At 46.6% G+C, this 68820-nt stretch overlaps 9 protein-coding genes across 9 annotated transcripts; 4 read left to right on the top strand and 5 right to left on the bottom strand.

The window, feature by feature from the left end:
* Window positions 1-8378: 8378 nt before the first annotated feature.
* LOC111074501 (putative uncharacterized protein DDB_G0271606) lies at window positions 8379-9947 on the bottom strand. Its single transcript, XM_041592955.1, has 4 exons — window positions 9741-9947; window positions 8889-9667; window positions 8760-8815; window positions 8379-8685 (listed from the first exon to the last, which is right to left on the bottom strand). Exons 1-4 carry the CDS (start codon window positions 9798-9800, stop codon window positions 8657-8659), a joined length of 924 nt encoding a protein of 307 aa, XP_041448889.1. The 5' UTR covers window positions 9801-9947; the 3' UTR covers window positions 8379-8656.
* Window positions 9948-26823: 16876 nt separating this feature from the next.
* LOC111074518 lies at window positions 26824-27501 on the top strand. Its single transcript, XM_022367319.2, has 3 exons — window positions 26824-27001; window positions 27086-27193; window positions 27260-27501. Exons 1-3 carry the CDS (start codon window positions 26978-26980, stop codon window positions 27437-27439), a joined length of 312 nt encoding a protein of 103 aa, XP_022223011.2. The 5' UTR covers window positions 26824-26977; the 3' UTR covers window positions 27440-27501.
* A 4611-nt stretch (window positions 27502-32112) lies between these two features.
* On the top strand, window positions 32113-33887 carry LOC111074538 (putative odorant receptor 65c). Its single transcript, XM_022367340.2, has 5 exons — window positions 32113-32419; window positions 32477-32648; window positions 32707-33227; window positions 33307-33670; window positions 33737-33887. The coding sequence occupies exons 1-5, from the start codon at window positions 32268-32270 to the stop codon at window positions 33788-33790; spliced, it is 1263 nt and encodes a 420-aa protein (XP_022223032.2). The 5' UTR covers window positions 32113-32267; the 3' UTR covers window positions 33791-33887.
* A 362-nt stretch (window positions 33888-34249) lies between these two features.
* On the top strand, window positions 34250-35760 carry LOC111074537 (odorant receptor 65a-like). The gene is made up of 5 exons (XM_022367339.2): window positions 34250-34401; window positions 34462-34633; window positions 34701-35221; window positions 35279-35642; window positions 35707-35760. The coding sequence occupies exons 1-5, from the start codon at window positions 34250-34252 to the stop codon at window positions 35758-35760; spliced, it is 1263 nt and encodes a 420-aa protein (XP_022223031.2).
* A 3202-nt stretch (window positions 35761-38962) lies between these two features.
* On the bottom strand, window positions 38963-40136 carry LOC111074504 (proteasome subunit beta type-5). The gene is made up of 2 exons (XM_022367305.2): window positions 39888-40136; window positions 38963-39835 (listed from the first exon to the last, which is right to left on the bottom strand). Exons 1-2 carry the CDS (start codon window positions 40035-40037, stop codon window positions 39026-39028), a joined length of 960 nt encoding a protein of 319 aa, XP_022222997.2. The 5' UTR covers window positions 40038-40136; the 3' UTR covers window positions 38963-39025.
* An 8819-nt stretch (window positions 40137-48955) lies between these two features.
* LOC111074506 lies at window positions 48956-49966 on the bottom strand. The gene has a single exon (XM_022367307.2). It carries the CDS (start codon window positions 49876-49878, stop codon window positions 48976-48978), a length of 903 nt encoding a protein of 300 aa, XP_022222999.2. The 5' UTR covers window positions 49879-49966; the 3' UTR covers window positions 48956-48975.
* A 4500-nt stretch (window positions 49967-54466) lies between these two features.
* LOC111074533 lies at window positions 54467-57265 on the top strand. The gene is made up of 2 exons (XM_022367334.2): window positions 54467-56872; window positions 56943-57265. The coding sequence occupies exons 1-2, from the start codon at window positions 54575-54577 to the stop codon at window positions 57168-57170; spliced, it is 2526 nt and encodes an 841-aa protein (XP_022223026.2). The 5' UTR covers window positions 54467-54574; the 3' UTR covers window positions 57171-57265.
* On the bottom strand, window positions 57158-58129 carry LOC111074535 (bromodomain-containing protein 2). Its single transcript, XM_022367337.2, has one exon. It carries the CDS (start codon window positions 58043-58045, stop codon window positions 57197-57199), a length of 849 nt encoding a protein of 282 aa, XP_022223029.2. The 5' UTR covers window positions 58046-58129; the 3' UTR covers window positions 57158-57196.
* Window positions 58130-58247: 118 nt separating this feature from the next.
* On the bottom strand, window positions 58248-59012 carry LOC111074534. The gene has a single exon (XM_022367336.2). The coding sequence runs from the start codon at window positions 59010-59012 to the stop codon at window positions 58248-58250; it is 765 nt and encodes a 254-aa protein (XP_022223028.1).
* Window positions 59013-68820: the final 9808 nt, after the last annotated feature.

Here is a 68820-nt window from a genome sequence, read left to right as displayed (position 1 = left end):
GATCTCTGATTCGGGACCGGACCACACGTAACGTCACGTCACGTCACACATTTAATGGCGATTTAATAACCGAAATGATCGCCAAATATATTATGGATGATCAGTGCGTAAGAGCCAGTGTTTAAGCCTAATGTGGAATACATACATACATACATACATACATAGATGTGCAAAATGTCTGGCAGGCAGAGATTCTCTGGCAGCTCGTAAAGCTAACGAAATTATGGCAATTTAACGGACGATTGCGATCCATCCGGGAATCCATGGTCCATGGAAATGGCCAGCAATTAGATGGCAGCCACAGAACAGCCTTGGGGCCAGAGGCGGGCAGAGCTCTGGTGCAAGAGCTCTTCCCCGACCTGTGTCCTGTGTCCGATCCAGTAGTCGTTGAGACTTTTATCGCTTACATAAATTTCCACAGATAAAAGCGCGAAGAAATGCACTGAGCTCCCATGCTCCATGCTCGATGGCTGGTTGCATGTCCCCACAAACACACACAGATCGGCGAAGGAGCCTTGGGGGGAATGTCCAGAAATTATAGCAATTTGCTTGTCAAATTGTTGCCGACTTGCCCAATAAATCGTGGGCTTTATGGGCACCGCATTGGCGTCGCCCGGTGATCGCGATAGAGTTGTTTTAGAAATAAATTCCCCCAAAAGGTGTACTCCCTCCCTCCAGCCTGAAGAGGGGGGCTCCTCCTGGCTCTGGCTCTGGCTCTGACTCTCTTTAGTGGTTCGTAAACTTGTAAAATGTGCAATTTTGTCGGCCGGCTTTTACTTAAGTCGATCGCATTCGTTGTTCGCTTTATTTCTTTTGCTAATTTAATGGTCCTTTACCATCGAACGGGGACGACCAATTGAATAGTTGAAAGGAGGTTCGTGTCTGTGTGGTATCCACGGATCGCAGTTACGATACAAACTGATTGAAATATAGTTATTGTGATTTACGATGCGATGCAATGCCATGCGGTGGAAGGTAATTTGCAATGTTTATGGAATGTTGATGATGGTAGGTAGCCTTTGTGGAAAGCTTCCTAGCAAATGGAACAGTTTTCATGAAGAAATTTTCTCAATAATTCTAACCAGAAATATTGTAGTTTCTTGTTGTGTATTGATCCGATTTACCATTAATGGAATGCTTTCCAATTGCAGCAAAGGATTCCCCCTCGATGTAATACCACCAAAGTATGCAGCGTGCAGCCCCATTATGCCAGGGAACCATTAGCATGCAACCATCTAACCATACTCTACCGGCCCCGCTGCTGCTGCTGGCTGCCATTCCGAGCCGTGCATTCCATTCGGAATTCTGGTGAATATTGGCCATGCCTCGCATCTGCAATTACCAACATTTTTATTGTCTCGCTGTTGTGTGGCAAGGCCAGCACCTGCTGCTGTAGCTGCTGCTGCTGTTGCCTCTTCACGTGGCTCCTGCTTCCTGGTTGGCCATGCCAAAAGCTCTTCCTCCTCCCACTGTGGGGCATGCCAGAAGCTCCTCCAAGCTGCCGAATCTCTCTGGCTCGTAATTCGAAATGTTTACGGTACATTTAATTTCATTTGGATTATTACAATATGCTTTAGGAGGAGCCTCGGTTCGACTGTTTTGTTGGGACTTCATCCCATCCCATCTCCCTCAGCTCTCTCCCTCCCTGCCACTCTCTATGCTCCATTTGCCAAGCCAAACAATGAGACATGAAAGGGACGGGGGGTGGATGGAGCGGGGCGCACTCGTATGCCCGTGCTACCGCTCGGGGCAGGTGTACCGTACAGCATGCGGACATATTTCATTGTTGTTGCCCAAAGTGTAATTGCGAATTCCAGACAAATGTGAAATTTGAATTTACAAGTTTAACTTTTCTTGTGGAATCATTTGTTTGGATGGCAACTTTCTCTCCCTCTCTCTCTCTCTCTTTGGCTGTGCTGTGGCAGTGGCTGCTGCTCCTTTTGTGTGCTTCTACAACTCAAGTGTGTGCAGTTGGCAATTCTCGACTTAGTTCATTTGTTCCATTTCAACGCTTGCCTACCAGGGGATGTGGGTGGGCGGTTAGGAAAGGGGAGGGGAGAGGAGGAAGGATGCTTGCATCTTACATCTTGCCGGAGCGCATAAACAAATGTACTCGTGTCCTTGGGGGGGTGGCTGGCTCTCCTTCGATTGTGCCAGCAGCTCACACTGAAACTCTCAATATCAAAGTTATGTTCGTTTCGTCGTAGCAGCACACAATAGCAAACACTGCCATATTTCCGGCATTTGTATACCCTGGTATTTGCAGGGTGTAGAAAAGGGTATATGGTATCTGGGGAAATATGATAACTGACAGATGAAATTACTTGGAAAAGCAGAAAAGGCACTGCCAATGCCACCATGCCTCATCAGCTTGTTTCTCATGCTCTGTAGCACTCTTACATTTTGCTTACTATCCACAGCATGGATAGTGTACTGTAAGGATAGCAATCTCCTATGCCGTAGAGCCCTGGAGCCGTAGTGGATATCTTCAAGTCGGAATTCTCTCAATCCCTACAATCGTTTTTGGTCTGTGTATTCTGGCTGTGTGCCTTACATCTTCTTCTGCTTTGTTATTGCAACATCAGCGAGTCCTCATCTCCTTCTGCTTTTTGGATGCGCGTGGCATTTTCGAGTCGTTGTTGCAGGGATTTTGGCTCCTAAGATTCCACATACTGCCAGCGAGCACTGTACCACAAAATTTGGCTGAAGTTTGCCATCAAGTGAGTGGGCGGGCGTTCCCGTTGCTGTGGGGATTGCCTGCCTGCCTGCCTGCCTTGCTTGTGTATCCTTTTTGCACTCGTCGCATTCGCCGCATTCTTGTGTTTGGCTTTTGTACATTTGCTTGGCTTTTTGTGAGTAAGCTCCATGGGGAAGCTCCGCCACTGGGTGCTCCTTTTGTGCTCGAGCGTTGTGCCGAAAAAAAGTTGCATTTCACGTCTTGTTGGACATCGGACTAGCAATCGCAAATGCTCTCGGCTTGGGTGGAACGGGGTCCTCTGTTCTGTGGCTGGGTGGCTAAGGGGCTGGGTCGGATGGGTGGCTGGTGCTGTTCTCTTCTGGGTCTCAAGGAGTCTCTCAATTCTTCCGTTTTGCTTGGCTTCATCATATTTTCCACCTAGTGCTCTTCAGGCGGCAGAAGTGTAGCCAAAGTGGTGCGTTCCGGTTTGCCACATAAAACAGAGTGCCACGCCTGCAGCGCCTATACGCACACACGCGCACACACACATGCACACACAAATACAATTAGAGACTTGGTTTGTTGGTTCAACTTGTTTGCTTACATTCAACTTTATTTCACTTCTGCTGCGATAGTTCCTTTCTTCCAGCTTTACAGCTGCCCGCCTGCCACCCTGCTGCACCTCCCCCCTGCCCACTGCTGGTCCACATTCAGATGTGCACAGTTTTTGGCCAACTTCTGCTTCTGCTTCTGCTTCTCGTTGGAGTCGGAGTCGGAGTCGGAGTTGTAGTCATCGTCATTGTGTCTTTTGTGGATGCATGTGGCATGCCATAGTCCCGGCTGAGGGTGGGGAGACGCCTTAACTTAATTCAGCTCGGATTTCTATGCATCTCTCTTTGCGATGGTAAATTCTACAAGTGCTCGTATTCGTGCTCGTATGTTTGCTTAAATGTTGTATAATTCACTGATTTCTCTGTGGCTTTATGCCATTGTTGAATTTTTGTTGCTGCTGCTTCTGGTGCTGTTGCTGCTGCTTCTGGTTCTGTTGCTGCTGCTGCTGCGGCAAGACTTTTGTTATTAAGCATGTTGCATATAAGGCTTTGTTCATTTGGCAATCCTTTGCGGCAAACCCTTGAGTGAAAGTCTTAAATTGAATAATTAGTGAGATTGCAAATGAATAGAGATGGAGACTGCTACAGAATGGAGTGAGATTGTAAGCTGCTTTAAATAAATGGCAAACACAGGTAAAAGCTGTGTGTGATTTCTGGGAACTACTTCTTCTAACAGTGAAGGTACATGGAAGGATCTACAGTTTATTTGTATTTGATTTGTATACCATTTACACTATACTACGATGCAAAAACATCTTTAAGTAACTGCATATCTGTAAATCTGCCAATTATGTACAAATTATGTGCTTATGAAAGCATATAAACACTAACAGATGAGCATTTCTCGTTAATCTTCTTGCCCAAAAGTTGCCCAAAAGCCCAAAAGTAGTTTTATTGCTCTTTTCAAGAAATTTTCCATTCGTTTCAAAGCGAAAAAGAGTTCAGTTCAGTTGCCTTTTCGTGTTCCGCATGAACTAGCACTAGATCCCCAACGGATCCCAGATCTGCTCCAGTTCTTCAGTTAATGGCAATAAAATAACCCAAAACACATTGCCCCAAACCCTCAAGTGGCAGTACCAGTACCAAGTCCCATTTCCCACATTCCATGTCCAGTCAGTCGCCGAAAGAAACGTAAGGAGACCAGCACAGCTCCATAAGGCACATGGAACATGGGAACATGGAATGAACATTGTAAATTGTTGTCCGAAAATTTATTGGCAGCACTTATCAGATTCACTCATAAATCTGCTGAAAAAAGCCCCCGTCTCCCAAATCCCTCTCTCTCTCTCTCATCCGCTCTCGCTCGCTTGCCGGCTCTCTGGAAGGAAGGAGCGAAGGCCAATGGCCAAATGCGTGGGTGAACACTGCTGTCTCTTTTTTTGGATGGGTGGCATGTGCGAGACATTTATTTGCATGCTCTTTCTCTCTCACTCGCCATATCTCTCTCTCTCTCTCTCTCTCTCTCTCCCCTCTCTCTCGCTCTTTGTGGTGCTCCATTTCGGTCGCACAATCCACAAATGAACATGACATTTTTACAAGCCCAAACATGTGTACACATGGGCCCTGAATGTGTGCCCCCCAAACCACTCGAACCACTCGAAATTAATAGCCAGCAAAGCAGCAGGCAAATGTAAGCTCATTGGATGTCCATACCAACAGACTGACAGACCGACAGACAGACAGTGTGGGCAAACGGAAAGACAAAGAGGGGGGCAACACACGAACGTACAGTTATGGACGTGGCCAAAAAAGTCAAACATTTGAACAGTAAAGCAGGTCCACAGTCGCTCCCGCCCCCGAGAGAGAGCGAGAGAGAGAGAGAGAGAGAAAGCGAACAGGTTGGCATTTTATGCATCCATAAATTTAATTACTCAAAGGCTCCAAAATGTGCAAAACAAAAAGCCATTAGCCATGGCATCAGCCATAGCGAGGACACACCTAGCCTCATCCTACCATACCATACCAGTGCTCCATGTGGACATCAGGACATGGTTGGCTGGACGGGGGCGGGGGGCGGTGCCTGGTTCGATAATCTGGGCCAAGTGATGTGCATATGTCGAGTATGCACAATCAAGTTGCAGCAGGTTCTTTTCATTGACAGCAGACGAGTCTATAAAGGCCCAAGGAGGAGTGGAAAAATCATGACAAAACATTTGCCCAACGAGTTTTCCTTTTCTTTGTTTCCTTGTTGTCTCGTTTTTAGTTTCCTGGTTTTTTTTTTTTTTTGGTTTGGTTTGGTTCGGTTTTGGTTCCACTTGAATGAGAATGACGAGAGGACGTCATGACGATGATGAAGTTATCAGCAAAAACAAGCCAAAAGTTGGCACAGTTTCAAAAAGTTGGCCCACATTCAAAACAGAACAGAGCAGGACTCAGAGAGAGAGCGAGATGCAGGATCACAGGGGCCACAGGGAACTATTGGACGCCTAACAATCCGAAAAGCAGTCGGCAAATTCTTGCTCAGAGACACAGGGGAGGAGACATTCCCAAATATAGAAGGACAACAAGACTTCCCTGTCCTGGACCCTCTGTCAATATTGGGGAGAGTCACAGTGCAACAACATTTGACAAATGCAACAAACGACAAGTTAAAACTCGTCTTCATTGTGCTAACTCGAGGCAGGGAACGAGTGTGGTAGATGCCACATGAAGTATGTACGTGTATGCACATATTGTATGTATGTATATAAATGCCACAAGTTTGCCTTTTGTGAGGTTACAAAACACAACATTTTTCGTTGTCTAACACAGTCATCGAGGAAGGGGGGGACATTACCATGTGCTTACATCAATTTGAAATTAATATTCAAATACGTAAGCTGGTTCAAACACACAAGAATCCAAAAAGGACATGGAAATAATTGATAGTTACTTTTGAAAATGCTAAATGAATACTAAATACCTCCGAATAATCACTCAAAGGAGTCTAAGTATTTTAATTGGGATGAAACATACAAGCCAAATTGATTATCTTAGAAGCCTTACATATGTACGAGCATGTACATACTCCTTGACAGGTAAAGCCCGAACTTCAGCTAGTTTTGAGTACTTAATATAGGACTAAAGGGTGTCTAGGATTTTTAAATGCTTTTGGCACTCCTCACTCAGCAAAGACATAATATTTGGCAAAAGTAAGTGCTACCCTTACCTTCACCTGACTGATGGACAGATGGACAGACAGATGAACAGATGCAGAGACGGAGACTGCATGAGTGAAGGCTTTTTCATTCGCATTGCTCGTTTCCGCAATTGGACAATAATATGACGTATGTATGTACATTAGTTGAGGGCCAACACAAAAGTTTTCCCACAAAAGAGCAGAATAACTAAGAAATTGGTATGGTAGAAAATATTTTCAGAAATTGGTGGGTGTTATTGTATGGGAGGGAGGGATGGATCATCTGGGATGTGTGTGTGTGTGTGTGTGTGTGTGTGTGTGTGTTGGTGCAACCTTTCGAGCGTAAATTGCATATTTTGCAGAAAGTGTTCGCAAGGGAAGGGTAGGTCAGAGAGGAGGAAAAGAATGGGAAAGGATGGGACGTGGTATGGCATATAAAAGGAATTAGGAATGCAATTTGAGGTTATGTTGGCAATGTGCACCCCGGTTGGTGGGCTGTGACGAGCACCAAAACACTATCTCACCCAGTGACCACATCTGTTTGAGCATTTGTATGTGTTTGTGTGTGAGAGTGTGTGTCAGTTAGACCAACAGACAGACAGTTGCACTGACAGTTGGACAGTTGGACAGATGCTGGGGCTGGCGCTGGCGCTGGCTCCTCGACATGCATAGTCTCTGGAAGTTGGACCCGGCCAGGGACCCTGACAGTTAGATTTGGAGTTCTGGCCCAGGACTTCCTCGCACTCATCCCTTTGCCAAGATATTAATAGACGAAATTTGAGTATTGCTTCCGTCATGAATAAAATTTGTGCATTGGTATAAGCCCCCCTCGCCTGCGCCATAAAACTTTCCCGGAAAACTTCTCGGCATCTCCTGTGCACTTCAGTCTCCTTCTTCTAACTGAAAAACTTTTCAGAATGTCCGAATCGCCGAGCATTCAACGTCCACTCAACTGTCTGCCTGTTTTTGTGGCTTGGGTTTTTTTTTTGTCTATTTGTTCGTCCTTTAATTTTAATGATGCAAAATGTAAAATGCTTTCGCTTGCTGCAGATAATATTTGGGGCATGTGCAACTTATGGGTGCATCAGAAGGAGAGAAGACTGGCTTTGAATGGAAGAGAGGAATGCTCTGAAATGAGATTCATACAAAGGAAATAAAAGGCTAGCGCAATCCCAGAAAACCAATACCGAAAAATGTTGCTTTGTAGGCAGAAAATTCTAATCAAGGAAATCTGTATATTTATCGAAAACGAAATTATATTAAACCACAATCAAATCCATGGAAATCCGCCTTCAATAGAAGCACCTCAAAGAAGTACAGTTGCCACATCAAAGGGAACGGACTGCTCAACACTGGAATTGCAATTTGCACAAAATGAAACGAAACGAACCGAACCGAACTGACTGGGAAAGGGGGTTGGGGGAATAAAGTAAAATAAAACGAAACGAAACCACAAAACGAAATGCGGTAAAACGCAAAAAACTTTTCCAGAATCAACTACTAAAAGATTTATGGTATCAAAATAGTGCCACATAAAATATTCACACCTTCGCCTGGACTGCCAGAATCTAACGACTTCAGCTCTCTGGCACTGGCTTCATGGGTGTGGTGTTACAGGGGCAATGGGGAATGGGGCGGGGGCATGGGGAAAGGAAAGCCACACTGCGGACTGTGGGCCACAACCAACTGATGCCAGTGGCTCGATAAAGCCATTGTTTATACAGGCAGCATGAGGAGGAGGAACCAGAGCCAGGGCAGGGGATTGCATTTTGGGGCCCATAAGTTGGCAACATTTTTTATGCGTTCATCATGCGGTCAGCATAAATTTTTTATCGTCTTTGGCGCTGATTCGTTACTCTGGCGTTTTCTGTTGCCAATTTTGATGTCTGTATGCCATAAATCAATGCGTCTAAAGTCACAAAAATGAAAACCTTTTGGGCCAAAAAGAAAAACCGAATGAAAAAACGTTCGCTTTCGATGATGAATCTTGCTTTGATCAAGACATATAAACCATTTATTCTCATTGTACATGCGCGTGTGTGTGCGCTGGACCATTGTGTATGTTGTTATTTGTTGTTGTTCTTTTGTATCTGTGTGAGTGTTGGTTTAGTTGTTGTTGTTGTTGTTCATGCTTGCGGAGGGGACTGTACAAGACAGGATGCATCTATGATACAGACGATCCCAATCATTCGAAATGTAACAAAACGACTCAAGTGAATGATTGGTTATCAATTGGTTAACAATGTATCATCAACGCCAGACCTTGTTAAGTGATTTACCTAAAAAGAAACGTTAGAGTAAAGTAAGCTGGGATCTTTCCCCCATACAGGTTTGTTCTGTGACAGAAACTCACTTGAATTAAATGAATTGTTGCCCTTGGTGTCACGAAGTGCAAACATGGAAGGCGAGCTATGGAAAATATGTCAAGAAATGTCACGAAAATAAATATCCTTTAATTGTGTAAAATGTTCTCTCAACTCACTTTAGGCCATTGCGCACATCCCGGTAGTTGTTGCTCATCATTTCGTAGTGAGATTTCATGCGCTGCTGATTCTGTTGGGCCTGCTGCTGCTGCTGTTGCTGCTGCTGCGACTGCTGCTGGTGTTGTTGGGAGGGACTACCTCCGTACTGCCACATATTATTGCTCATCATTGGCTGGCTGTTGCCATGGCTGCAGCTCCAATTTCCAGGGCTGTGACTGCAATTGGAGGCGACGCCGCCGCCGGTAAGACGTCCCTGGTGTTGCATTTGCGGCATTTGGGTGAACTGCTGCATCGCCGGCAACTGCGACATTTGTGACATCTGAGGTATTTGCGACATCTGAGGCATGGCAGCCATCTGGGGCATGCCACCCATCTGGGGCATGGAGGACATCTGCTGCATGTTCGACATGGGCTGAAGATCCGATAGGACCGCGTTCACGCCCGGTGCATCGATACTGCCCATCGAGTTGCCCATCATCGGCACCATGGTCATGCTGTTCAGCGGCGTCACTGCCCCAATGGGCAGATGCGAGGACATGGTGCCCAGTGGCGTCATGGCATTGCCAGTCGGCATCATACCCAAGGGCAGGGGCTGCATGCCGCCACCCTGCATCGGATAGGACATCTGACCCGTGGACATCGGCGGCATCTGCATTGGGGGCAGGCTCATCTGGGGCTGGTTCAGTGGCGCCATGGACATGGGCATGCCACCAGCGCCTTGGCCTTGACCCTGGCCAACATTTTGTTGCATGCCCATTTGCGCGGACATGTTCATCATCTGCAACGGAGATGGGAGACGGTAAACACTTTGCAACACTTTTGACACTTGCAACACGCTGTGGCAACCGTACCTTATTGGCTTCTGCATTCATGCCAAAATCAGCTTCATAGGGAACCGAACAAAAATTCATTTCGAAAATTTAAAACGAATTTTTTTTTTGATATTTCAAAATTCAAATTATAAACCGAAAATATTTTTCACAGAAAAAATTTAGAAAACAAAATAAAAAAAATTACTTTATATAATTTTTGTAGTTTTCTGTAGAGATCTGAATCTAACGATGAACTGCCTACGACTGAGGAATTAGGAATTCCGGGGCTAGGCCCCAACGACAGGCCCATACGTACGGCCTCCCATGATCCGAAAAAACTGTTGAAATTTATGAAAATTTCACTTGCGAGTATTATTTTCCTATGTGAACAGCAGTAGGCGATGATTCCCTCTGAACAGTATGCTCCTCTATCCCACTGCCTCTCCCTCACGCCCTCCCTCTCCCATGGGTGAAGCGTGATCAGGCAATTGGCCACGCCCCACATGGTTGCTTCCATGCCATCCCGGGGCCGCCCCAGAACAATTAACTTTACCTTTGGCTTGTCATTTTATTGTTTTTGTATCTACATAAATACGGGGAGGGACATGGGACGAAGGTGGCGGCAACGATGAGGAGGCTAGTGCCCATGCCCGTGTCCGTGCTTGTGCCCTGAGCTGTCGTGTCATTTATTCTACAGCTCTGCCATCCTGGGAGCTGTCTTTGGCCATATCCTTTTGGCCATGGTGGTGTCGTGGCGTTGCTGGTGCTGTTGCTGTTGCTGGTGCAGTTGCCACACCATTTATGCCATTAAGTCATTAGCTTTGTTTAACAAATAACAAACTGTCAATGAGTTGATTAACGATGTTTTTCGCTTGAACTGCAATTAGCCGTCTCCAACGCTGTGGCAGCTCCAGGTCTCTCTCTTTCTCCCTCTCCCTCTCTCTCTCTCTACCGCCTGCTTGTTCCCCACTGATAAATGGGTGTGATTTGGGCTCCCAGCATGGCATAGAGCCAGGGTCTTGACTTGGCGGATTGTTAATGGGGGGGGGGGGGAGGAATGGAGTGAGTGTGGAGTACTCGTTATTGATGCGCCGCCAGCCCCTCCTAAACTGCCGTCACTTGCCAATTATTGTGTATTGTGCTTCAAGTCAATGGCATTTGCAAATGCCACAGCCATAGCCATAGCCACTGGCACTACCACTACCACGGAAAGGAACACTTCATCACACCCGTAGTCATAGTCGTAGTCATCATCATTGACACCACTAACAAGGAGCAGCATGAGACGGCGCTGGCGCGGGCAATGGAGAGTCATCGTCAACGCAATTACACCCGTTGACAAGCAAGTGTAATGTCAGCCAACTGTGCAGCCAACCCACATTCTCGCATTCTCCTGTTCCTATTGGCATCCCATCCGATACGACCGTACCATCATCATCCTATCCGACTGCCAGTTGCTAGTTGCCTGACGCTGACACTGTCGACGTGACGCGCTCCCATCACTCACACGCGTTTCGTTACCCCACTTGGCAACTCATTTAAGCCACTTGGTGACGCCTCGCCGTGGCTCATTTTGATCTCTGCATCAGGAGCGGAGCATTGCGATAAGATTGTCTTCCAGACCTATAACTATTACTCAAGTAACATTAGCTAGATCTTTCCTGGTGTTTTCTCTACTTTTGCTTAGCTTTCTTGCATTTTCTCGCATGATTAATAGAACCCAGCTGGCATTGAACACCTTATCGTTGAGTCCGCTCCTGTTTGTTAAATATTTACACAGTAATTATTATGCAAAATGCACTTTACTCCATTATTTACGATATGGTGGCGCTTCGTGAGCAGAGTTCGGAATGAGTTGTTAGAACAGGGGCAGGGGGACACCCACATTCTACAGATATAAATATATACAATATAATTAGTAAGCACTGTAAGCAGAGTGTGTCCACAAATTATACATCAGTTTGTTTGTGTGTGTGTGTGTGAGTGTGTGCGGTCGCTAATTGGCTTTCCCAGAAGTTAATTACGATGAAAATGTTGAAAATGTTCTAAATTGGACTTGTCAAAAACATTTTTGACATTTCCCGCCAGACCCACTCCTTCACTCCACCAGCCTTCCCCACTGCAATCATTCGCCGGAAATTAGTTTTACAAACTTTCACGTTTTTGCATTTCGCTTGACTCTTAATTCAAATTCAGAATTTAACTATGATTATTATTATTATTATTGTGAGTTTCGCTGGTATATTATTACTAATATTAGCCCTCAAATATCAAAAATAAATGAGGCAATGCCATTGTGCGACACAAACAAACCCGCGGCGCTTATTTTCCAAACCTAATTAAGTGCCCAGGGCGTTAATGAATGCGTTGCATTGTTAAAATAATTGTTAAAAAGTTTCAAATAAAATCAAAATCCTCATTTTCGTTGGTTTTGTTTGGTAAATTTTATTTGTGAAAATATTATATTTAATTATTTTTGATTGCAATTGATTTATATGGCATAGCGAGATTTATTAGGAAATGCATATTTGGTGATGAATTAAAGGAATTGAGTTTTATTGGATATTGAATTGGTATGTCTGGTATTTATGTGTATTTAAACCTCTCGCGAATTAAATACACCGCATTCATGTACTCTATGTATGGATGGTATGGTGTATTAAAAAGATGAGCAATAAAGCAATCTTTTTACTTATTCGCAGAGATAGAGAGAGAGAGGTGTGGGCGTGCCTGTACACCTTGCTGGTGGGAGGCGACGACTACTCCAGGCTTATTAGGAGGCATCCATGGAACAGGGAACCGGGGCAAAGTCTACGATTTAGCACCTAAAACAGTGCTGCAAAACAAAGGGCCCTCATTAATTAGGGATGCTAAGATGATGGAAACTAATCTGCTAAAAGCACGCTCGCTCCGTGCATCCCACCTCTCCATCTGAGTTTGGCTTCCTTCAGGCCAGTAATTTGTCTGTTAGGATCAACGGCAAAGGCTGTGCAGCGGAGGAGTCTGGGGGCGTGCCTTTGTTTGGCACTGTTTCACATGCGCTTAATGCACTTGGCTCCCACCTTCGACAATGTTGCACACACCGAAATGTAGGAGAAGTATAATCAGGGACGAGAGAAATGAGCGAGAGAGAGAGAGAGAGAACACACGCTTGCAACAAAATAGACCAGGATGCTGGTAGAATACCATCCGAGAAAAGACTAGCAGCTAGGTCCTGGCAAGGACGTCAAGCAGAAATCTGTGCAAATCACAAAATTGGAAAAAAAAAAAAAAGCTGAAGAGAAGGCAGGACGGCAGTAGGGCGAAGGTATTAGATGTTGCAAGTAGAAGCTGGAATCAGAATCGAGTCCTCCATTTGAGACGGCCATAAAATAAGCATCGGTTGTATCGGTAGATGCAGCAGCTCCCAAATGGCCTGTCTGCCTGCCGTCCTGCCTGACTGCTGCATGCTGCCTTAAGCCCATGCATGACGCTTGGCTGAGTGCAAATTCAATTAACTTGTTACAACACAATCTCAGGATCAGCTTTAGCATCGGCCTCAGTCTCATTCCCAGTCGGGGATTGGGATTTGTCAGTGCATGAAGGATAGAGTGTGTGTGTGTGTGTGTGTGTGTGTGTGTGTGCCTGGGTGTGCAGTGCACTGAAAACTAAAAACTACTCGGAATGTTTATACAACATTTCTTAGCTCTCCTCCGTTGGTCCTTGGCCAGCATTTTGTTTATTTTATTTCGAATTTTAATTCCCAATCAAATTGGTTTTTGCGGTGAGCGCGAGAACACATATATATATATATGTATATATATTCGATTTAAGCCCGGTTAGTAAATGCATTTTTTTTCCCTCATTCAATTAATAAAAGATACCAAATGACTTCAGGGCCTGCCTGCGATGGCAAACATCCATAACCAATTGACATTTACATTGCCCCAGATACACAGATACTCGTACTGAGATACGTGAACGAGTATCTACTCGTGGATGCATGGCAGAGCATTCGATGGATACACAGATGCACAGAAACGAATGAGAATGAGAATGTGAATGAGGATGGATGGGGGGCAAAAGTCATTCCATTGGACATGCATTTTCAAACAGATTCGAATTGAAATTAATAATCAAATGTCAATTAGCATATGCACTAGCCGTAGCGCAAATAGACGAAGGGAAAACATGATAGAAATAGAGAAGGATCTTGAAACAATTCTGACTAATAGAAATAGAAAATAGAAATGGCAGAAGGCTTAACATCAGATAAATAAAGCAGAAAAAAAAGATGGGAGCTGTTGCTGGCAGTCTCATATAATTTCTATATTTAATCCCAAACATCCACACACCCTTCACCATGCCCCTCGCTGCCATCATGAGACAATTGCCCCAAAGGAAATTATTCAGTGTGCTGCCGTTTCTCGTTTCTTTTCGGTTTTTCGCAACTGAATCTTAAAAATACATCTACATTGCCCTCTGGTCCATAATTTATGACCTGTTCCAGTGCCCGTTTCCATTATGAATTCATTAGCACCTGAGGGCTAACCCAAAAAAAAACAAAAAGAAAAAGTTAGAGAAATTCTCGACTTGACGATGCAAATAAAGGCATTTAAAAGACAGCAAAGAAACGAAAAAAGAAAAGCAAAGTGCCAAAAAGGCAAATTTCAACGGGGGCCAATGTCAAAAGGTTTAAAATTAAAGCCAAAACGCCGCAGAGACCCTCCGCCCACACAGCCGAAAAATCTGAAGCGGGAAAGGGTGGGGTGGGTTGGGTGGGTCAAGGGTCCTCAAATTAGTCTGACTTTTTGCGGGTTTCGCTGCCTCCTCCCTTGCGTGACTCTTTAATGGGCATGGCACGATTCGGGGGCTAATCCTGGGACCTGTTTCCCCCAGCAGTTCTTTGCATATCACGGATTGTTATACCAAAGCAAACGGCGAACGAAAAACGCTGATGGAGAAGCTGCACAAATGATGCGATCCGTGTGGGACGTGGACGTGCCAGCCAGCCAGCCAACCAAGCCACAAATCGATGGCGCAGACCCAGACCCAAGACCATCGGCCAATGCGCCTCACGTGCGCCGTCTGCTGCAGTCTCAGCTGGCTGCATTTGCAATTAGTTTGGGGACTGGAATGCAGGACGCAGGAGGCAGGACTCGGAGACTTGCTTTAGTCAAGGATTTGCAGTGATTTTGCGGCGCTAAGCAGCTAAATGGCCGTGACAGCTGCTCCCAAGTGGAGGGAAATCGAAGCCAGCCAAAAGCTGTGAGCAGTCCAGGCAAATCTTGCGACATTTTATGACATCCTTCTGGCTGCTGAAGCAGCAGCCGCAGCAGCCACAGCAGCAGCAGTCCTCGTCTACGTCTTGTTTGCTTTATCCTTGGGAAATGTCACCTTTAAGGCGTTGCCAGCAAATCAACGTCACGTCCGACAATTCGTGAGCAAACCAACAACAAAAACCATAAAAATGTCGGACGAACGAACTAAGCTTCGCCGCACGACTTGACGAATAGTTTTGCTGACTGTTGCAGAAGTATTCCAGGCAGCCCTCGTCCGCTCCTTCGATAGTTACCTTCCTTAAGCCATCGTCCTTCGTTTCGTCTACGTGCCCTGATCTCCTTACAAGTTCAATGTGTTTGGCCACAGGCAAGGTCAAGGGGGCTCAGAGAGGGCGAGAGAGAGAGAGAGAGCCGCATCATTGGCAGTTTATTTGTCCTTACTGATAAATTGATACGAATCGGATGAGAAATGTGTTGAATGTGTTGAATGGAGAACGGTAAAGGTAGAGGGGGCTACCTGTAATCGTTGCAATGCAAATCGGTTGAGAGAATCGATTAAAGACTACATATGTACTTACATATGTATGTACATATATTCGTTTCCGAAAGTACATTTCCAGCTTGAAATTTTCTTATTTAAACTTCTCTTTCATTCGTGACCATCTGTAGCTTCCCCCTTCTTAACCTTTTGCCGTTCACCCTTCGAAGCTTTAAATGTCTAAAGTCCCTCCTCGCCGGCATTTCCGTTTGAACTTTAAAGCTGCTCCTAAACGCTGGGAAAATGTATTTTTAGTTGATTTTGGTGCACATGGAAGGGAGCGGAGCAGTCAATAAGTCAGAGTTCGGCATTTGTCATGTGACTCTCCTCTCTCTCTCTCTCTCTCTCTCTCTCTCTCTCTCTCTCTGACTCTATCTATCTCTAATTGTGATTCTGTGTCTGTGCACGTCCTGGGGCTGGGGCTTTGCTAATGTCGTTTCACATTTAAGCCCACGTGTCCATCGTGTGTATCCACATTTATCAGTGTTGGAAAAGCCTTTCTGGGCTTGGATGCGAGTACGTTGGCTGCTTCCTCCCGCTGCCCCAGATCTGGGTCCATGCTCATCGGTGTGTTTGTTGGTTTGTTTCCATTCAATCAGTTGTCGGTTGACTGCTTTCGTTAAGTGCCATCTTTGCATGCCATCCCTGCCCCTGCCGCATGCCGCATGCCTGCCTGTCTGTCACATGGGGATAGCACGCAATGCACAACTCAACTCCTCACCTCATATGGGGTGCCATCCACTCTGACTCGGACTCAGACTCTGCCTCGGACTCTGGTCGCTCTCTGGCAGCGTTGCGTTCCTCTGGCCACATTGCAAATTATTTGGGTCTGTCACAGCCGTGATTTGGGCTTTTGATTACTTGATTACGTTTGCAATGCGTTTCCTCTCTGGCACTGGCCATTGGAGGACACTCGATGTTGCCATTGCCGTTGCCATCTGTGTCGTTTAGTCTGTCGCACTGGCTCTTTGGGTCTTTGGCTCTCTGGCACCGACAAACGCCATCAACGGACAAGACACGGATGGACCGACTCTCGTCTCGTCAATGATTTAAATGGAGGTCAAGTGAAGTTCTCTTTGATTGACACAGCAAATCGAACATCTGCGACCCCCTCCCTACGTCCTGCGTGCTTCAGTCTGCGTCAATCTTTTACCCAAGATGTAATTTGCACATTGATTACACGAAGATGAAAATGAGTTACGCTGCAATTTAGTGCCGCAAATGAAGTGAAACCGATCTCGGCTATTTGCTGATGGGTTTTTGTACCCTCCGCACCACCCAACCACTCAACTCTCAGCTGACAAGCGCTGAGAAGTGGATGATTGGAATGTCTGTCAGGGACTGGTAAATGTTAAGAAAAGTTGGCTGATTGAAAGTGAGGCAAAGAGTACTTTGTGGGTTCTGAAAGCAACAAGACCTATGCCAAAATTAATTCTAAAGTATAAGCCAAAAGAAAGAAAGTCTAGACACCTGTAGCCTGCTAGTAAATGAACCTATTTTTGATAGTAGAGTAGACCCTAGTAAACCCTTTCCTAACATTATGCAAAGGAAACTGCAACAACAACCTTTGCCAAGATCTACGCCAATAAACACATTTCTGCGCCAACACATATTTGACATAAACCAACAGAAACTATGGCTATTAGAGGCCTACTCACATGGCCCGCGGGGCAGGCAACCCATTATCATGTATAAATCAGTCAACACCCCGTCGCACAATTTTCAACACTTGGCTATTAAAAACTTTTGCAAATTTAGTGTGGCCAATACGATGGATGGTGGTGTGACCAGTGGCCAGTGGCCAGCGGAAAGCCGACGATTGGACAGCCCCGAGGCGCCATGCGGGACGGACCCCTACAAGTGGAGTTAATTGCTCTCGCTTCCATGTTGTTTATTCTTGGTATTTTAAAGAAAATAATTCATAAATTAATTTGGACAGCGCGTAATATTATATTGTATGTATGTAGGTACAACCAGAAATGTGCGTTGAGTGCTGAGAAAACGTTTTTATGAAAAATCACCTCATAAATTTACAACTACGTGAACACACAGCAATTATGCTGTGCAGCAGTAAGGAGGCAGGGATAGAAGAGTGTGTGTGTGTGTGTGTGTGTGGTGTGGGCTGTACCCGGGGGGTGCTGGTTTATTACTGGGTATTACTGGGTGGGGAAACATGTCGATTTTTATACGACGCTTACGTGACCAGGTCGAAGGAATCAACATCAAGTTTTATTTACTCAACAATTTGGCAACCTTTTTGTTAACAACTTATCAAAAATTATGACAAAATTGCAGCAGCAGGAGCGCCAGTGCAGGGCATGGTCTGGATGGGTTAAGGCTAACCCATGTCCTGGCCAGGGCGCCGCTGATTGGCATTCAAGCACTTCATTACAGCAATTGCCCCGATGGAAGCCCGCTCCCTGTACGAGGAATTGAAATTTCACGCAACTTAAGCAGAGAAGAGGTGGCATGGTGGCCATTGGCAGGGGCAGGGGCTGGGGCATGTGGCATGGGCAGGGGGGAGAGTGTTCGGGTTCTGCCACATGCAGCAAAGCAATTTAAATGTCGGCCATCGCCTGAGTGCGAAAAGGGTTCCCCTTTTCATTGGACGATGGATAGAGGGTATCGTATGGTATGGGTAGGGGACGTGCTCCCGTTTTCTGCATTGTTGGCCGCTGAGTGATGCAGGTTGTGGCAGCCCCACTCCTTCTCTTCCTCCTCCTCCTCCTTCGTCCGTCTACGTCCAATCCCTTTGGGCTTGTTTGAGCTCCTCGCGTTTTTCGCGCCGCGCAAGCCGATAATTTATTAAAGGCGATTATTATGGCCTGGTTCGAACGAGTTTGCACTCGTCTGGGACCTGGGACCTGGGACCGGGGACCTGGGACTTGCGTGTTGTGGTAATTTACCACCAAGGTGGGCAAAGGGGAGTACCAAGGAGTAGGGAATGGAGAGGGAGAGGGAGAGAGAGAGAGCGAAAGCCATTGGTATGGATCCCTACTTTTGTTGCTGTACTTTGAGGTATTTACATATGAAATGTGTTAAATTGAGCTCTTTTTTAGCGCAAGTTTGTTTTAGCGAACAAATTGCTGTGCCCCCCTCTCCCACCACACCACTCTTTGGTCTTGCATCACGGAATTATAGTTTCAGCATTCCAGCAACGCGGTTGGTGCCCCCATCCCACTTCCCACCACACTACATAATCGGCCGACGATTTGATTAAAAAATCGCACAATCATCGCAATGAGGAGGAGAGCCACAGAAAGGAAGGCAAAGCCCAAGGGGCACTCTACACGGACATCGTCGTACTCGTTGAAGAGGTTGAAGTTTAGTCTCTCTCCTTCAACTAATGAAAAATTTGCATATTCCCCCCTCAGATATGCCCCGCGTAAGGCAGCACAAAGTTGAAAGTTTAGTGGGTTTTTTTTCGGGGCGTGGCATCATAAAGTGCATTCAACTGAGAGCTTTTGAACAGCAAATTTGTTTTGCCTCCAGCTTGTGGTGGGAAATTCATGAGGATTAGGCAGTGGAATGGAACGCAACAAGAACTGCAATGCAAAACAATGAAGTGGAACATGGAATGGAACATAAATAAGTGGATAATCCAATGGGCAGAGAGACTCCAATTAGAGTCTAATATCTCAAAGTTTTCACAGCTCAATCAATTATTACTTTTCAGAACAAAACGCCCAAATCCCCAGCCACCCAACAAATGGATATCAATGCAGATAGATAATAGATAATGTGCGAATAAACTTTCTGCCATTAGACAGACCTAAGTAACACACTCAAATCAGGATTGACGGGGCAATCAACCCCACGATCCTGACCGTTCAGAGACGGAGTCGAGTGGCGTGGTCCCTCAGCTCCTACCGCCAGTTGATTTTGGCCAAAAAAGCCAACGTTTTTATGGGCCGCAAAACTTTACACAAAGCTTCCGTTTCCATTTGGTCGCCTTTTGTCCTTTTGGTCGCTCGCCGCTCGGGCATCGTCCCAAAGGAAATGTCCAATTTGACAGCCGAGACGCACAAATTGAAGACATGTGCTGAATTTTATGGCTTTTAAATAAGATACCATAAAAGCCAACAAAACGTAGAGAGAGCAAAAAGGCAACACAACAAACAAGAGCAAAAATAACAAGAACCAAATGAAATAAGAAAGAGTCAACAAACCGGAAATTGTCAAAGGAATCAAACAAAACGGAAAGCGAAAGCAAAAGCCAGAGCATTTCGTTACGGGATTCGTATTTAAAAATAGACTGATAAAATTTTATGCGCATTTCTCGCACCGAAAGGGAAAGTGCTGCAGGGGGGAAATGTGCAGAGGGAGAGTGGACGGAAGGGCGAGCACTGTACTCTGTACTCTATAATGAATGAACACAGTGCCGACGCCTCGCTGGTTGGTTAATATTACAATTCCCGCTGGGGGACTCGGATTCCCTTACTTCGTTAACTTGGTCACAAGCACCCACGGGTGCCGGCTGTGGGGTCAGGTCGCTGCGGGTTGCTGGTTGCTGGTTGCTGGTTCCGGGGTCAGCATGGGTTCGGGCTGTGGGTCAGTATGCCAGGCCCTGAAACGTTGGGGGCAATGAAAGTTCATGTAATGGAAGCAAACGAAACGCGACGAAAATGAAACGCACTGCAATGTTAAATGGTTGTCATCTCTCGTTCTCCTCTCTCTATGAGCTAAAGGGACGAGCTTCCTGCCTGTTACATCCACGAAACCGAACAGCACCACACGCTATTTACACAACACAAAAAATACTCTCACCAGAAAAGGAAGGTAAAAACAGCAAACAAAAGGAGTAAAGCAGAGAACAGAAGTAAAAGAGCTTAAAAACGAAGCAAAGCAGTTGGAAAAGAGTGGGGAGAAAAGCATTAAAATAAGCCAAGGAAAAGGCAGAAATGGAGTCGAAACAAAGTGCTGGAGAAATTCATGATTCTGGCAAGTTAAACGCGACAAGTCCAGTGATAATGACAGATGGTGATGTGGTCTATGAAGATGGCGGAGACGGAACTGCAAGAAGGTCCTTTCGTAGCTGCAAATTGGAGGTTCTGGGGGGAACAAAGCTGCTGAAGGTGAAAAGTAAAATCATTTAGATTTCACTTAAAAGAAAAACCAAAAAAAAAAAATGCTAAACGAGCGCACAATTTCACCCTCCTACAGTCACCGGTAAAGCGATGAAGAAAGGAAATCAAATACCAAACGTGCTTAAAAAAAGGTAGGGAGAAAGAGAGAGAGAGAGACACCACAGTCCAGCCATGATGTTGGTTGCACTTGCCGCGGGGATGGGTGGGGGGTTCAAGTGCTTGCGGTATATTTCCCTTGCGAAAAGTAGTGGAACGCAATGCCACAATGGAAAAGTCAAACTAAAAGCTTTTGCAATCGTTGCTAATTGCTGATGAGGAAGCTACTGCGACTCGACTCCCCTCCCCCTCCCCCTCCTTCTACTCTTCTACTCACAGCAGGTGGGTTTCTTAGGTAGCACCCCAATTAGAGCAAAAGCTCGTAAATGATTTCGAACAAAGGGGGGAGGAAAAGTTAAATGATTTAATTGCCAAGAGAAAAAATAAATGTAAATTAAATACGATTTCTTTGCACATTAATCCGTCCTTGTGTGTTCCATTTCTGTCTGTCTGTCGGCTTCTTTCTATCTCCATTTTGTGTGTTTCATTGATAATGCCTACGATATGGGTAGCCCCATTTCAAAGCCGCTTATCGAACACCAGCTGATTCCCCTGCTCATCCATCGATGCAGCCGATAATAGTTAGGCATAAGCCGGTCACAAATCACCAGCACCAGCCTGTTCCTCCCCAGCGTACAGTTTTCCATCTTCCCTCCATATTGCTACCTCACTCACTATCTCTTTCTGACACTCTGTTGTTACTCCCTTGTTTTGTGTTTCATTTCTTTAGTTCCGTGGTGCATAGTGTGACAAAATCGCTTGAGCCGGGCTTAACGAGGCTTGTAATTGAATTATGCGATTTCATTGTGATTATTCTCAAAGCTCTCGCTGTCTCGCTGTCTCGCTGTCTCACTCTCACTGCCTTTCTCTTCATTCTGCTCAGAGAGTGTGGTGGGAGGGGGCGTTTGGCGCCTGCTTCAATAGTGGGGGGGTGTTGGGTGTTGGGTTGGATGTCGGTGCCTTGTCACTTCTGAGTAATGAGATACATAAAAGTTATTTAAACTTTTAAATCCGCGTCGCTGCCTTTTACTTTCGCATTCGCTTTCCCCATACCCTTACTCTCGTCACTCCGTCCGTTCTCCACGCTCCGTCGTTTGCATCGTTTCAGCCTCAGCGCCCGTTGGTATGCCATGGTTTTTGCTGCCTTTTGGGATAGGTCCTGGGGCAGACGTTGAGCCTGAGGAGGGGGAGGGCATTGCAGGCTAGTTAAACGTTTGAAAAGTTTCGTAACTGAATCGCTGAAATGATTTGGAAAATTACAACAACTGAAACCAAAAAAATACAGCAGAACCTTGAAAGAAAGGATGTGTATGCGAGTGAGTGTATCGACGGTTTTGATACCCATGCAGAGCGATCCTTCAAATGGTAGAACTTTTAAAGAACTTTTAATTAACTTCAAGACTCGTTTTCTAACCTATCGTTGCTATTTTCTATGGAATCAGAAATACTTACACCTCTGCGTTGCCAACACCAGCTCAAAATTGTTGTACCCTCTGTAAGGGGTATGAAAAACCAGATCAGAGCAGAGAGCAGAGCAGAGCGTATCAGATACAAATGAGTCGACATTTTACGGCCTTCCCAACCCCCCGCCTTCAGAAGTATGCTGCTGTTGACAGTCGTTTCCCCAAGCCACCGCTCCACTGCCCCCTGTCCCCCCCGCAGCACTGTTTCGTGCATATTCCACATGCCACATGGCAATGTGATGTGGTGGCAAAGAGGGGGGCGCAAAGAAAGAAAGGGTTGATTGGCATTTCTCGCAGAGTAAGCAAAAGTTTTTCAGCCACCCGAACTCCCCCCACACTGCCGCACTCATCTATCCTCAGTCTTCTCTTCGCTTTCTTTTTATTTTTTTTGGGGGGGGGCTCCTTTGTTGCTGTGAGAGAGTGCCGACACCTCCCTGGCACACAAACACACTCATACTCCCACCCCACACACACACACCAATACGAAAGTGTTTCATTTTTTGGCTGATTGCGAATGCTTCCCTCTGCTCACTGCTCTCTCCACCACTCAGTCACCACCTCGCACCCCCTCGTACCCATTGTCTTTGTGGATGCTTATTTGAGGCGGCTTCTGTGCTCTTCTCTTGCGGGGCGGGGGTAGGGCGGGGTTGTCTCTGGCGAGACGCCATCGACAGAATGCCGAAAATTCATTTGTATTTCAAAATCCCTTTTTGATGAACTCAACGTTTTCGTGTCCGTGCTCTCTCCTGCTTGTCTGCAGTTTGCTTTGGTTGGGCACCCTTGCGGAGGGGTACTTTAGTCTTTGGCCAAAACATTAGCCGGAGAAGGGAAGGGTATGAGAGCAGTATTTCCGAGATATGGTATTTCCCGCAATATGTGTTGCCTGCCAAGGAAAAGGGTATTCCAAGCTTCTACCTCAAGGGTTTTGCGCTCCGTTTGTCTCACTCTGCGGTGCCAACATATTCGCTCGTTTGCTGTCTCTATTTCTCTGAGTCTGAGCCTGAGTCTGTGTCTGTGTCTGTGTCTGGGTCCTGCTCCGTCGCTTCGTTCCTTTGCGCCTGTCGTAATGCGATTGCTAAATATTTCACTTTACCGTGTACTTTTGACTGCCGCCTGTCCCTGTCCCTGTCGTGCTCCGGAATTTGTGTATGTTCCGGAATTTGTGTCCTATTTGATTAGTTCGCTGGAAAAAGAGTTCAAATGGGAATTATATCATTCACCATGGGAATGCACGTGAGGATGGGCACCAGCGAGAGGCTCTGGCATGACCTTCCCCCCTTCTTTCAGACAGTGCACAGCGGCTCCCCCCAGCAACTCCTTCCTGTCACAGACGAAGCACTGACTTCCCCTCTGCCATGTTGTACCCCAAATACTGGGCCATAAATTATCATTGTAATGTAGATTTGAGTCAGACGCCAGAAGGGTTCTGTGCTCTGCACTCCAAAAGCCATGGCCACCACGACCAGCCTCAATTACCTTTTGTCTTTGGCTTGGGCGTTTGGGCGTTATGGTTTGGGGTTGTTCGGGAAAGCCAAAGGGATATACTCGTTGAATCATAATTGCAGTTGCGGATGGCCCTTGAAAAACTTTAATTGCTTCTTGTGGATGGGTGGATGGGTGGATGGGCTGCCAGGCTCCTGCTTCTGCTCCTTAAACCGATTTATTTGATTTATGGGCTGTTGCTTGTAGGTGCTTAGTGTGTCCAGACACAGCCCCCTCTGCCACATCAGAAGTTTAGTTTCGCTTTTCCCCAAATCGAATCAATAAAGGCTGCATATAAACCATCAGAAGGTCGGAGAACAAAAAAAAAAGGAAAACTTTTGTGATTATAATTTATTGTGTTTTCCCCGCCAACAGTTTTTCACTTGCAATTAATGTCAGACACACAGAAGGAGTGGAGAGGAGAGTAGTGGACTGGAGTGGAGTGGAGTGGAGAGCACAAAGAGAGTGAGAACTGAAGAGGAATAAAAAACAATAAAAGCGAATTACATTAAAATTACACAATCAGCAAAAAGCAGCAGGAGAAGCAGCAGGAGAAGCAGCACCAGTAGCATCACGAAAAGGGGGGGAGTAATGGAGTAATGGAAACCTTGTTACGTTGCACGAACGGATAAAAAAAGAAGCTTCTCAATGATGGCTGATGGTGGGTGGAGGGAGGGATAAGCTGGTGAATGGTGAATGAGAGGAGTGGATGATTTCAGCAGGGCGCCTTGGCAACAGGTTCTTCAGCCACACTCCGCACCCTACCGTCCCGTCGAGCACAATTAAAATTGTTGTTAAACGAGTTTTAATTAGATAGGGGAAGTGCAGCGGCTGAGAGAATGAAGCTGCGCAACAATGGATTAGAGGGGGGGTCTAGAACGGGTCTAGAGAGACGCCAAGTAATCAGGTAATTCCAAAGAAAGAGAGCGGACTCCAATGATATCCTAATTAGATGATAGTCCGACGAGTCAATGGGAATGATGTGCAAAAAGCTGTCAGTCCTAGCCAGCTAAAAGCGCATCAGAATCAAATTGGAAGTGCAGCCAAAAGAAGTTGGCTTAATTACTTTCTTTGGCAAATTAGCTGTGCGGAAATGAATGCGGAGATGAAGCCCGCGAATAGAAGAGGAGAGAAATAAAGAGAGAGGGAGAGGGAGAAAACTCTAATCACTGCTGCTGGAAGCAGACGACTAATGGAGTGATTCGCCAAGAGTCATTCGGTCGAGTAACAGGCCACAACAAGGCATAATACTACGGAGAGTTGGCAGTTTTCTAGAAATTTAAACTAAAAGCTTTAAATTTTCAATTTGATGCATACTTTTCTCTGCCGCGTAACTTTAATAATCGCCCGAAAAAGTTAGCACTTAATTAAAGCAAATGAAGTAATTATCATGAATAAATCATGGGCATGGGCTGCTAAATGAAATGAATGAAGCCATAAGCAATGCGACATCATCCAGGTGAACACAAGACAACTCCCTCGCCCTCGCCCTCTCCCTCTACTGGCGGGGTCTGGTCTGGGTCTGTGCTATGCTGTCCAGATGTTTCGCCCCCTCACCAGTGGCTCACAAATGGTGACGGCGGAGACTGGAGACCGGCGACGGACATTTGTCGCTTGGCGAGATTGATTGAGCGTAACCTCGACGCGTTTCTCATTGTCGGGTGAATTGCTGAAATTTCTTGGCGTCTCGCTGTGTTAAATTGCTTAAATTGCTCTGACAAGAGAACTCTGCGCAGAACCATTCACGGCCACAGCCAAAGCTGGCCAACGATGCATGCCCATCTATCTCATGACTGGGGTTTGGGTTTGTCCAGCAAGTTTTCTTTTTTTTTGGTTTCTTGGTGGAATTGCTGGGGATCCACTGAACGAGCGGCCGACTGACAACGGAATTGATTTAATGCTTTTTTGTCTCCCTCAATGCAGCAGCAGGCACCAGCCACTAGCCACAGGTGGAGTCGCAACGCGTCCCGTCCGAGTTGATTCGAGTCTCTTAATTGGCCTCACTTTGACTCTTGGCGGCGCTTATTCATGCGTTGTGGTTCTGCAACTTTTTGTGCCTTTTTTTGCTCAGCAGAAAACATTTTAATTATGGCCGAGTGATAGGCACAATCGTACAAGAAAGAGAGAGAGAGAGAGAGGCAAGGAGACTGGGACTGTGACAGGGACAGGAGAGGCATTGATAAACGCATAATTGCCTTCAATTAAGTTGCCCCACGGCGGTTGCACTGGCAAACAGTGGACACCTCGTCTTGGTGGGGAAACCTTGGGGCTTCACTTAATTGAGTTTGCCCCAGTTATCTGCTTGATGTTTATAGTGGAAATCGGCAAATGCTTGTTAGGAGTACTCCTTAAAGGGCTATTAAAGGGGGGGGGGGGCAGGCCACTTTTGTTGCGTTGAGGAAAACTAACAATGGGGAAGTGGAAATTTCACAAGAGCGCTCTATGAGGAAACCATTACCGATAAAGGCCTAACTATAAAGACTGCAGTTTTTGCGATATATTTTTAATGCATTTTGTTGTTAGGAAATCGGTTACCTCAGTCTACTCAGTCCATTCTCTGATTTAAGTGTCTGCCTCTGATGAACCCTAATGCCAGTTTGACAGATGCAATCCTCTAACTGTCAGATGTTTTTATGCAGTATCTATCGATGTCTATACAAATTTCTTTAGCTCTTGTTGTTCCCGCTACATAAGCAAAATTCTGGTGTCAGGTGTCAGGATCCGACTGTTTGAGTGCTCTTCCATTTAAAGGCAAGTGACAAACGGACGGGCGGCACACAAATCATTGGGCATAAATTATCTCAATCGCTTTTCTGTTTTAGGCTTGAATAAAATTATGACATGACGTCCAAATCCCCAGCACCGCCCCCTTGAAAGGGAAATGCAATGCGTTTTGCTTTTCTGTGCAATTTCCCAAGTACCAAAACAGAGCGAACCCGAGAGAAAAAAATATAGAGCGAGATAAAAGGAATTTGCATTTAACACGCAGTTGAATACCCTGGAAGAGGGGCATATTGAAATTTGGCCCCAATCCCGCAAAATTGATTCTTTATCGGCATGAGAAGATGCAGGAGCCGATAGTTCGTCACTGGCTGCCTTACTGGTGTTCCACTTGAATCGAATCAAAGCGAAGCTATGCTGATTCGCTTAGCTTGAGTTTCCCTAAAGGTTTCAGCACTCTTAAGCAGCATTTAGTTCTCATTTGTTGCTGATCGAAGACTGAACACTGTAACTGTAATTCTGTGGCTCCCTGTTGCTGCTGTGGCAACTGTGCTCTTATATTTGGCCTAAACTATGACCATTATATATAGAACGAGACTATACCGGCAGACTATAATTGAAGTTTTAAATGCTGGAAACAGTGAAATTACTCGTACGTTTATGATGTCACTGATGGCACATTCTGTGGCTCTCTGTGGCATTTGTGATCGTTGATAGTTCATACATAATCTATCAGAATGACGGAGAGAACCAACTAGGAAGCCTCATCTACAGGGGAAGAGTGATGGTGGAAGTGCCCGGCAAGGACCGATATGTCGATGCCGAACTCGACTTTGAACAGGATGTAGATAATGAATTCTGTGAGATCTTTAACAAACTTTCTAAGGTCTGAGCCACTCTACTATTGCAGCCGGAAAATGCCCTGACTATCGGCCGCATTTTGATCGACAACGAGAACTATGCTCAAAACAATGGCCCTCCCAAGGTGGAAGTCATCAGAGGTGGATTGAACCACACCCATGTTACGATCCAGTTCCAGTCGGATGAGGGCTTTGGCCTAATGTACAACGTCTATATCTATGGTGAATAATTGATTGCGTGCTCTCTTCGAGGGTATATAAACTTCGGTACTGGTTCTATTTTTAAATTGAATCATTTATTTATAAACAAGACTGTGTACCGTGGCGAGGGGATCGAGTGGAGCAACAGAACAATAGGAAGAAATCGATAAATAGAACGAGCATAAAAAATGCACAGCAAAAACAAAAAGGTCCCGAAACATCAGAACTGAAACGGCATTTCAATCAACAAACAAAAGTGTTGCATTGAAAATGGAAACGGGGAAATAGGGAAATGGGGAAATGGGGAAATGGGGTTGGGAACGAAATGGGAACGAGGGGGGAATGTTTTTGTTGCAAAGCCCCGGATTTTGGTTGTGCCTCTGATTCTGATTCGGATTCTGATTCTGGTTGAGCTTTTGTCGGTTTTGTTTCTGTTGCATATCGAATTTTTGTATTTTTTTTTTTTGCTGGCCAACAAAATGTTTTCACACCAACTTGGCCCGTTAAGGGGGGGTTTTTCTGGGCATTTAGTTCGCTCCTTTGTGATTTATTCGATTCCTGATGTCGGCTGCCTGCCAGAGAGTGGAATTCACTTGTTATTTGGTTTCTATTTGCTTTTTGTTGTAATTAAAAAACTCAACTTTAATCAATCGCCAGAGTCCGGTATCGGAAATTGACAAAATTCGGCTCTGTACTGGTACTCGTGCTTTTTAAAGGATGGAAGGCTCTGCATGGGGGGTGTTGGGAGGATGCATTTAAATGAATTTCAAGTTGAACAACAGCATGGAAATACGATAGTCGATGGTCGATAGTTGGGCTGGGAGCTCGTGTTCACAATTGGTTTTCCATCAAACAAATTGAAACACTCACTCACTTGGCCGTCTGGGCACCGTCTCTCTCCGGACTGCACTTAACTTAAAAACGTTTCATTTTATACGACCCCATACCCAATGCTCTCCTTCCTGCTATCCGGTTTTTGTTTCGTCCCCTTTGGGACCTTGGTCCATGGTTTGTGGTTCTGCTGCTGCTGGTGGTGGTGGTGGCCAGGGGAGGTTGCGGATTGCTGGCCATAAAGTATGCAACTTCATTGATAACATTTATTTCAAATGCACTCAAAAACCACTCAATAGTATGAAATTTGTTGCAGCTTATGTACCTGTAGCACACAAACACACACGCACACATCCACACATCCACACGAGAGATCCATTCAGCCATGGGCTCCATCCCTGGGGAGGCTTCAGGAGCGTGCTCGTATCGCATGTCGCTTCGCCAGCCCTGGCAAATGAGCATACAGATGGAGAGTGTGTGACAGGCATTCATGTAACTGCCAGGAAACGACGAGAAGATACCTCGCACTGAAGACACATGTGCATATATTCGAGGATATGAAAACTAAGGCTCTAAAGCCTAGAGCTTCATATATAAAATACTTCTTAAAAATTATTGAATGTGGGATACTTTCTTTGGATCGTGTATTGTGACAGCTGTGGATACCCCACCAATCGATGTCGTTAGTCGCTGTATAAATAGTTCTTTATTATATTTCCCATATGCTTTGCATGTCTGTCTGCCCGTCTGTCTGCCTCTCTGCTGCCAGGTTGCCCTGTCGATGGGCGTCCGCTGTGCCCTCTCCCCGTTTGTAAAGTATGTAACAATATATTCTGCCTTTGTGTTACATAAATTTCATTGAAGTGCTTCCATTCATGGCCCCATCGATGGGGGATATGTGTGCCTGTGTCAGTGTGTGGGAGTGCATATAGAGCTCTATAAATATTCTACATTGGAGATCAGACAGAGAGAGAGAAACGGAATCAGAGGCAGATTCAAGGATATATAGGCTATACGATGGCAAAGGCAGCAGCAGCCAGCTGCCACGTGCCTACTCGGTTGACATTCAATTAAACTAAACCTGGTGCAAGTCCCAAGAGATTCCGCATCCGAGTGAGACTGCCACAAGCTCTGCACTAACCTTGGAGCCACTGAAAGGGTCTCTCCACCACATTTCAGCCTTCATCTGCCTCTTGAATTTGTTTTTGCCTGTTCACTTATCTTTGTCCATACAAATTTTACATACATTCTTGTTTAATTATATATGTACATATATGCTGTTCTCTAGCTCACTCGTTTCATTCGCATTGCAAATTAACGAAACTTTTTTGAGTTTTATTGGAAAACGCTTCACAGAATTTGGGTGGTTGCTTTTAATTCATTAAGTTCTTTAAATTGAAACTTTGATTATGAATTATTTTATGCAAGTTTAATTCCTTTTCATACTACCAACAATTGCCAGAACTTAATTTGAACTGTTCGTAGTTGCTGGTAAATATTTGAAATTATCTCCAACTGCATGTACATTGTACAAGCATGGGCTTATCCTTCTGGGCTTATTCTCTGGCATCACTTTCAATTAATGTTAGTTTTGTGGACCTTAAAGCTGATTATATTTGCTGCTTTTCATTTGATTTGCCCTCCCATATTAGCCGTGCATCGGCAGCCGGGTATTATTTCCATTATAACTTATTGTCTTTCTAATTGAATGAACCATTCCATTCCGTAGTGGGAGAGGATGGATAATTCCCTGCCGCTGGCAAAAGTCTATTCATTTGCATACAATATGCCAGTTATTACACAATGATATAGGGAATACACATACATACACATATGAATAGTTATGTGTTGGATTCTAGTCTGGTTTTTGGCCATGTTTATGTGGCTGTATTGTGTGCTGTCTGGGTTGAATACCTAAAATATGGCCATTCCACCTTGTCAGGGTTGAGTTTTGCATAAATTAAAGAGCGAGAAATGAGGTGGGGGAATTACTATACACAAATATTTTGCAAACTAAAATAAATGTGTGTATTCGTCTGATTACGAGTCCAACAATAAAGATAGAGAAATGGTGAAAATCTGACCTACATTTTGCACAGATTTTGCGTCACATGCAAAAGTGAAATTTCATTAAATATCCAAAAGCCAAAAACAATGAGAAATGAGAGTTAGTGCCAGATCCAGACCCAGACCCAGAGCCAGAACTAAAGCCAGAGCACAGATAACAAATTACTTGTTATGAATAATAATGGAGTGCAACGTTCCCCTGACCCCAGCCAACCCTCTCTGTAGTGCCCAATCTTCTTATGGCATAAATGTAATGAATATCAGATGATGATGCCAGGGATGAGAACGAAAACGAGGAGACGTTGACGATGACAATGTTGACAAGCCGATGAGCATAAACGATATTTATATTGACCGGAGCAGCCTTGGGTACTCGTGTTCGCATTGCACGGGTCGTTCTGGAAACCTAAATCTGCGGACTCGGGTAAGAGTCGAGTACAAAAGAGATCTATGATCTGTTCGTTAACCTGGGTTACATTTTCGTTGACCGTACTACATATTAATGCGAAAATCTCTCCCTCATTTCGCTGAAGTACCAAAGAAATTTCAAACGATTGTCAGTTTCAGAATTCTTTGCACAAAAAAACGAGAAGGAACGTGTGAGTCGCTTCTGTAGACGCGACTCTACTTTTACTTTTAAGTACGGGTTACTTAGTCAGTATATAAATATGTGAGTTTTTCAAATTTTAAATATTTTTGCGACATCTATTATCTAGGAAATAGGCGTCAAACAAGACGGACAGATGCACAGACGGATATAGATATAGACAGACATGGCTATATAAACTCGGCTATTGATGCCGATCAATGGGGTCGGAAACGTATCCTACTCTGCGTTGCATACATTCACTTTTACCACAAATCTAATATACCCCCTAACTTTTTTTGAGTACGGGTATAAAAAAGCTGAAAATATCCAGAGCCAAACGGGGAAACAATGGGTAAAATTTCATTACCGGACGATGGGTGGATGTGGATCCACTCCCCACTGCAACTCCATTGCAAAGATGATGACGCTGGTGATGGGGTAGGAAGGGGGTTGGATGGGGAGGAGGTACTGCAATCTTGACGGGAATTGAAATTGAAAAGAAAATGAATGAAATGTGCCACGGAGGGAGGCCATGGTCCATGGACTATGGCAAATGGGAGTAAGGCTTACTTGGCTTGCTCTGAGCTCTGTGAAGTCGTTGCACAGTTGTCCTCTTCCTTGTCGTTCTGGTCCCTCTCATTGTCCCTCTCCATGTTGGCTGTCAACGCTACTATCATGTACCTCCCACCCTCCTGAGTACTATGGCCCCTCTGACAGTCCCTCCCACTCTCACTCTCTCTCTCTCTCTCTCTCTCTTCTCCTGTCGTCCCCTGGTTATATCCATTAAAAATATTATTCATTGAAATCGCAAGGATTTGCACAAAAATGCCTGCGATGAGCTCTTGTCGCTACATGAAATGCAATTGTCGAGAAAAAGGACTTAATGGGCTATGGGATAAGGATGCGTATATAAAGGGGACTGATGGGAGTATCTCCGTCTCTAGCGGATGGGGGAAACAACTTAATATATAGTCAAAAGTGTCTGTGCCACAGAGACAATCTCTAAAGACCATTAATAAAGTTCAAACTGGTTTTGATTTAATGGAAATTAATTAGGAAATTAATAATGAAACACGACTACGAGTATAAAACTCGAGCGGGTGAATAAATGATTTCCCATCTTTAATATTGAAGAAAATGAAGGAAATTGTACACATGGCAATGATAATCACTTCATCCCTAAGTGGAATATTTGAAAGCAAAGCACATTTGAAGTTATTATTCCCACGACCATATCAAGCAGCTGGGAAATTCTCGCCAATCCATTGTAAACGGCCCTTTCCCATATTCCCATACTTACTTGTATGCCAGCCTTCAAAATCGCATTCATTCTGCACAACTAGTACTGTGAGGTTAATACGGACTTGAAGATGGTCGCACTGCCTAGCGAACGGGTCGGACTTGGCCTAAGAGATAAGTGGAAGTGTTTCGTGCGGCCGTTCGTGACGTACGGGATGGTTTATAGAAGTCCGGAGGTGTGTCCCGAGCACACAGTACCTTACCTAAACCGGGAACAGCTAAAGTCTCTATGAATTGTATCAAATTGGGATTGTGTATAATAATCAGATTCCCTTTGTAGAATTATTGGATTTTACCCGAACTCGGAGGAAAGCAGCCATCCTGGCCGCAGGACCTGGCATCTGTTAGTTGTGATTAAAGTAATTATATTTTTCTCCTCACTGTGTTACGCCGTCTTCGAATCCTTGGACAACATTGTGGAATTGGGTCGGGATCTCGCATTCGTAATAGCGGTTCGAACGGAGACATTTCTGTTTGCAAACACTTCACTTCGACCTCCTTTATTTTCAGACGTTTTTTATCGGTTTCAAGGTATTTTATTTCCTTCGGTATGCCGATGACGTTGACGAGGTAATCGATGGCCTCGAGGTGTGCTATCGTACGGAGAGGAAGGGTCCGGCTGCTGCAGCAGTGAGATCTGCGAAACGTTTGCATTATTTGATCATCATCGGAATGCAAATAATTTGGTCAGTCTTCATGGTCGTCTTCATCCTACTGTTGATTTCCACGCCGCTCTGGACCCAATTTTCTCTGCCGTTTCATGCTGCCTTTCCATTTGACTTGCACGATTCATCTAAGCATCAATTCACACACATTCTCATCTACTTATCACAATCCTTCGACGCTATGTACTACCTCACGTGGCTGGTCTCTACCGAAGGCATGTCTGTGTCCATTTATTCGCAGCTTACGGCTGCTCTGAGTGTCCTTTGTGTTGAACTTCGGCACCTCCAACAGTTCTGCGATGGGGACGAGGATCTCATGCGATGGGAGATCCATCGTCTGGTCAGGTTTCATCAGAAGATAATCAGGTACGAAATTGTGAAATCTGTGAATCTGTGAAACAACTGAAGTTTGATTTCCACTGCACTTCTGTGTTCAATATTTTAGTCTAGTTGATCGAAGCAATGAGATATTCCACGGCCCTTTGATTATGCAAATGATTGTCAACTTTTTGCTGGTCTCCCTGTCGGTGTTTGAGGCAATGATGGCCAGGCGCGATCCCCAAGTGGCAGGTCAGTTTATTGTTCTGATGATTATGGCCCTGGGTCACCTTTCGATGTGGACAAAATTCGGGGATATGATGTCGGAGGAGTCGCTGGACGTGGCCAAGGCTGCCTACGAGGCTTACGACGCAAATGTTGGCACCAAGGGAATCTATTGGAATATTCGCTTTATAATTATGCGTGCACAGACACCATTGATAATGCGAGCGGCCCCCTTTCCAATCTTCAACATGACCAACTACAAAGCCGTGAGTTTTGTCGAAGAAGATAGATAAGTTGCCATAATAAAACTACCTTCAAAACTATCCTTTCAGATACTCAACCAGTGCTATGGAATCCTAACGCTCTTGTTGAATACCATGGAATAGATTCAAACCCATTCCGAAGCTTAGATGCACTTTTAGATCCTTTGCACTTGGCTTCTAACTTAGTTTTTAATTCACTTATATTTAATCGATTCCAATATTAAACACTACCCTCCCCTACCTACCTACCTGGAATTCTTTATCCTGCTGTTGGTCGAAACTATATCAATATATGTAAATCCAATATCGGTACGACACAGGCACACAAAAATAAGTGTGTGTGTGTGTGTCCTTTCAATGCCGCCGAGCTGGATAATCACTAGGCTCATTATTCCAATCCGCAAGTGGAACACGCCAAGAATGGTATTTGCAAAGACCAATTGGAGTTATTTTTCCCAGGCCCTAAGAAGCAGCTGTGAAATTCTCGCCAATCAATTTCCAGTGGGAACATTTTTAGCATGCGTACCTCGACGTTCATTCAGCCTGCACACCTAATACTGTACGGTTTATAAGAACTTGAAGATGGTCGAACTGCCCAGCGAACGGGTCGGATTTAGCCTGAGAGAGAATTTGAAGGGTTTCATGGCACCGTTTGCCAGATTCGCGTTGACTTACAAGACTCCGGAGGAGTGTCCCGAGCACACTGTGCCATACCTAAACCGAGAGCAACTAAAGTCTGTATAAAATGTGATTGTAGGAATTATGTACATATTGTAACCAGATTCGGATTACAGGGCCTTGGGATACTACCCAAACTCGGTGGAACGCAGCCTGTCTGGCATGAGGATCTGGCACCTATTTCTTCTTATTAAGGGGACGATATTTTACTGTTCAATGTTATACGCCGTTTCCGAATCCTTGGAGGACATCGTAGAATTGGGACGAGATCTCGCATTTATAATTGCGGTTAGAATGGATAGTTTGCTTTCGATACGAGTATACGCCACCACTCTTTTTGGTTCTTTATTTTCAGACGTTTTTTATATATTTCAAGGTAGTTTTTTTCCTTCTGTATGCCGATGACGTTGACGAGCTAATCGATGGCCTCGAGGAGTGCTATCGTTCGGAGAGAAAGGGTTCGGCTGCTGCAGGAGTGAGATCTGCGAAACGTTTGCATTATCTGATCATCGTCGGAATGCAAATAATTTGGATGGTTTCCATGGTCGTCTTTATAGTGCTATTGATTTCTACACCCATTTGGACACAGCAGGACCTGCCGTTCCATGCTGCCTACCCGTACCACCTGCACGATCCATCGAGGCACCCGAGAACACACATTCTCATCTATATATCGCAATGTTTCGACATTCTGTACTTTCTAATGTGGCTCACTTTTACCGAATGCATGTCTGTGTCCATTTATTCGCAGCTTACGGCTGCTCTGAGTGTCCTTTGTGTTGAACTTCGGCACCTCCAACAGTTCTGCGATGGGGACGAGGATCTCATGCGATGGGAGATCCATCGTCTGGTCAGGTTTCATCAGAAGATAATCAGGTACGAATCTGTGAAGCAACTGAAGTTTTATTTCCACCACAGTGTTCAACATTCTAGTCTGATTGATCGAAGCAATGAGATATTCCACGGCCCTTTGATTATGCAAATGATTGTCAACTTTTTGCTGGTCTCCCTGTCGGTGTTTGAGGCAATGATGGCCAGGCACGATCCAAAAGTGGCTGGCGAGTTTATAGTTCTGATGCTTATGGCCCTGGGTCACCTTTCGATGTGGACAAAATTCGGGGATATGATGTCGCAGGAGTCGCTGGACGTGGCCGAGGCTGCCTACGAGGCTTACGACGCAAATGTTGGTACCAAGCGAATCTATTGGAATATTCGCTTTATAATTATGCGTGCACAGACACCATTGATAATGCGAGCGACCCCCTTTCCGATCTTCAATATGGCCAACTACAAAGCCGTGAGTTTGACTGAGTTAGACCCTGTAAAGGGTAGCCCTATCACCCCCATAACTATCCTTTCAGATACTCAACCAGTGCTATGGGATCCTCACGCTATTGCTGAATACTTTGGACTAGATTAATCTCAGCATATGTACTATTTAGATGCACTTTTGGGTACTTTGCACTTGACACAAGCAGCATGCTTCAATTCACTTATATTTAATGGAATCCCATATTAAACGCACTGCTTTCCCATCCCTCAAATCCCGAGTTCTGGATGCATCCACAGCTCTAACGTGTTGCCATACTTTAATGAACGCTCTTTTCATAACCGATTTCCATAATTGCTTTTTGTTAGTCGTTTGCCGGCAAACTAATTTCCACGAATTTCAGTATATTTGCGTCTAATGCGCCACTGCCGCCAAAGATGGCAATGAATGGGGGGGAACGGGAACACACGCAACAGCATCTGTTCATCTGTGATGCTGCTCATGTTGCAGGGAGTGGCTTAGGCCCAGAGCTGATAAATTGGAAGTGCATTTGACGCTGAAACTCCTCTTGCTGCCGCCTGGCGGAAAAGATGTTACTCGTGGCACATTGTTGTTGCTGTTGCTGTTGCATGTTGCCCCTAATATGGCTGCTGCTGCTGCTGATGCTGCTGCTACTGATGTTGCTGCCTGTGCCTGTGTCTGGTCTGGTCTGGCACTGCAATTGCATTTGTTTCAGAGGCAGCATGCCTCTGCTGCTGTTGTTCTAGCTGCCATTGCCGTTGTCATCTTTCTTCGGCCACATTGGCGCGACTCTCTGTTAATGAAAATGCCAGAGCAGGCAACGCTGCTGCCACATCCGTTGTCTCATAAGCATGCCTCTCTATGGGCGGTGCCGTGGCCAAGTGTGTCCCTGGGTTATGCTGCCTCTGTCCCTGTCCCTGTCCCTGCCCCTGCCACAGCCCACAGCCGTTTCTTCTGTCATGAGCGATGCCTTGGCCAAGTGTTGCCGCCGCGCCGTGCCGGTGACAGCCGGAGAACCGGCAGCAGCAGCAGCAGAAGAAGCAGCAGCAGCAACATCATCATCATCAGCATCTACATATACGACTATACCTCGTACATGAAACAACAGCAGTTGCATCTCCTCGACGCTCCCGCCGCAACAGTCACGCTTGCCTGTCAAACACTCTGGCAGACTCTTACGGCCGCTCCGCCTCTTTGGAATCCCTCCTCCCCCTGCTGCGTTCCATTCGCTTGGCAAAATCCATTTGCATATTTTCATCCTTATGCCCCCGACAGTTAACAGTGCCCCATGCCACATACACCGTACTCCTGGCTCCCCGCCACTCTTTGGCCTACCTTTGGCTGGCGGCGCGCTTTTAACGACAAAGTGTGAAATTTCATTGAATTTGAGCTCGTTGACAAAAGTGGAATGGCAACAGAAACACACGTAGAACACAGCGGCAACAATCGCTGGAGTACACTGACAGAAAGACGGGGAGGATCCAAGAGATCATCAGATCATCCTCCTTATTTTCCAACAATTTTATTTTGTAATTTTTGCATTGAATTTGTTACTTTTTTTAATTTCTCGTTAGCCTTGAGATTTTTCTCTCTGTGCATCAATACTGCAGGTGTTGTAATATCTTGTTGTTGTTGTTGTTGTTGTCATTGCACTTGTTGTTTTGCAAATTAATTTAAATTATAGTTTTTCTGCTGTTTTGTTATCGCACATTAGCCGGTTAGGTGGAGGATACATTTTAGAAGGTGGCTGGAAGGGGCAGTGTCATGGATCGCTGGTAGTGCGGATGGGGGCCCAAACGAGTATTACATGTATTTATGTTTAACTGGCTAATTTAGTAGAAAATGATAGCCGCAATTAATATGCCATTGAAGTGGCAACGACAGGAAGGGTCTGGATGCCGTTTTGCATTGCATGTTCAGTATGATTTTATGCAAATTTCTAGAGAGTAATGGAGCACAAATAGAGCGAAATATGTGGGACAGTGGGGACTAGTTCCATAGATATATGTATGTATGTGATATTCCTTCATTTTAATTGAAATCAGTACATGAAAATTGGATGAATATCAAGTATGGAGTACCCATAGAGTAGAAAGTTCTTTAATAAATAGTATGCCAGAGTCGTAATATACTTTGTTATATATACTTTGGGCCCTGTGATCGATGGTTACCGCCAGCACCTTCCACCAATTCAAATCGTGCTCTAGAAATTCTCCGAGCATTCGCGCAGCTCTGTGCATGGACTTTAAGTAATTTTCTAATGACACCACAGAGGAAAAATGACTGTCGGTGCCTTTGGGGTTACCTTTCCCCCCACTATCCCTCACTATCCACCACTATGCTCGCCTATACCCGTTATCCTGCTGGCAACGTTCATTAGATTAAAAGCAATTTACAGTAAAACTTTTACCCACTAAACGCCTTCTGCCTCCTGCCCGACTGCTCCTCCACCACCTCCTCTTCGTCCTCCTCCTCCTCCATATCCTTGTGGTGGGGCAACAGCTTCTGCTCGTCCTTCCTTTTGCGGTGCCTCAGCTACTGCTCCTCCATTTCCATGTGGTACCACTGCTCCTTCGACTGCACCATACACACACACACACACACACGTGCTGCAGCAGTTTGGTGACACTCACATGTTCCCCAAACGCCGTGCACCATTTCACCACCCCACTCTCGCTCTCTCTTCCGCCAGCAACCCCCTCTTTCAGAGTCATTTGGCGCCTCTTTGGGTTTTTATTTTTTGGAATTCAACAAATTTGCGGATTTGGTTTGTAATTTATTAAATTTATCGCATGCTCAGAGCGCCTTAGCAGGCTTCCGTCCAGGGGAAGCATGACCTACCCTTCCCACCTACCCCTCCGCGCCACAAAATTCCCTCATGCGCCTGCTAATGTCTGCGGTGTTGCCTTCCCAGGATGGGGACACCCAGAGTCCTTCTGCTTTCAGCATCTGCAACATTTGTTGATGACAACCGAAAGACACAAAGTGCAACATTTCGTCCATTCTCTCTCTCTCTCACTCTGTATCTGTGTGTGTGTGTATGTGTCGTTGTGCGTGTGTGGAACGCCCATTTAGGGGTAGTCATTCGGAGCTTAGAAGTTATTATTTTGATTTATAGAAAAAGTTGGTTTAGCGAGCGAAAGTTGCTCGTACATATAGCCGGCGAGCAGAGTAGACGACGAGAGACAAAATTAGCAGAAAAATGGGTAAAAAGGCGAGCCAGCAGAGGGGCAAGGCAGCATCCACATCCTGCCACTCTTTTGGCCCCTCATGCAGATATGGAACCACTGAAAAATAACACCATCTATGGCACACACAATTCCTAATCACGTAGCCAGAATCAAGAATATACAAAATGCTCTCAAACACACACACAGGAAAATTATGCACTAGGTTCCCTCTTGGGTGACGGCTGCCACCTGCGCCAGGACCTCGTTCTCCGGCAGCTCCTTCTGCCGCTGGACGCCACTCGAACAGGGAATATCGTCGGGACAGCAACCCGAATTGCCAGCACTTCCGCCCGAGTGATCGTCCTTACAGTAGGCATCGTGCAGCTCCGAGCAGTCCGTGTTGGAGATGTTCCGCCAGCCCTGGGCATTGATGTGGTACAGCCGGACAATCCCACCCGAGTAGGCGTCCTTGCTGGTGGCATGGTAGATGGCACGCCTGGCCAGATCGAAGGCCTCCTGATCGGTCATTATGTAGCGGTGACCCGTGTCGAGGACGCCCAGGGCATAGGGCGAGCCGCTGCCCACCGAGAAGACATTGCCGTGGCAGCGCACCCCTTCCGAGTCCACGTAGATGAGCTTCGGTCCCTCGTCGTCGTAGCCGGCCAGCATCATGCCCATGACCAGGCCCATGCCCTTGTATTCGGCGGAAATGTTGACGATCATCCGCGCCGCCGCGTCCACGGACATGCGACGCTTGAAGCGCAGCTCGTGCAGCCGGCAATCCCGAGCGAGCACTCGATCCCAGTAGACACAGTCGGCAGCTCCACCGGCCAGTGTGCCCAGCATGTAATCGTTCAGCTCGACGATCTTCTTCATCGTCTGCGATCCGATGTACTGTCCCGAAGTGGCCCTCGAGTCCGCGCAGAGCACCACTCCGCCCTGGTACTTGAATCCCAGAGTGGTTGTGCCATGGGCAAAGTCCATTTTGATCCCACAATGGTCCACAATTTTGCATAGATTCACCGCTGGCTGGGAGTATGTTGTATGGAATGGTCAACACCTTGTGGATTGGAGGGCTTACATTTTCGAAGGGTGGTGCCATCAGGGCATAGGGATTCTCAAAGTTGCTGGTGGCATCGCGCAGCTGCTCCATTTGCCACTCGCTCTGGAGATGATCGAAGCGGCGCATGAAGGGCCATCGATTGACGCCGCAAATACCTTCTAGTGCCATGGATGTGGATGTGGAATGGCAAGTACATACGCGAAAATTTAAGCGAATTAAATAAAAATATATAAAATGGAAAGAAAAGGAAATGTATTGGAAAACACAATGTTAAATAATTTTTAAAGATTGAAACCCCTAAGGTTTGGCAGATGAATTTTTAGTTATTATCAAAGACTACCCTTTTTCACGCCACTTCTATTCAGCATGCAATCCAATCTGATCCACATCCGTATCCGTATCTATTTGCACGAGTAGTTCAAAGCCTCATCCATGCCGTTGCCGTTGAATGTTCCGCTCTGATGAGCAATCAGCAGTGGCAAGGCCAATCACATTACCATTTCACACTGGACTCCCCACGCACAGTCCCCAGTCCGGTTCAACTGCAGCGTGGCGCCACAGCACCACAGAGAGATACACGATATTTTAATTGGACTTTTACCAGTCCCAGTGCTTCATCTCCGTCCCAGCATCAGCAACGGCATTGGCACCTGTGGAGACTCGCAAATCAACCCAATAACGGAATGAAGAAAGAAAGAGAAAGTAGCATGGGGCAGAGCAGCGTCCCGCCAACACACCTACGCCCAGGCTGTGGCAAACGGATTAGCCGCTAATTAAACGCCAATTGGAAATGTTTGCTAAACTGTTTGAGTCCCCAGATCGGTGGTGTGGGGTCGACTGGGCCTCCCTGGTCGGGGGAGGGCTGCATCTGGATGAATAGCCTTGCAAAGTATTTCCAATGCTTTCTTTCTCTCTCTCTCTAATCTACTCTACTCCTACACTGTCTCCTCTATCCCTATCTCCCTGACGCTGCCATGTGTCACTGATCTAAATTTATGCAAATTGCCAGCTGCAAGTGGCCTAGGAGTTGCCACTGCCACTGCCCCATCTGGTCGGTCCCCAGCCGGGTTTTGCACATTTCATTTTTGCACGCGCCTCCATTCGCGCCTGCACTTTTCTATGCTCTGCCCTTTTAATGACAGGAGGAAGGGGGCCAGAGAACGAGTGCAAGGGCGGGAAGAGGAGAGAGCCATTCATTTGAGTAAAACCCTACCAAAAGGGATGCCCTTTCGACTGAGAGCGTAGCAGACAGCGTAAAGGTTGGAACATCAAGGCTAGAAATTACCTTTAATATGGATCAATTTCACGCACATTCAAAGATTGCAGCCATAGGAAAAATCCGCACTGAAAGGGTATTCCGCATTTCGATTCTTTCACAAACTGTCCTTATAGTTTGTTGGTTCTGGATAGTTTTTCTGGTCCCTGCTCCCTGATTATTAAATCACAAGGCAGGCTCCAAACTGGAACCGGGAGCAGCAATCTGATATGCAAAATCTGGTGCAGCTCAGCTCAGCTCAGACTCAGGGAATTGGAGTGCTTCTCCTGCAGCACCTCCTCTCTTCCATCTTCTGTTCTACGTTAATTACAGCCCAGTTGCAGTTCTGTGTTCTGTGCTCTCCCTCTCTGTCTCTCTGGCAACAACTTGTTAAAAATGTCCGTGGCCAGTTTATTAGAGGGCAACTAAAGCAGCAACCGCATCCACGCTCGCTCTCGCTGGCTCTCGCTGTCCTCCAGTGCAGTGGAGTGCCGGGGAAAATTACTTGAGAGTTTAGCGTGAACCTGTTTTAATGACTAAAATGACGCCCAGTCAAGGGCGGGCGAGTGAGAGATTTGGGCACACTGGTGCCGGCGCCGGTGCCGGTGCCGGTGCCGGTGCAACAAACTTGAGCTTGTTGAGTGGAAATTATTGCAGCGATTCGGGTGCGGGAGGTGAAGATTTAATTTAATTTTGAGACATAATCAGGGGGGGTTGCATCTTACAACACGGCTACACAAGACGTACTTAAAGTTTGCTGGAAAGTTGCCTGGCAGCTGTAAAATAATAATCATAAAAACTAAACCATTTTGTAAACAGGCCATAGAAATACATCTAGAAATGTTTCGGAAGCTTGCAAAGTTTCCTAAGCTTTTCTGCATTACACAAAGAAAAGAGAGGAAACCATTTGAAGGAATATTTTATTCCACTTTCGTTTTATTCACTTGTGCCACTTGGCATTATTGTTTTAAAATCCTTCAAATCCGTTGTTTTACTGCTTATTGTCTGCTCTCAGCTCTCAACTTTTGTTGCGAAGACAACTTTTAAGCTCTGCTTAAGGCGGCCCAAGGAGCAGCCCAAGGAGAATCCGGTTAGCCCACCCAAACGTACCACCGACATTCCAACTCCTCCCCCAACTCTGTCCAGCATTACGGGAAACTTTGCCATGCACCACGTCTGCCATCGAGCTCCATCGAGTTGGTACTCGCAGTTCATCATCTGTCTCGGACCTGTCCCAAAAGCCGTACGCGGAATTTGACAGGCCACCTAATTGACGGCGCCGTGTCTCCACGAAAACAGTTTTGACATTTGCGACCGCGCGCACAGCATTTAATTAATTTTAATTGAAAAAGGCCCGCAAAATGGATTAGCTTGTCTTGGTTCCGGACAGCGGATAGCGGACAGCGGATAGCGGACAGGACAGGGGACACAGCACTGGACCACGACCCAAAACAAAGTTCAAAGTTTAGGCTGCACAACCAAACTTAAAAACTTTTGCACCCGCGTTGCTTATGGGGTCATGTTGTTGGTCTGACAGCCACTCCGCCGCGGCGGCAATCCTCAAGAATCAAAGTCAAACACAAGCCAGTGCCAGTGCCAGCGCCAGCGCCAGCGCCAGCGGCAACGGCAACAGCAACTATTTTCACAGCCAAATAAAGTAAACAATTTTTACGATGATGCATTAGATTAAAAACTTTGTCCGTCAATGGTAGCTCCACACACACACACACACAAATGGGCGGGCGGATGTGGCCAGCACATGAGAATGTAGATGTGGAAATGGATCTGCTTATTTATAGGCCAGATTAATATTTTTTTTAAATGGAAAGCATTTCTAACCCCCACTTCCCCCCTCAAGTACAGTCATAAAACAAAGTTTTCCATCTTCAGGTTCAGCTTCAGCAAACTTTTCCATCAGAAACAACTTTTGTAAGATTTTAACGACTTTACTTTGCATTGCAATGACTTTCTCGCAGTGAAGGACCTCCTCCTTGTCATGCCCCGCCCCACCATATAGAAGTCTAGTCTCCGATTCGATTTTAATGCTTGACACAACATATTCGCTTGAATTCCATGGCCGCCGCCGCCGGCATATGTATCTCCTCCTCCTCACATAAGTATAGGCCGGCTAATTGTTGCGCCTTCGATTTTATGGCACTTGGAAAGCCATTAATCCGTATTTGATATCCGTCTAATTAGTTTTGCTGCCCCCTTCCGGCCCCCTTTCGCGCCCTAGAGCATTTTATGGCCAACACACTTTGGGACCGGCTCTCGTAAATTTTGATGATCGATATACGAGTATCTCTGTGTGGCGGGCAAACGCGACAAGAAATTGTCGTAAAACAAGAGAATATAATGGTTTTGACACATCGTTTCCGAATGGGAAAGCTGGCTAAAGAATTCAATTTGCCCCTCCCCCCACCCACCTCCGCTGGTATGAGCCTGAGCATGGTTAATTTCCTTGAACTTGATGGGCAGCATACGTATTCCCTTGACCATGGAGTTACGCAGTATCTGCACTGCCCTTAGTCGTCCCAAAAAGGATGGTTCAGTGTGGCATGCCGGAAAAGTTGAGAGGATTAGTAGCTGAAATGAAACGAAATGAAACGGTGCGGGACGTGATGCCGCATTGGCATTGGGCGGCAAACAATGCGAGATGTGCTCTTTGTTTGTTGGCCAAACCCGACAAGAGACCCACCATTCACGCGGCCCAACAAGAGACCCGTGCAGAGATGCACAGAGGGATGAGTTACATTGCAAACAACGCAAAAGTCGTAATGACCGGAGGAACTGTTAATGTGTCAGCCTGCCCCACTGGCCCCACTGCCCCATACCACAACCCTACTGTTGCTGCTGTTGCAAGCGATGCGTGGCCGCTGACGGCGCTTTGTGCACGAACTGATTGGCCAAGGATTTTTTCGCAATTTGCTGCACAAAGCGCGGAAATTTGATTCGGCCACATGGCCAGGGCCTTTGTCCATCGCTGACAAGAGGCGAGGCACAGCAATGCGAGCCACGCGGCACTAATCAGAAGCTTCTAGTTGCCTCAATTACAGATGCCGTCGCATGCCCCATTTCACCGTGTGATGTGCAAAGCATACAACAATGAAAAGCATGCCCATTTCCCTACAGGCGATAAACTTGACCGATAGCCGAAAAGCCGCGAAATACTCGTAAGTAAACATGTTTTGCCAGCGCAGTGGTTATATTTTTTGTATCAATTACCGGCAACTGCAGCACCTGAGGCCAATTGCCGCCCCATAAATGTTGTAAATGAACAGCAACAAAGAAAAAACAGCAGGAAAATAAATAAAAAACATTTTAATTAATTGAATTGAATGTGTCCGGGCCCCATAGGCTCCATAGCTCTACTGGAGCAGTGCCGCGTCCAAACGTTCCAATTGCGTTAACGTTGCAGTTAATTAACTTTTCCCTGCATTAATTAATTGTATTTTTTGAGCATGTTTTTGCCAAAGGATGCGAAGCATTTAGCTCTCAAATTAGGTCGATTTTCATTCGCTTTCATGTCTACCAGGCTACCCATTAATCAAATTGTGTTAAAAGGCATTAAACTCGAATGGCTGTGGTTGCTTTGCAAATGCTTTACACATTCACTTTGTGTATGCCCAAATTGTGAGCCATTAATTGCCATTTTATTTGTGGCCCTAAAATGCTGCAAAAATGAGTGGCTTATGTGAGCCAAAAGCTGGCACAAGCTTTCTCTGTCATTCTGCCGTTTTGTTTTATTTTCTCCGCTTTTGTGCGTGGCCGGACAGTTTCGCTTGGCCAAGAAGTGTCGTGAAATTCTTTTTAATAATGCAAGTTTGCACATTTTTAATTGTAGCGCCGACAGCTGCAAGAGCCCGGCTGCTCACTTGACCCACAAAGGTGTGGCTGCTGCTGTTGCGGCAAGCGTTTTTCTTAGTCGCTGCAAGAAAGCAGGGGGGAAAAACAAACTACTCTTGGCACCTACGCTCCCACGCCCCGCCCAAAACGTATATGTGGAAGGTATATATACGCTCCATAAAGGGACGCGGCAAGGACATTACGACTAAATGTAAACAGCTTAATTAAAAAATAAAACTCCGCTCGGCACGTACACGGTGGAAAAAAAATGCAGCACAAGGGAAACTATCACACCGCACACACACACACACATGCATGCCGCATGCATGCTGGGCACCAGCTTTTCCACCCGCGCTTTTCCACTATGAGAAGGTGTGCATGTGTGTGTGTGTGTGTGTGTGTGTGTGTGTTCGCTCTCTTTATTTGCTTAAATGCACGAAAGTGTTTTTAATTTAATTTTTCGTCTTTCTGCACTCGCTTCTTCCTCGTACTTTGCTCTTTGAGGCAGTTCCTAATTAAAATGAAAGTAATTTTTCATCAGCCACAGTGGAAAAAGTAAAATAATTTTCATCACCGCTCACCCCGCTGAAGTGCTCATTAAAAAATGTTTCAAAACGTTGCAGTTTTTGAAATGCACTCGCACATCTACATCTTCTAATAAAAAAGAAAAAAAAAAAACAGAAAAACTGAAATGTTTGCAATGTTTTCAACGGGAAAATTGAAAATTATTTCCTCCAGAGTCTGGCGCCAGCTCCTCCCGTTCCGTTTTTTCCCCTTTGTCGTCACCAGCCAGCCAGCTGTTCGAGTGTTTTTCCAAGTCGAAACTTTTCTTTTAAATATTTTCCATACTTATCCCAGAACGAAGTGCGGCAAAAGTTTTATGCATACGCATTGATGGGTGGTGAGAAGGAGGCAGAGATATGGGAGCGTGACTGTGGAGGGGGGGAATGCCAAGATTCCCTTATGGATGGTCCACTGCATAAAGAGGATGCCGTCAGCGGGGTGTAATTATAAAGTTCTCACCCGGGGATTAACTTTTCTTTTAGGAATTGTCAATTGAATAACATTTATGGAGTCCTCAAATCCATTTATTCGATGGCTAAGTCAAATAAATCCTCAAACAAATCTCCCGTACCGTCCCTCGCATACATTTGCATAGCTGATTGAAAGGCTCTCTGGATGGAGCAACCCTCGCACTCGCACTCGCATGCTCTTCCCAATTTGCATGCCAAATTGTTTACTTCTGGCATTCAAATGCACTTTATCAATTCAAATTGAGTTGAGTTGCATGACGACTTGGGAAATTAGTTTCCAGCTAAATTTCCACAAACAAGAAGCATAAAAAATGTGTTTGCCTTACAGATAAGTTATGCATACTCGTACAGACTCGTCCTTATGCGTAATAGATGCCAGGGATAAGGTCTGGTGTGGGGCTGGATCTCTCAGCTATCTGGTGCATGAGTGCAAAAGTCAGCTTCTTGCTTTTTGGGCTGCTTACTGGAGAGTTATCCATTTGGGCGGCACTGCAACACTAGCCAAATGGCGCAATCAAAGCAAACGAATGTCTATTTAATTGTGTCTGCAGGCGATGTCGATGCCTGGTCCTGGTCCTGGTCCTGGTACCCAGAGGCGAGTAAGATTGCCCCGATGGCGGCAGCATCAAATGCACTTTAGCGGAGGACCACGTTAACTGACACACGAGACACACAGATGATGGGCGGGAAACCACCGCCCAGCAGTCAATGCTGGAGATGGAGTCGCGGAGTCACAGCTAGAGTCACAGCTGGGGCAGTGAGGCTGCGGTGTGGCTGCCACACCTGCAATTTGAGCAGCGTCGCGGATGCCGGTGTCGCGGTGTGTACACTGCGTGGGGGTGACAGGCAGGCAGGCTGGCTGGCTGGTTGGCTGGCTGGCTGGCTGCTTGGATAGTGGTAAAGTGGTAATGGAGAGGAACTCAAATGAAGTCATAAAGTCTGATTTCGCCTGTTCATACTCATTATCACGTAACGTCTCCGTGTTATCGTGCCGCTGCTGCTGCTGCCGCTGCTGCTGCTGATGTTAATGATGATGAGGATGATGATAATGATGTTAGCCAAGTGGCATCGCACTTTCTCTGTAAAAGAATCTCTCCACATCTATTTGAAGGAGCAGCTGTTGGTGCGACGATAGTAAACTTTCTGACCAAAACTGACACTTTTGTAAAACAATTTAAAAAGTCATTGTCATCGGCATGCGAATCCTTCTGCCTTGTGGCAGTGGCTCCCATTTCTCGTTTCGTCTTCTAGGCACTCATGGCTACACCCATGACTGTGTCCTGTCAATTGCGCTGTCATTTGTTTTGTTGCCCATTACAGCGGCGGTCAGTGTCCCGAATACCGAAGTTGAAAACAAAATTGTCACTGCAGCAAGTGCTTTGCTGGATCTGAAGTGCGAGGTGCCGCGACAAGCCACGGGAATCTCCTCCAACAGGCAATACTCTGACCGAATCTCTCTGTTGCCCAGTCAGGTTGACTCCTCGGGAAGTGTGTCCCAACTTCGTTGCCGCCACAAAACTCTGCCACCTCTCTCACATCCTTGTTAGTTGGGTTCTGTTTGTGTCATGAAACTTTTAACTATGGGTTACTTGCAGGAGCTGGAGCTGGAGCTGGTGTCTCCTTTGTTTTCGCTGCTTACGTGACAGGGCAATTTTGAAAATAATTTCAAGTCTTGCAGCCAACACGCCCCGCAGTAATTGTTGTTACGTTCCAAGCGAAACAAAACTATCACTCAAAGAGGAAGGGGTAATGGGGAAGGCAAACAGTTTCCCATTTGTTCAATTCAAGTCAGTGGAATACGACCATGACAATAGACTATCGATAAGGAAATATGGCGATCAATTACCTCACGTTTGTGATTAATTTTCGCCAAAGAAGTTCACCAGAAGGAAAACGAGAGAGAGAGAGGGAGAGAGTGAAAAATGTGTACATTTTGCCCCATAAAAGTCTTGGTAATTTATATAAAAAGTGAAAATGTTATGCTCCCCCAAATGGGATTCATTTCACGATTATCAAAGTCTTTGGAGGCGCCACCCCAACTCCAAGCCCTGTCCCCGTGCCAAGCAAGCAAGCGCTCCACGCCCTTTTGATTAAGGGACAATAACCTTGCAGCAAATGTTGCTGAAATTCATTATTGCATCGTAATGAGGGTAAGTGGTGGAAGGCAATGGGCAATGGCTCCCAACAGTGTAATTTGTGCTGGCGAAAGCCACAGGATTTTATTGAGCGGAAAATTAAAAGCATAAAGTTGCACGCTTTAAATTTAAATGCAAGACGGTGCCAGTGGCAGGACTGGAGCAGAGTCACCCACACAAGTCCACGGCCAAGATTGCTGCCCCACTCCCAAGTGCTCCTAGTCCGCTGCTGCAATCTCCCGGCTTGGACTCAGGCGCATACTAAATTCTACTTATTGACAGGCTGCACATGGCAGAACGTGTTCCGATAAGCGTTGTGCCACTCGTCCATACTAGTCGCAGTGCGTTGCAACGTTGCAACGTGGCAAGAAACCAGTTGACAAATTGTGATTGCGGCATTAGTGGCAACATGAATCTTCCGCCAGCAAGGGGGTACCCATATTAATTGGGTAAATTATGACATATTTCTGAGTGAGAAATATATTTTAATATCTCCACGGGTTACCGGGGTGCTCAGCAGTTTTCCCATTTTCCCCCAGACTGCAACTCGCATTAGATATTCATGAGTTGCAAACTAAGCAAGGAGAAGATGAGACCCCAAAGGACTGCAGAGTGGAGGAGCACAGGAGTGTGCAGGACTGCACAGGAAGGTTGAAAGAAGGAAACAACAGACATTACTACCCCTTGAACTCGACTGCATCCGCATAGGACAAGCCTCATTATCGTTGCAGATTATGACACTGTCTTCATCAGAGCTGTGAAAGTGCTGCCAGGAACGCAGGAGGACGGATCCTTTTGAGCAACTTAAAGCGAAGCTTTTCCCGGTGCAAAGTGTTTTATTGAGTGGCCAGACGAGTTTCAGGAATATTGAACTGGGTATGATGGTCGAGAAGGTCGAACTGCAGAATCTTGTAGGTGGACACCAGCCACTGGCCCATGCAGCGACTGTTCTCCCGCACATTGCCCATCGGTGTGGGTGTGGTGGAATAGTCCCGACGATAGCGGACGAAAATCTCGGCAAAGATGAGTGGATGGTCCACAGTCAGTTGCGATTTATTTGAATGCTGCCGCATCAGAAGCTGCACCTCGTCGAGATCCTTGGACGAACTGAAGTCGTTGGTGCGACGCAGCGCCACGTAGACCACGTCGATGAAGGCAAACTTGTGGCCGTAGTGCCGCAGTAGCTGCACCTTCAGCGGAATGGAACGATATATGTGTTGGCGCTCGAAGCGCATCATGTTCAGCCGCCAGTCGCGGGCTCCGTCTATCAGGTCGTGACTGATCTGCTTGTATCCCATGGGCGTGGAACATCGCTCGACATTGCGCGACCGATGGCGCCGTACGAAGTCGGTGATGATGAGCGCCGCTTGGCGGGAGTTCTCCAGGAACCTGGCCTCTGAAAAACCCCAGTCCCACAGTAATTTGAGCTTCAGCAGACTCAGCTTGCTGGTGAGCAGGCTCCACGGGCTGTAGAAGTAGATCATGGCCGGCAGCGACACATCCCGCGGCCTGTCCACGCTGCGCACAACGTCCAACTGTATGTTGAGGCGATTCGTCTCGGTGCTCCTCCTCAGATCCGGCTGCGGACTCAAGAACGTCTGACGGCCATTGACCGGGGCCTGTGTGCCCAGCAAACGGATCGCTCTCCGCTCCTGGCCATGGTGCGGTGTCCGATGGCACGGAAATATCCGAGGGAGCTGCAGTGGGAGGTCGAGTCTGAGCTTCGGTCTGACCATCATGTTTCCATTGTTGAATTTTGATCAAACTTTCCCAGATGTTAGCCGAAACATATCACCCGCATCTGAGCTCTAGTTCCCAAATGACGTAAGAGTCAAAGGCGAAACATCAGCCCCAGACACGGCAACGGAACGTGCCAAACACAATTAGGTAACCCCCCGTAGATCCGTTGTTTGCATTTCATAAACTTTGACAAATCTAATTTCGCATATTGACGGCAACAATGAGCTCTAATTGCGCAAACAGGGAGACTAAGAGACTCGACTCCACATGGGAGTTGGCATCTGGCACACACACACACACACACACACACATCAATCGGCGGCATCCCGCAGGAGTTTGGCAGACATTGATGCAGAGAATGTGGCCTCTCCTCTCATCAGTGCGGCACATCATGCATTAGAAAATGCGAAATGCGAAATGCGAACAATGCCCTGCCCACTTCCTTTGTTTGTTTGTCTTGCGAATGTGCGAATGTGCGCTTGGCCCTCATCCAAAGGGCACACAAACAATAGGCAGCCGGAGGAGACTTGCGACCAGACACGCCTGCCCACACCCACAATTCAAATATGCAGCATTCCCCACCATTGCGGAAGGCGTGTCAATAAACTTAATCGAAATCAATTTAATTGCTTCACATTTGATTGCGTTCCAGTACAAATTTCATATGGATAATTGCAGTGAATACCAACCCATGACAACAGCAACTCAAATTCCATGCGATGAGTACAGTGGCCTCAAAATATGATAGCATGATTATTAAAGAATTTTGTTAATGTTTTTGCCAATGGTTGCAGGTACTTAAAATCACAGTACAGTTTCCCCAAGCGATTACAAATTGAATACCTGAAAGTCAAAGGGGTCCCTTCAATGAGAGCATTTCCATCTCGAAGCCTACAAAAGTCTTTAAGTATGCAGAGGACACAAGTCCTAAAACCATCCATGAGAGGACACAAGTCCTAAAACCATCCATGATTCATGCTGGAGATTTATCAAACGAAATATGAAATGAAACGTAACGTAACGAAAAGGATAACAATCAAGCCAATGAATAAATGCAGAAAAATGGTCGAGAACAAGTGGAAAAGCAGCGAGGGATTCGCTGTGAATCGAGTTGATGCCGCAATGGAAATGTGAGGCGAGTCGAGTCGAGTCGAGCATTCCAGAGTACGATTATTTGGACACAGCACACAAAATCCCCATGTAATCCCACCGGCAATCCCAAAGCGGAGCGGACACCGGGCCCATCATCATCATCATAGACAGAGAAGAAGAGAGAGAGAGAGAGAGAGCAAAGTATTGCAATAAAATATGTTAAGTAAATACGGAAAGAGTGTGGTGGGAGGGAATCATGGGGAAAACTAAACAATAAGCCAGAAAGTACGCTTGATTAAGTTTAACTTCCGGTCCGTTATAAATTGAGCATTTATGTGGGATTTGTTTGCGAAAAGCGTATCTACTTTGTGGAACAAAACCCAAATGCTTGGGATCTCCTCTCCTCTCATCACCCAAAAATGTAACCCATCCAAACGGCCAACCATCCATCCATCCATCCATCCAAACTCCTCTCTCGCTTGCGCCGTTCGTCCTGTCTGTGCAGCCAACACACACACAAAAAGACACACACACACCCTCCCGTATGTCTATTTCCGGCGGAAGTGGTGAATAAAACATGAAACGAAATAAAATGACGGCTGCCCCAAGGCACAAGCAGTGGTGGAGGTTGAGGTAAAAAAAAAAAGAAAGAGACTTTTAGTGGCCTAAAGTGAACATCCGTTGGTGAACGAACCTCGCCTGGATAGCTCTGGATTTTGTTTTGTTTGCTTTGGCGTAAATGGCTAAATTATTCGTAGACCGGCCAATCGAAGGGTCAACAAAAATTAAATGGCAAACATTTCGTTGATAAACTCTCAAGCACTGCAGGAATCCACCGACAGGGCTCTCTCACGCCGGAGCTCTGGGGAACAGAAATGTGGCCAAAGAAGTAAGGCATTTAATATCCGTAAATAAAATATTCAATTTCCCCCAACTGACAAACTTAGGAAATGGCCAAGAGACGGAATACATATTTACCTGTTTGCAGAAATGATATGAGAATAATATCTCTGTTAAATCGATGTGATAGACTTCCTTTCAACATCTTCAGCGACAACTTTGACTTGGAAACTATCATTGAATTCCCTTGAATACGAGTATCTGCTGATAGGAGTATTCAGCCCATCAGGATATTATAATTCTATTTGAAATCGTAATTATCATTATGGCCCTGGCCTAAGGCACTCAAGTAACCAACAGATTGCATTTCGGAAGACCATAAGCTGCAGTTCAGAGCCCAATCTCATTTGGCAGAGTGCTGTGGCCAGGACAAGGACTTTGCCAAACGTCTGCATCATTAACGATCCTCTGGTTGGATTGACCGCAAATTATTTTAGCAGGATTTCTACATGGAAAAGCAATAAATACAAAACTAAACATTGGCCAAAGCAAAAGCCAATGCCAATGCTTTCGAATGGACAAATTGGTTGATTTTGCTATTTGTTGGGTGGTATATTTATTGAGCAGACTAACAGATTATTGTAATATTATTTTGGGCTATTGAAGTACCGGATGCATTTGGCTATAGGAGGTTTTCATGGTTGAGTCTTAGGGAAAATAGGGACTCATGCAGTAGCCGCAATTCGAGTAGCAGGCCGGCTCACAGCAGTACCCACAGGGACAACAGCCGTAGCAACAGTTGCAGTCGCAGCACCGTCCGCAGTCATACCCTTTTCTCACCCAATGATTGACCATATCGTCTGTGGGATATTTTTCACTGGATGGCCAACACTTCTTCTTCTTTGGCTCCGGCTCCGGCTCTGGGGGTCTAATTCTTACCTCATCGGTTACCACATCAACAACCTCGACAACTTTATATTTGCTGTCCGAACCGGACCCTTTTTCTTCCGTCTCCGACCTGAGGAATGTCTTGATACGTAGCACGGACACATTACTTCCGTTGCTACTACGACCAAGCCCAGACATTTGTTCGTCACTTGCGAGTGACTTGCCCGCAGAAGCCGTAGGCACATTTCCCGCCGAGCCTATATGACTCTTGAAATCCACGGGGCTACCCACCAGGCCTATATTGGTCTTATTTTCCGTTGGGTTTAAGGAACTCATTTCAGCGATCTGCTTCGTCAAATCTGTATTTCTGGCGGCATCCGACTCCATGGGAACATGTTTCACCGACTCAACCGTCTCCTTGTACACAATGACATTGGGCTCCGATTCGAAACGATGTCTATTGGAAATGGGTTCAGATGCCGAAATAGATCGCCCCGGTCGCGTCACCGTTCGTGCTGCTTCGAATTTTCCACTTTTGGTGTTCGACGCGAGGTCTTCTCGGTGGCTGTTTTGGAATGTGGCCGATCCGACTGATCCTCCTTTCAACGAAAATGGTCGATCACTTCGAGGGTCGTTTGACTCGAGTTTTAGATCACTCGGAAAGTTCTTTGGCATCTGTATTCGATTAATTTGAGGGTCCTTTGACTCGAGTTTTCGATCGCTTGGAGGGTCCTTTGATATCTGTTTTTGATTACTTTGACGGTTCTTTGACTCGAGACTTCGATCACTTCGAGGATCCTTTGACGCCTGTCCTAGATCACTCTGAGGATCCTTTGACGCCTGTCCTAGATCACTTTGAGGATTCTTTGACTCCAGACTTCTATCACTTTTAAAATGATATGCAACTTTGGTGTCAGCGCCTGCTGCATCACTAAAATCGGCCACAGATTGTCGGGTCTCTATGGTCTCTTCGGAAACATCGCCAAACTGCGTCACGGACATCCTCTTGCTGATATCCGTCGTTTCCACCACCGGCATTGAACCGTCGTCTGGTATCATGGCCACCGACTGTCGAACGGTCAAAACGTACTCAGTTTCGCCTGTGCGGTGCGTTAGCGCAGCCTCCTCTTCGAAGATGTTAGTAACGGTCACAAACCCAGGCTCTTCGTTATCATTGTCGGTTTCGGGCGTTTGGCAACACGTGATGTCTGTCTGGGCGCAGCTGTCCTGGCATTGGCAGCAGTTATTACTGCACTGGATGTTCCTTTGCCTGTTCCTTCTCCTGCGGCACCTTTTCTTCTGCGAGGACGACTGGCAGACCTCTTCATTGGGCATCTGGAGTTCGGCCTGGCAGGCGCAAAAGCACGCGCATGGAGGATATTGGTGGCCTTCCCCAATTTCCCTATTGCACCGCACACAGAAGACATTGAAGCCGGGCAAACAATCCTCGATTCGGTGGGCCATCTGCATGGCCTTCCACTGGGCAGCACAATGGCAGGGGCAGGCGTGGGAGACATCGTAGGCCTCATTGCTATTGCCTGCCATGCATTTGCACATGCGGCCGTTCATCTTGGACGGGAACAATCTTCAGAATGTTCTCTGATCCCAACTGAAACAGCGCGCACATTAAAACCAAAATATATAAAAATTTTGGGGACCCAACAAACAGAATTTAAGATTTAAGTGAATGTGAATTGAATGGAAAATATTCCCAAAGCAAACCTTAGTCCAGGCATCCCTTTATGTATATATTTTTGTTTTTTTTTAGAGATCAAGTGTTCAGATTGAATCACATAGTTCAGTTACCAAAAATCATTCGTATTTCCTTCGATTTTATAAGATTTAAATTGAAAGTAAGAAATTTATTGCGCAGAAATGAGCCACGATAATAGTTTGGGTGAGTTCTTCACGAAGCTCAACCTGGCCAAGTGGTACACTGGCATCTCCGACTATCAGCTGAAGGCCATTGCCGGTATAACCGCCGGACTGCTGGATGACTTTGAGCAGGGGACCAGCTTCCGGATGGAGGAGCGACTGAAAATGCTCGGCGTGCATCCGCTGGTCGGCAGGCGAAAGATCCACACCATGGTGCAGCTCAGTCGGGGCAACGATCTGGCCTTCCTCTTCTTCATGCTCGAGGGATACTACAAGACATGCAACAAGGACGGCAACTACACCACCAACGAGAAGCTCCTCATGATCGCCATAGCCAAGATTGATCTGTTGCCCACGCTGAATGAGCTGGACCGGATCCTGCCACCGCCGCAGCTGAGTCGCTGGGATGTGCCGCATCAGCAGCGGCTGAACCCGGATGAAGTGCCTTCAGCACAAAGTAAGCAGCCCAAGGTCTCCGCACCGGCAAAACCCACAAGGTCGAAGGCCAGCAAGAAATCCCCCAGAGATCCGTACAAGCAGCGGTTGCGGCGGCCTGTGGTGAAGCCCACGAGTTTCCTCTGTAAGGGAGAACGCAGACTTGTCGTCAGTTTTCCCTTTTGGGCGAAGGAGTGTCCGCCCAACTACGGAAAATCACGCGATCCCCCCTGGTTCTCCCTCTACAAACTCGATCCAGTTAAGCGTATCGTGAAGCGCACCCTGGATGAGACTGTCGACAAGTACTTCGGGCTGAAGGAGCTGGCAGCCAAGGCGGACACCAACGGAGAGTCGAAGTTGGCCTACGAGATGGCCAAGCAGCAGCCGATGTTCAACGAGGAGCCGAACCTCTGCACCCACCACCAGGAGATGATTGCCCAGGCGCAGCATCTCAAGGATGAGCTTACGGTGAAGGCGCGCGACCGTTGCCTGGAGATGCTGGACCCCAGCCAGCCCCACAGCAGGGTGCGGAGGAAGCGCATCATCGACCAGCTCGAGTACGAAATCGAAGCGTCCTTGGAACGACTGCGCCAGGCCATGCACACCGATCAGGTGAAGGTGATGAAACTCAGGGACCACAGCTGTGTGGTCTGCCAGGAGGCGCTCGTGAAGATAACCTGGCCCGATCCTGGCCAGAAGGTGGGCAGGGCTCTGGTGGGAGAGGGCTGCAACCTGGCGCACACAGCCACCACCACTGAGGGATTCACCGGAAGGAGGTTGAGCGGCGGCGGACTCAACAGCGAACCTCAAGAGGTGCCGCAGGTGTCCGCCAGGCTGGTGGGCGGTGGCCTGCACATGGACAAAATCGACTTCAACATTGAGCCGGAGCAAAAGTCCGCGATCGAGGCGAACGAGTGCGAGGGGCATCCGGAGACCCCCAAGTCCCGCATCACCTTTCTCTTGGATGAGAACAAGGTCAAGCCTATAGATTTGGCCCGGGCCAAGCCAGTGAACTGTGATGGCTGCGAGTACAACAGCAGCGTCAAGTACACCAGGAAGAGCTTCTTCCGGGCACCAGACACCCACATGCCGTACAATTTTCGGTACCATCGAGTGCTGCAGTCGGGCCAACCGAAGCCCTACGACCTGGCAAAAATCGTCACAAAGTCGATAGTGAAGGCGCTCGAAAAATCGCAGAACGATGAAATAGTTGGCGAAACGTGCCCATTGCTAGAACCCTACAAAAAGCAGCCGCCAGAGCTGGAACAAGAGCTGGAACTTGACCCTAAGACACAGAAAACGAAACGAGTGTCGAAAGATTCCTCTTACCATTCATCCGACACAGAGGAATCCCTGGACTCTTCGAGCGATCACAGCAGCCGCAGTCAGGTGGATCACAAGGCGGATATCGTGAACGCTGTGGTGCGCTGTGCCAAGGCCATTTGGACTAAGAGGGCGGCCATCAAGCGGGCCGAAATGGATCGCAACGAACGGGTGCCCTCCGATCACTCCCTCAGGCCCGAGGTGCTGCACTACGACATGGAACACTTTGATCCGGATGATAATGAGCTGATGGATCGCATGCTGGCCGATGGAATGAAGGAGCTGCGGAAGCACCACCGCTTTGTGTTGGCCACCCTGCCGGATGCCCACAAGATTCCCATACTTCGACAGTGGATCAAACGGCGCTACGGCAAGGCCTACACGCAGCGGGAGCTGCAGGAAAATCTCAAGGAATCGTTGCAGGTCTTCGAGACGGTCACACACCTGCAGAACCACCCTCCCAAGCCGGACAGAATGGGGCTGGCCCACACCCCGGAATCGAAGCAGAACTATGCATACTACAAGCCGGCCATGGCAGAGGTAACAATGCCAGAACCAGCCTATATACAATGATCTATTAAATGCCTTTCCCTTCCAATCCCACTTGCAGGCGGGACGGGTTAAGGCCGCCTACTACACGCGGCTGAACAATGTGTACTTGAACCAGATGACCGCCTGCTGGTATGCCATGGGGAACTACCTCTGTCCGGGCGGACCGCCGCGCACGACCTTCTACGCCTACATGGCCTCCAATCACCAGGACGTATTGCGGGCCAAGTTGTGGAATGGCGAGTACAGGGATCACCGGCAATTTAGCGAGAAGAAAAAAAACAATTAAATCTTTATTCGCCCGCGGCTCGGGCTTCATTTACAATTATTGTATGTCGATTTGTTAAATGTGGAACGGGCGCGACGGCGGAAATGAACACCCTTGCTGGCCAAGTACCTAACAATGGTGTATTTTGTGTGGCTCTTCAGGGTGGCCGTATCGAACTTCAGCTTACGCCTGACGATCCGCAGATCCTCCATCTGTTTGATTATGTGCATAACTCTGTGGAGGACTTCACCCTTGAGCGTCTGCAGCCTGGCCGCCAGCATATTATTGTCTTTGGTAGTCCATGGACGATCGTCATCCTCTTTGGCAGTCCACGGACGCTCGGCTTCCGCATGCTGCCACTGTAATAACTCTCCATCTCCATCCTTGTGCGGCGTATTCGGTGTGCCAGGCTTCGATGTGTCCTCCTCGCTCTCAAAGATTGGACTCATGGTACTCTGTGGAGTGGTCTCGATTGTGGTGTCGCTCTTAGCAGGCGTCACCGGGGCAGTAATCTCGACAAACATTGCCTCAAAGATGACCTGCAGTTTCTTGGCCATTTCGTAGCACAAATGGCCCGGAGTCGTGTACAGATACGTGTTGTGGAACAACAGTTGCATGTCCCGCTCGAACTCAGCGGCATCCCAATACAGTCCGTTGTAGAGACGATTCTTGATGAACCGCAGATCAATGGGCCTCTCGACAATATTGTAGTAGTCGTGCAGTCCCAAAAATGGTGCATCTATCGGCTCGTAGAATATCCAGGCCAGTCGCTTGTATTGGCTTGAGAATAGCTTTCTGATGATGGCCTTGCATGCGTTGCTGCCCGGAAAAGTCTCTTGATTGCGGGCGCGGCTGCGATTGCGGTCCGATTTACGATTGCGGTTGCGGTCGCACATTTTGCAATTGGCAGCGAAAAAGGCAATAAGAATTGAAAGATTAATTAAATCAAAGCACGCGTCAAGTTTCGCACTGAAATCGAATGAGTTGGCAGCACTGCCAATCACAGGGTTGCTCTGAATGCCGCGGAACTAGTTCCCATGAACATTCAGCTAAACTTTGAACGTAAATGAACATGTAAAATGTAATTAAAACGTATTATTATAGTACTGGCGGTGCAGTGAAAACATGGAATTTGCAAATCTTGTATGTGGTGACGATCCAGCGGTTCGGTTCGTCCATTTGCTCCTCGGCGGACATCATGTGAGGCTTGGAATAGTTGCGACGGAAGCGCAGGAAGAGCTCGATGAACACGTGCGGCAGAGGGCAATCGGGCTTGGACAGCTGTGCCTTGAAGTGAGGATCCATCTGGATCAGCGCCTGCTTCATGGACTCCAGATCCGCCGGCGTCTCATGGTCGGCCACGTCCCGTACGCCAAGCATGGCCACATCGACGACTGCATAGCGCAGCCCAAAAATGTTGTACAACTTCACATCGACGGGCACAGCCTTCTGTATGTCCTCGCGGCGGAAGCGCATTAGATCCGCACAGCACTCGTGGGGCAGTTTGATGGCCTCGCTGGCCATCTGGTAGGTCACATTTGAAGTGTAAAAGTCGTCGGACATATTGGCCTTGTCCCGCAGTTGGACCATGTCCGTCAGTTTGACGGCCAGCTCCTTGGTCTGCTCCAGAAAGTCGTCCTGCCGGAAGTCGCGGTCCCAGGTCCAGCGCAGCTGCCACAGCTGCAACTTGCTCAGGTAGTACTTTAGGGGACTGTACGCAAGCTTCAAGTGCGGCACGAAAGTATCCCTCACAATCGTTTTGTTCGGATCCTTCAAATAGTTCGGCATCATGCCGAAGTGTTTCTCGCCGAGGCAATGGCCGATCGGATGGCACAGCGATTGCGTCGTCTGCGGTGTGGCCATAGGACTCACGTAACGTATAAATTTATGCAACATCTTTCGTTGAACATTGAATAATGAATGAATATTGTTGATTTTCACTATGTTTGTTTCACTCTGGACTCTCAAATCACAGCTACTGGGATGCCCCACACATTTGATGTGTTTATGCCGGCAAACATACTCGCATTCTTCGCATAGTTAATTATTCGAGTGTTTAAAGTTGTCCGGAATTTAACATAATGAATGTGGGCGCTTATCTGGGCCACAATTGCTGCCTTTCCCCCCGCCTGGGGAAAGTCCTTCCCTTGCTGCCACAGAATTTAATCTAATTCAGGCCCAATGTCAACAGTCCCTTTTCAGATGGGAGACAGGAGCGCAAATATAAATGTATTGAAGCAAACATTGAATGTTTGTATCCCTTCCCGATTTTGGCCCCAAAAATTTCATCGGTCAACCGCTGACGTCAGTTATTTTAGGCACTCTGTTAGTTTTGGGGCACCAGCAAATGTACAGTTTGCATATTATTTTGTGTTGTTTATATTAATATACCCTTCCAGTTGGTATACGGTTTTTGGTTTTTATACAGATTTCTGGGCATTCAGAGTATACAAATTTAGGCATTTTCATCTAGCTTTTGCGATCGAACTTTGTTCATAGAAAACTTTTTGCTGCGGGATTACAATGGTATATAGCAGGATTACACTAGCCCGTATAAATGAATAAACATCTGGCTAGAACAAGTAACAGTCAACAGAGGTACAATAAAATACCCTGTTAACGCAATTCCCTTGGTCAGGCGGCAGGCAGGCGGAGAGGGCATTTTATTTCCCATTTGAACTAAATTCCCCCCGCAAACTTGGCTTCCACAATGCGTGGCTTTCCCCTGCTGTTAGCTTTGATCCACAACGCTGCTCCTTCCCCTCCTGCTAACGTGACTTCCACATTCCACTTCTGTTAGCTTGCAGCCCACAAATGCAATCGTTCTCTCTTTGCATGTTAACGTGCATGCCATAAAGAGCGTAGCTGTTAGCTTACGTTCCTCAATGCTATTGTAAAGGCGATTTACGCTCCCAAATACTCCCCCCCTGGTTCTTAGCCATCATTTCTTATGGCAACACCTTTTCAGTCTTGGGGCATGTGGCCGATTCCTGCTTATCGCGTGGCAATTACACTCGAACTCTAACGACTGACCCACTTGCGGCTGAACGGGAGCCCCCAGAGACTCTGACTGGGTCTGTGCCTGTGCCTGTTCCTGTTCCTGGTGCTGACCTTTGGCACGCACTTAAATGCATCGCTCTGTAAGTTTAAGTGACGACAACGCACCCTAAAGAGAAGCCACGATATGCAAAGCGGGTTTAAGGCGCGAGCAGCTCCAATTAAAATCGAGTTACCATTTCCTTTACACTGCAACTACAACTGCAGCGCCTGCTACTCCTCCTCCTCTTCCTGCTCCGCCAATTGAAAATTATGCATGCAAAGGCAATCCACAACATAACAGACAATTGGAGAGCTGATAAAAACGAGAGAAAGAGAGCGAGAGAGAGAGAACCCAAAGCGGAGGTTAAAAAACGCAGGAATTACTTGTGCTCCAACATGGGATTCCTTTTAAACCTGTCGATTCATTGATAGCTGGTTGCCTGAGAGATGTCTGGAACCTGTTTTCCCAGCGATCAAGATGATGCAATTTCCCTTTCTGCCAGCATTGTCAGTGGGTTCTAGATAAAACTCCCTTTTACATCTTCCACACCTTACCCCCTGATGCAAATCCGCAAATACGGAGAGCCGCCACACTCAATCAGTTGACAGATGAAATTATACACCTCGGGCCTCTGGGCAGGTGCTAAAAGGATCGCCACGGGCACAGTACCGAACTCTTCTCACACATCACACAAAAAAAAACGTGTGTGAGGCTGTCAGAAAGAGGGCCCCCATATCCCATACTCGTACCTGTGCCCGCATCTCATTGGAATCGGGCGATAGTCCATGTACCTACATACATACATGCACAAAAAGCGGCAATATGAAAGCACAGCACAAAAAAATGAAGAGACAAGCAGTAGAAGGCGAAGGCTCCGCTCCAGAATTGAGAAGATATGAGAAATGTACATTTGGACAGGCTACACACGGGACACAGAAAGAGAGAGAGGGAGAGAGAGAGTCTGATAGAAGGGGACGGGCAAACAGGCAGACCGACAGTCACATGTCAAACATTCTTTTGACACTTTGTCATAGCATCTCCCAGTGACACTTGTCAGCAGTCGGATTTCGCATTTGGGTGGAATCTGCTGCGGATATGCCGCAGTTGATTTATACCTATACATTTATACATCTACGCTTGCACGAGTATTTCTATATCTGTTTACATATGTACATATGTACATATTTATGTATGCATGTGCCCGTGTGCCCATGGCATTCACTTATGAATCGCTTTGAATTCAATTTTGCTAATGTATGATGAATGCCCGCGACACACCGCATCGTCAATCGTTGTCACCCTTTTTGTGGGTACTGAAAACTGAAAGCTGTAGAGTATTGGGGAGTTGTTTGCTATGCTGTGTTCAGGGCAGCTTTTACAAGCTCCCTGAGAGTTATTTCGATCTTCAAAGATGATTTTGTTGGAGGACATTTTGACCAATTAATTGCTTGCCAAATTAATTCCTTGTAAAATGCACAAGGGTAAAAGAAGGACATAGATACAAAGATATTCCTTTTCGGTGAACGTTTATAAATGTAGCATGTAAATGTATATCTGTGAGAAAAAACCGCATATAAAAGTATGCCAAGATCTATATGAATATTTTTACAAACCAAACGTAGACGCTCCCAAAAACAAAATATCCTTTAAGGTTAAAGTACAATTTAGCGTCTTAAAATGCCTCTTCCTTTCAAAACTCAATTTGGTTGCCACATTTAACTTTTTCCACTGCCCTGCCCCGAATATTCAACTTTTCAAGCAGAAAATATGATAATCAGTCCTAAGAGCGAGCAACTTTCGTTCGAGTTGTTGCGGATGGGCGGGGGGGCGTTCTCGGCGGGGGGTTTCAACTAACCCAATTAGCGAGCCGCCGAATTGAGTGAACAGTTTTGCTATTTAACTAGCGATGAGATGGCGGCCATTTATCAGGGCATCTAATCTAATCCTTTCAGTGGTCAAATAAATTAAAATGGAAAGCCTTTTTCGCCAGCCACTAAATTACACCAAAGATAATTAACAAACCTGTGGGTGGATGTCTCCTACTGCTACTCCTACTCCGGCACCGACTCTGAGAGGGAACCCCCGGATGGGTCTTTATTTAGGTCTGCGGCGGAAGTGGCAGTCAGTGGAGCAGCAGGAGAAGAAGAAGAAGCCGCCCGGCGAGGAGTAAAACTGAAATTATAAAATGGTGTAAAATTATAGAAGGAGGCGGCCAGACGAGACAACCAACGTCCTTGGTATCCGCATTCGCGTCGTCCTCGCTGGCTATTTCCGTTGTAGGGCATTTTTCCAAATGAAGTTTTCAAGTAATCATGAAAAAGGTAATTTAATAAAAGCAAAATCGAGAAACATAAAACTAATTTACGGCCTGAAATTGCCTGTGAAAAGCCCAGCCGTCCAGCCGCCCAGCAGCAACACAGAACTTGAGGCATGTGAAAAATCACCAACTCGGGGAAAGTCCTGGTAGTACGGGCAGAGTAGAAGTCGAATAATCCACAATTCAGGGCGGAGTCGAGGTCGAGGCAGGTCGGGTCGGGTCGGTTGTCAGGTCAGGGCTGGACCTTTGAAGTTCAAGGTTAAACACAATTCACGTTTCGAGGGGAACACTGGGCGTTTGGGGTCCAGCCAGCTGTAATAATAGACCCGCTCAAGAAGAAAGGATAAGCATAAGCAATCCAGTCCGAGCAAGCAGTTCGACATATCCGGCAAGGAGCAGGACCAGCAACAATGAACGGACACACAAATCGAGCAACTGCTGACACACATAAGGGGGGAGGGCTCTCCTTCTGCCGCTGCCGCTGCCCCTGCCCCTGCCCCTGCAACCACACTCGACCGCACGTATGACAAAACAATTTGGAAGCTTATTTATTCTACATATTTTTTTGCCTCGCCCGCTCTCTCTCTATCTCGCTCTCTGTGCTCTGTGCTGCTGCCTCTTGGCCAGTGTCCAAGCGGTGGAAATATGCGGCCACAAAATGTTGCAAGGCCAAGAGCTGCAGCAAACATTGTTCAAAATTCTAAAGGACAACATGTTAAAGTTTAAGCAAATATGTTTGCCACTGAGCAGAGTCCGGCCCTTTCTGTGGGACATCCTTGCATTGCCCATGGCTGCAACATACTGCTCTCTCTCCTTCTCTCTCTCTCTCTCTCTCTCTATGTGTGTGTGTGTGTGTGTGTGTGTGTGCCCTCTCCCCATCTCTGTTCCATTCTACCAATGCCTAAGATCCGAATTCAAATCAAAGTATTTAAGCAGGAATTTTCACATATTCGAGTGAGTATGTGGTGTCTGTGGTGTCCCTTTGCATTATTTAAAAGTTGCTTTAATGCCATTTTATGTTTCGGCATGCCACACAGAAAAACTGGGCCAGCAATGAGCCCCAGCTGGAAGCGATGGAGATGGCGATGGTGATGGGTATGGGAATGGGGAAAGTTTTCTTGCCTACGCAAATGAGACCCAATTTCGAGAGCAGCCACTTCGAGGAGTAGGTCACGCGAGCCACCGAGAGAAGAGGCCACAGAAGCGGAGCTTAAAGAGACTGAACGTCGACAGTTTATTTGGCAAGAATTTTCGGTAATTGAGTGAAAAATAGTTGGCAACAGCGGCTGCTTATTGTCTTTAGTTGCATCGATAAATTTGCGCCAGCACCGCCAACTACTTTTACCTATGAATTCAAAACTCACAGCTGCACGTGGCTGTCTTTACTGTGATTAGCAATATGTTTTATTCCACATTTTATGTGGCAGAATTAGCCCCAGAAAATATGAATGTTTCCAAAGCAGATGGTTAAGCCTCCATTTGTACTCCCTCTCACTCATGGCTGGGCCAAGCACGCAGAGCATAATCCAAAACAGAAATGTTAAAATCCATTTTAATTTCTATTATGCAAATTTACTCAAGTGCCATGTGTCGGGGAGCTGTCCGGGCGTCGTCACATTTAAGCGCACTCCACAGGCCGAAGAGGTCTGTGCCACCCATTCGCACACGCTCGCACTCAGACACTGACACACACATGGTGGAGGATGCGGCAAGTGGGCAGAGTCTAGTCGCCAGATTCGCCTTGCCCCGAATGCATAGTAATATTATTATGGAGGATTGCTTCGGCCCATATTGTGGGGCCGGAACCCGTGCTCGGGGTCAAGACTGGACCCCAAAAAAAATAAATGTACGTAAAAATAAAACTTCTGTTCTGGTCTCGTTTTCAGTCCTAATCCTGGACTCGCTCCCAGTTCCAGTATGCCGTCTGCCATATGCGCACAAACTTTTTGCTAACATAATTTTTGCGGACAAAAATTTGGATGCAGAAATTCCCGTAGCGTTGCTGCTGCTGCTGCTGCAGCCCTTCATTTTTGACATGGCCAATTCAATTTATGAAAATACTGCACAAAGGCGGCCAACGAAACAAGGCAAACTCCATGGCTGCATGTGGGGCACGAAGAAGCCCAATTTAAATGCTTGCCGAGTGACACATGCGACATGTGTGTGTGTACAGGGACAGGAGATGGAGCTGCGACAGGAGTGGGAATCTGGGGACAGCAGTGGGATCAGAAGTAGCAGCAGGAGACGGTTCTGGGGACAGGAGCAACATTGCTGACGACAAAGCAAAGTGGGTCAAAAATAGAGAAAAAATGCGAGGCATTTCTCGCGGGTGTCACACACACACAAACATGCTCACATGTGTACATGCACACACACACATCACAAATGTTAAACATCCTCGCGCCCTTGTCGTGCCTCCCACCCGCACCCCCACCCCCACTCACGGTCACTCCCACTCTCACTTGCCACAAAGGCCCAGCGGTGTCAGCGGCGTCAGCGGCGTCAGCGGCGGCACTTTGACATTTTTGGAGCAATGTGCCCTGCGGCTGGTGGAAAGGCGAGTGGCAACGGAGCGGCAGTGGGTCTGGAGCTGGAGCTCCGTCTGAAGCCGCGATTGGGGCGGGGGCCGAGGGCCGAGGGCTTGCTCTCTGTCCCTTGCCGCTTGGGTGAAAGGCAAATCATGTGCGGCAGCAGTGGCAGCAGCAGCAGCAACAAGAGTAGCAACAAATGGAGCAAACAACAAAAGTTTAAGTTAAATTTACTCAAAACGAAGCTAGAGATACCCTTGGAAGGTACCCCTAGGATGCCCTTAAGTTCGCACTAACTAAAGGCAACCTTTGACAAAATATATGTTGATATATAGCTGGATCTTTGCAGTTTACAGTTTAAAAGTATTTTCTAAAGTATTTCCGAACTTCCTTCAAGGCCAAGTGCTCTTGAGTGCTCCGATCAAGCCCAGTTTTTCCCGCTTTTCTGCTGCTCTCAGCCCATCTCTTTTTTCCAGCGATTACCCAGCTACCCAGCTTGGCTTTGACGCAGACCGCTAAAAGTAGCAAATGTGCCCTGCCCTTGGAGAGGGTGCAATGCAATGCAACATGCAAATAGAATAAATGGAGCAGGACCGGCGAAATGGGAAATTCTGAATGGGGGGGGATGGCAGCAGCAGGACGGCAAACAGAAATGTGGTAAGGGAGCCGGGCGGATGGAACGAAGGAACCTCGACATTGATTTCGCATTTGGCATTCGGAATCGTGCTCGGGGACTTCCCCCAGAGAGAGGCGCGAATCAGTTTACGTATGTCAATGGCGTTCGTTTCCTTTTGTAATAAAATTTTATGAGCCGCCGTCGCCTCGGCATTGTCAATTTTTATTGTTATTGTTTCGGCAACATAAACTTGAAATCGATTAGAGAGAGAGAGAGAGAGAGCAGCATCGGGTGCTTGGTGCGAAAGAGACAGCGCGAGCGGAACCACAACTTTCACAAGTCAAAAAGCTCAAGTGACAAAGTTTTGCTTTTGATTTATGGCCCGGAATCAGGAAAACGCATAGAACGCGAGCGATCCGGCTGCTCCCTCCCCCCACAGCTAGAGTTTACATCCCATGGCTAATGCCCCTGCTCCCTGCTCCCTGATCCTTGCTCCCTGCTCCTCCCAGCTCTCTTCTTGCTGCCAAGCAAATCAAAAGTCATCGTCGTCATTCGGCCAGATACGGCCAGATAAGTAAAAGCCAAAAAAAATGAAGGCAAGTAAAGTCAAAAAGTTGGCCCACAGGCTGAACAAATAAATCACACAAATTAAACACAGAGCCGAGCCAGCGACCAATGCAATTGGATGTCGGAAAGTTGCAAAACTTCTTCTGCACGACTCCACACGACTCCTGGATGGGCGGAGGGGTGGAGGGGTGGAGGGCCTTGGGAGAGGAGCTCTCCGAGAACTGAAGACGAAGCAGATTGCGCCTGCCGCTTTTATGATGCGGCCAGCAAAAGTTCTTTCCTTGCCCGGCTTATTTGCGCCTCGGTTTCCTCTGCTTTCTGCTTTTATATATATTTTTCTTGGCTTTTTTTTATGCATTTTCCTTAATTGCATTAAACTGTAGGGGGGTCATAGAATTGTTTGCCAAGGGAATTGACCAAATAAATTGTTGTTGACAAAGCAAGTAAGCGATGTGTATGATGTGCAATGAATAAGCTAAGAGGATAAAGCTAAGCCTAGACTTAAAGATATTCATAGGGCTAGGTACACGTATGATCTGTCTGCTTCCGGAACTCTTCCCACTGATATGCACCTGTAACAAATATTTCCTATAAGCACAGTATCCCTCCAACACACACACACACACACACCTAATCACAACCCCCCAGAGATCCACACAAGTCAGACATAAGACATAATCAACAAATATACTTCTTCCAATTGCAGGCCAATCATTTCGATTTATCAAATTCCCATTAACAATCGATAACTTCAGGACGAGCATTCCCGTTATCTTCGAGTCCCAATTGTCGCCCTCCTCCGCCACCGAGTGGGGCTGGAGGGGCTCGCTCTCTCATGAGATGATTGCTCGACGCATTCACACGTAAGTCGTTTGTAATTTAGTCGAGTTCATAATCATAATAATTATGGGGATGGGCATGGGAATGGGGATGTGGGGTGGCATGTGGCTGCCAATTGGGGGGTAGCTTACGGACAAGCAAAGTATGTACTTCCAGCGAGTTCTTTGGGCTTTTATTTGGCTCTTTTTTTTGTGCGGTATTCTTGTCCTGCCATTTCCTGTGCGAGTGTGTCCATAACATGCGCAAATAACATAATTTCTGGCATTAAAATCAATTTTCATCTTTCCCCAGACGCCGTCAATTGTAGCAGCTGCTCCCCGAGATTTTCATTTACTCTCCCATCCCCCAAGCCCCTCTCCACCATGGAAAACGCTTCCGTTCTATTTGCCATGAATTGGCCGTGGCATTGTCGTGAAAATAATGCAAATAGTAATTTCTGGAATTGCCTTTTGGCTGCCATGGCGGCCACATAGCTACAGTCAGTGGCAGAGACATACACAGACACAGAATTGGAGCCAGAGTCAGGGTCCGATTCAGAGTCAGAGTCAGAGTCAGAGATTTCTGGCCGAGAAGGCCTGCTTCTCTAATGACAATGGGCATCATTTTCATTCCCATTCCCAATTTATTTGGCATGTCGTGGTCGTTCTAGTAGTCGTTGTCTGCGCCCGAAATGGCGCCCAGCCACAATGTCCCCCTAAAATTGTCGACCAGACAATATTTTCCACACGACAGTCATACTCGTAATGGTAACGGACGGACTGGGGGGTGAGGGCGTACGACGGCTCCATAGGGAAATGGCTAGCACTTTAATCTTTAAGTTTCATCGCAGGGAAACAAAAAAAAACCAAAACGAAACTTGGAGAGTCAATTCCTTAAAGGCTTAAGCGAGAGTGTCAGGAAAGGGAGAGCCACAGAGGGTTCCCAGAGTGGGTTCTTCGAGTGAAATAAACATTACAAAATAATATAAATGCGAAATATATGGGTAGTGTAGCCCATGCTTCCCCACGGGTGATGGGGTGTGGGTGATGGGTTGAGTTGGGTTGTGTTGGGTTGGGAAGGACCCGCGCTGAATGTGTGAAAAATGAAGGGAAATGCCGCGACGCTGAGGCGGAAATGAAAAATGCACGAGTAAGAAGGACCGGAAATGCTACCAGCAGCGATAAGAATGCTTTACGGTACCAGAACAAGCAGAAAGCACGAGAAAATGAAGATGAAGATGAAGACGAAGACGACGACGATGAAGTATACAAACAATGAGAGAAAGAACAAAAACAGCACCAAAAAAAAAAAGGAGTAATACACTTAAAAGTAGACAAAAGCATTAAGGGAACCGTATACTCGTAGTAGAGTATGCAGTCGAGTGCCTGCACGGAATGAGCGGAGAACAACAGCCAGGAACAGTTGGGAATTGTAAGTCAAATATCGCCTGAATGAATGAGTGAAGGAAATAATGAGCCACAATCGTTGCATTCAACAAATTTAATTGGTAAAAATCAACCGAAACAATGAAATATCAGCGTATGGGCGGGCATCCATAAGGCAAATCTTGGGGAATTACAAATCCAATTAGCCGATGCCTAACATAAAGTCTGATACGCTCGACACTTTCCATTCTTATCTGTTTATCCCTGCAAATTAGTCTCGATACTCGGCTCTCGGTACTGTTGACTCTTGACTCCATTGCCAGAATTGAGAACATGTGTCATTCAATTGCATGTGGAGAGCTAAATTGAGGGCCCCCAAGGAGCACCATCCAGGCATCG

This window comes from Drosophila obscura, unplaced genomic scaffold (assembly GCF_018151105.1).
Source record: "Drosophila obscura isolate BZ-5 IFL unplaced genomic scaffold, ASM1815110v1 contig_186, whole genome shotgun sequence".
Lineage (NCBI taxonomy): Eukaryota > Metazoa > Arthropoda > Insecta > Diptera > Drosophilidae > Drosophila > Drosophila obscura.
This window is presented reverse-complemented; position numbering and strand designations above follow the sequence as displayed.

Coding starts and splice junctions, on each gene's coding strand:
- LOC111074501 (XM_041592955.1), bottom strand. CDS start 9,800: ATGAATTTTTGTTCGGTTCCCTATGAAGCTGATTTTGGCATGAATGCA. Junction 9,668..9,740: donor TGAATGCAGAAGCCAATAAG/GTACGGTTGCCA, acceptor TCTCCGTTGCAG/ATGATGAACATGTCCGCGCA. Junction 8,686..8,759: donor CAACAATTCATTTAATTCAA/GTGAGTTTCTGT, acceptor GTTTCTTTTTAG/GTAAATCACTTAACAAGGTC.
- LOC111074518 (XM_022367319.2), top strand. CDS start 26,978: ATGCTGGAAACAGTGAAATTACTC. Junction 27,002..27,085: donor TGGAAACAGTGAAATTACTC/GTACGTTTATGA, acceptor ATAATCTATCAG/AATGACGGAGAGAACCAACT. Junction 27,194..27,259: donor AACTCGACTTTGAACAGGAT/GTAGATAATGAA, acceptor CTACTATTGCAG/CCGGAAAATGCCCTGACTAT.
- LOC111074538 (XM_022367340.2), top strand. CDS start 32,268: ATGGTCGCACTGCCTAGCGAACGGGTCGGACTTGGCCTAAGAGATAAG. Junction 32,420..32,476: donor CTAAACCGGGAACAGCTAAA/GTCTCTATGAAT, acceptor TTCCCTTTGTAG/AATTATTGGATTTTACCCGA. Junction 32,649..32,706: donor ATCTCGCATTCGTAATAGCG/GTTCGAACGGAG, acceptor CTTTATTTTCAG/ACGTTTTTTATCGGTTTCAA.
- LOC111074537 (XM_022367339.2), top strand. CDS start 34,250: ATGGTCGAACTGCCCAGCGAACGGGTCGGATTTAGCCTGAGAGAGAAT. Junction 34,402..34,461: donor CTAAACCGAGAGCAACTAAA/GTCTGTATAAAA, acceptor TTCGGATTACAG/GGCCTTGGGATACTACCCAA. Junction 35,643..35,706: donor ATATGGCCAACTACAAAGCC/GTGAGTTTGACT, acceptor CTATCCTTTCAG/ATACTCAACCAGTGCTATGG.
- LOC111074504 (XM_022367305.2), bottom strand. CDS start 40,037: ATGGCACTAGAAGGTATTTGCGGCGTCAATCGATGGCCCTTCATGCGC. Junction 39,836..39,887: donor TGGCACCACCCTTCGAAAAT/GTAAGCCCTCCA, acceptor ACATACTCCCAG/CCAGCGGTGAATCTATGCAA.
- LOC111074506 (XM_022367307.2), bottom strand. CDS start 49,878: ATGATGGTCAGACCGAAGCTCAGACTCGACCTCCCACTGCAGCTCCCT.
- LOC111074533 (XM_022367334.2), top strand. CDS start 54,575: ATGAGCCACGATAATAGTTTGGGTGAGTTCTTCACGAAGCTCAACCTG. Junction 56,873..56,942: donor ACAAGCCGGCCATGGCAGAG/GTAACAATGCCA, acceptor TCCCACTTGCAG/GCGGGACGGGTTAAGGCCGC.
- LOC111074535 (XM_022367337.2), bottom strand. CDS start 58,045: ATGTGCGACCGCAACCGCAATCGTAAATCGGACCGCAATCGCAGCCGC.
- LOC111074534 (XM_022367336.2), bottom strand. CDS start 59,012: ATGGCCACACCGCAGACGACGCAATCGCTGTGCCATCCGATCGGCCAT.